Source organism: Centruroides sculpturatus, unplaced genomic scaffold (genome assembly GCF_000671375.1).
Source record: "Centruroides sculpturatus isolate CEXI.00-Female unplaced genomic scaffold, Cexi_2.0 scaffold668, whole genome shotgun sequence".
NCBI lineage: Eukaryota > Metazoa > Arthropoda > Arachnida > Scorpiones > Buthidae > Centruroides > Centruroides sculpturatus.
Genome location: NW_019385523.1, coordinates 7,155 through 66,999, shown reverse-complemented (window position 1 = coordinate 66,999; position 59,845 = coordinate 7,155). Strand labels below are relative to the sequence as shown.

Below are 59,845 nucleotides of genomic sequence, written 5' to 3'. Positions count from 1 at the left end.
ATGTTAACCTCTCCCGCATATATATATTAAAACCAAAATGTAAAATGTTCTATCACTGTCTTTCAGAAATTTGATTTCAATTTTAAATTAATTAATTAATTAATTAATTTTGATTTTATTTGTAGTTTCAGTTTAAAGGTCAGAGTTTTAAATATTATTTTATTCTTCTTAGTTTTAGTTAACTGGCTAACTAGTATTAATATAATAATATATATAATATAATATTAATAAATTTTTGTTATTTAATTTAAGTACTTTTAAACACGAATTTGCGGTGTCATTTATATTACATGAATGTCAATTAACATAATTTTTATTAATTAATTTAATTTAAATTCAATTGTGATATGTACCAGAAAAACAATAGTAGATCTTACTTCCATGAGCATTGAATTATAATTTGAATAACAATGTCATTGATGATTTATGTTCAGACATCTAGTGACGCAAGGTGATCTTGGCACCACTAACTTCTGAATCAGTAGTCCTGTCATTGACTGGTTGAGTCGGCAACTTTCGTTAACAAAGGAAGTATAGAAAGTTGAACATCAGCGACCAGCTCTGCCAAGTAGCTTGTGCAGAAATTAAGTTATCATATGGCAACTGCAGCAAATATGGCATTCAAAATTTTGTTCGTAAACCAAATTATTTGTAAACTGAGGTTTGGCTATACTCTGATATGATCACATTGCATCCAACCATTGATGTGTGAAGGATCAGCAACATAACAGAAATATTATGATTTTAGGATGGTCACTTCAATGGGAAATCTCAAAATTTGGTCTTCCAATTCAGTTATTACATTGTCATTCCTGTCTGCTTTGATGTCATTTTAGGAATTAAGATCCTTCTTCTAGTTCAAACTTACCATCTTTCCAAAAGAAATGGTTAGTTTTCCTAATTAAGCTCTCTACTCCCACACTTAATATTCAACATTTATAATTTTAGTTCATAAAATGTTTCTATAAACTTTGGAGTAGAAAAAGCTGTCCAACTCTAGACAATTTGAGAATGTAGAATTTTAGTTAAACTCCTTATTATCTTCTAAATTACATTACTCTCTATAGTGCAATACTTCAAAAAGTTTCCCCATGCTCTTCAATCTGGAATTTATTTTTAACAGCAACTTTATTACCTGGGGTTTATTCAAAGACTAGGATTTAATGAAGAAAATATAATGCACATTACTTTTTACAAATTTTTTATAACTATAATGAAAAATTTTCAAGAATTACCAAGAAACGCAATGCTGACTAGTAAAACACTTCCAAAAAATCTTAAAAATTGCATTAATCACTTTAATCTCAAATGTTTAAGTTTATTCTGAAGAAGTTCAGTTAAATACAGCCAAAAACATTACACATTAGTGATTAATGCAACTTTTAAGGTATTTTTGGAGTGTTTTACTTTCATGAATTTTTAAAAATTAAATTTACTAAACAATAGTAAAATATTGTATATATATTAGGGTGTCCCTTATTTTTCAAATATTTTTTTTTCTAACACATATGGCCTAGTTTTGTTTATTTTACCCTTAAATACTCACACAATAAATTTCAGCTCATTTTGGTCACTAGAAGCCGTGCCAACTTGCATCGAATCACATCCATACATATTGCGCTAGAGAAGTGGCACATATTCGCTTTGTTTGCCATTCTAACACAACTTGTCGGGCTATTAATACATATAGTTTTATTTTTTGAAGATGTTGGTGAAATTACGAAACGCTAAAAGACATATTTTCTTAGTCGGAGAGATAAACCACCATATCAAGGGTGCAAAATTACCGTCAAATTGGCAAGTACAGTACTCGCAGTTTTGTTTTTTAACATTCGCAAAGTTTTTAATTTTTTGAATATCGAAATATCGGGCTGTTAGTCAAACACACTTCTTAAAACTAGCTCATATATATGATGGCAACAAGCAAAGAGTAACAGCTCTCTTTCTAGCTTTCGTTCTAATAGCACACAAGCTCCATTTAGCGACTTGTATTGGATGCTATTGTGTCACAACTAGAGGATTTGATCCCGGGATCCGATAACTTTTCAGTCCCAAAATTTTCGGGATTAAGTTTTCCTAATCCCGAGATTTTCGGGATTGACATCATTTTAAAAAAAAGTTGCAAAATAGACTGCACGAAGCGAAACGTTCAGTGCCAGTGCTTTTAACAGAATTGCTTGCCTATCATTTTAATATAAAATACAAGAAATTTTATTCCAAGCAAGCAGCAGAAATTAACCTAGCGGACTTGCGATGCTTGCTTGGAATAAAACTTCTTGTATTTTGAACTAAAATGATAGGCAAGCAGTTCTCACTGGGTTACTTGGTAATATACTTCATTTTTGTATTTTTGAATTTTCGCGGGCGCCAATCGATTTTCTGGCGCAGTCAAGGGCACTACTCAGTGCATTTTACCTGTCAATGTGTCAGCCATCTTGTTTTGCCAGTGTAGTTAATATAGACCCGACGCCTCTCGCTTAGGGGGGTCGACCTTAGGTGAAAAGGTTACGACCCTCGCCTTGCCCACGATCTGTCAGGATGATGCGAGAAAGTCTTTTTACGTTTCGGGGTAGTGGTTTGCTGGATGCTGAGAGACTCACACAGAGACCAAATTTACAAAATTAACGCATTTATTTTTAGAAAGACACGCTTACAATGATCGAAACAATCGGGATTGTAGCCTTTACTCCTACAATCCCGATCCGTGTCGACCGGACTGTTTTCTTCCATCCTCCCCATGTCCTCGAAGCTTATAAGTATTTACTAATGATTCCTCCAACTTCCATCAAACCTAAACGCGTTTTCTCAGCAGCTGCATATATGTGCAACTGCTGAGAAAACGCGTGCACAATATATGTGCAACAAATTGAGAAGCAGACTTGGTGATGAGACACTGGATGCGTTGTTATTTCTCAGATCATATTTTCGCAATTCAAATTAGAATGTTCCTATTAGATTAGTTTTCTTTATATTTAAGAAAAATGTGACTGATTAATATTATTTTTAAATACTTTTTGCTAAGAAACTTACTTTACTACCTACTTACTAGGTTGTTATATGAAAGTAGTGTATTTAGTCGATGTTAAAAGAGATTTTTGTTAAATTTCAACGTTTATTTGCATAGTTTGTTACACAAAGGTTTTTTCAATTTATGTGAGTTTAAAGAGATCTCAGTGATGCTTAAAAAAGAAAAAATTTAACATGAAACAGTGATTTTAAGTCTGGTTAGTCTGACTCTAAGTCTGATTAGTTAGAGTGATTAAATTAACTAGGTGTATACCGTAAAATACGTTGATTTTTGTCTAAATTTTGATTTTTGATTTCTGTAAGATTTTCTTATTTTTTATTAACCCTCAATACCGAAATAATCCCGGGATCCCGGGATTGAATAAGTATAAGTAAAATCCCGGGATTAGAAATAAGGACCGGGATCGAATTCCCTAGTCACAACACATTATTTGAACCTTGTCATTTAAATTCCAGTCATAGAGCGCATTTGAAACTGCTTTGGCTTGGTGTTTACCAGAAAAACTGTCCAGTATTGGTACGGCAAGCAGTTGTTCCCTCTCTCCAAATGAAATAAGAATCAGTAGGCACTCTTCTTTAGAACTTCTAACGTTCAAGCCAGGTAACAATTTGCCATCCCAATGAACAGTGACTACTTCTGGCACATCATCTGGAAAATTGGATTTTATGGCTTCTGCTCTGTCCTTCCTCACTTATGTCTGAATCTGTTGAAATGAAGATTTGTTGATTGAAAATTCATCAATATGAAGCAGTAGTGCTTCCACTGTACTGTGAAGAATATAAGCGTAATCTGTAATGCTCAACTGGCATCTGTATAAAGCTGCAACTAGTTTAGGCATAATAAAATCCATTCTTCCTCTTTTTACACTAGCTTCAGACGACACAGTATTCGATTCCTGAGAAAAAAGCTCATTTAGACTATTGTTAGAGCTACGAGAACTGTTGTATAGTTCCTGGAGTGGTGATAAATTGTGCAATATTGAACAAGTTGATGCAGCCTTCATAGAAATATTTTTGAGCCTTTTTCTCTACTTCTATTTTTCTTTTTCTTACCCTTTCTTCTTTTTCAGCCAATTTTTTATCTACACCTGCCAAGCAGCCTGGATACCCCGGTTCTCTCTGTTTCTGTTAAAATTTTTTATCTTCCTCTATTGTCATATGTTTGAGGACATCGGCATGTGCGATATCAAATAAGTCATTTAAATCTATTTGAAAAGTTTTATCACAGCACTTATAAACATCTTGAGTTTTCTTATTGTTTTTTTGCAACTCTCTCCATACATGATAACGATCCACCAATTTCTTGACACATTTAGGTATAGATTTTGAAGGTATTTTAGCTTTTTCCCAAAATATGATACACTTGCATATTACAAGATTTGCACTTTCACTCACAGTTAATTTAAGTTTGCGAATATTAAAAAACAAAACTGCGAGTACTTGCCGATTTGACAGTAATTTTGCACCCTTGATATGGTGGTTTATCTCTCCAACTAAGAAAATATGTCTTTTAGTGCTTCGTAATTTCACCAACATCTTCGAAAAATAAAACTATATGTATTAATAGCCCAACAAGTTGTGTTAGAATGGCAAACAAAGCGAATATGTGCCACTTCTCTAGCACAATATGTATGGACATGATTCGATGCAAGTCAGCATGGCTTTTAGTGACCGAAATGAGTTGTAATTTATTGTGCGAGTATTTAAGGGTAAAATAAACAAAACTAGGCCATATGCATTAGAAAAAAAAATATTCAAAAAATAAGGGACACCCTAATATATATACATGCAAATTTATCTAATTTGATCATAGACTTTTTCGGAAAGCCTCAGCTAATAGCATATAGCTTAATCGCATTTTAACATAGGCTTATAAATAAAAATATGGTATTTTTGAAACCGTGCCAGTAATTTTTAGTAATTTGAACACAAATCATTTATTGTATTTATTCAGACACTTGGCAAATCTCATCATTAAATTTTATTCAGTTGATATGTATTCGTACATGTTTCGGGCATTCCTTGTCCCTCTTCGGCCAACTTTTAGTTGGATGTTATTTACCTCAGAAAGAATACATGTTTGATTTTTCATATAAACACACACTATTGAGTGTCGAGGAGAGTTTAAAGAGAATTGGTGTTGATTATTTTGATTTTATCCAGGTTCATGATTTAGAATTTGCTTCCAATCTAGAAATAATCATAAATGAAACTTTACCAGCTCTCCAGAAAATTAAAAAAGCTGGAAAAGCTAAATTTATAGGAGTTACAGGATATTCTCTTCAAGCTTTACAAACTGTTTTAGATAAAAGCAAAATAAACATTGACACAGTTTTATCATATTGTTGTTACACACCCTTTGATCAGTCATTATTAGAATACTTACCTTACTTCAAGGCAAAGAATCTTGGAATTATAAATGTAGGTATTTTAGGCATGGGATTATTGACAAATAGAGAAATTCCTAACTGGCATCCAGTTATAGAACCAATTAAAATTTCCTGTAGAAATGCTGCTTTATACTGCCAGGGATTTTTTATATAATAAGAAGTCGAGTGTGTAAGGGTGTTTTAAAGGTTCAAACCTACAAACATTTGTAATTTAATGGATAACAAGTTAAATGCGCAAAGGAATTTTACGGTTTTAACTTTCAGTAATCCATAATCTAAAAGTTGGCCGAAGAGGGGCAAGGAATGCCCGAAACGTGTACAAACACGTATCGACCGAATAAAATTTAATGACGAGATTTGCCATTCTATTTTTCTTTTTCTTACCCTTTCTTCTTTTTCAGCCAATTTTTTGTCTGAATAAATACAATAAATGATTTGTGTTCAAATTACTAAATAAAAATATGTCGAACATAAAGATATTCCAAATTCAAATAATCCAATTTTATCACAAAACGATAGCACACTAAATGGTACAAGTGCAGATCCGAAAAATCCGTCGGGACCTTAAAGCCATAGACCATATCCATAGGAACAAAAAAATCAAAGAAAATCATACTTCCACACGCGACCCTTTGCAAGAAATAGTCCCCCAAAATCAGCCTACTTCCAAAGATCAATCGGGAGTCACAATACAAGCTCTGCTAAGATTATTATTAATCTTAACAATTTAGCCCACGCCAGCTTCGAGTAATCCACTCGACCGTTGGCGGAGCACTCGGCGTCGCACGGTTTTAGGAGGAAGCGGGGTTCGCCCCATCCACGCGCAGAGGATAGTAACGACAGGCTCCAGAGTGCACAAACACGGGCGGAGCATCGGTCAAGTCAAGCAACAGAAAGCCTCAACCAATGCAGAGCATACAGAATAGGCAATAATACCGGTTCAAAGTAAAAACTATTTTCGATCAGTAGAAGTTAATGCATTTATTATTTACGTTACGAGCAACCGGTGACGCCCAAAACATAACTCGCTCGAAAACACGACATCCGCCAGCAAGACGGCACATCCGGAGACGCATGTCACGAAGGATCGCGCGTAGACGCACGACACCTTCGAGTTTTCCTCCTACGGATACGGTCCACAGCTCCGTCATTCAGATCTGCAATTTTACCTACTAAGATTTAAAACAAAGATTTTTTGACTATTTATTTACAATAAAGTAAATAACTTTTCACGAAAAAATAAGGTAAAAGTTCATTCAATTTGACTACAATCGAATGACGAAAATATATCTATAAATGCAAATTTATTTCACGAGATTTAAAATAATGATTATAGCAGAAATTTCCAGCATAATTACCCTTACGTTTTCTGCCGCTTGACACAGAGCATCCCAATCAAGTTTCGGAATCATTCGACATACAAATTCCGGATTAAAATCTACTTTTGTTTTACTTATTTTATGAGCCTAAAATAAACAAAAGAAAACTCATTACGCCGTCTGTAAGCACACATCGATTTGTACTCAATTATATATTTTTCTACTCTACTCACCACAATTCCCAGTGGATATCCGACATTAACGCCTTTAATGCATTTTGAAGTCATAAAATTATGAGTTAATAATTTCATTCTTCTTATTTCGGTAAAACTTTTCAAAAGAGCACGTTCTCACGTTTCGAGCGTGTGCAACAAACATACAGAAAGGATAGAACGCCACCCGGTGTTGCCAATCGAAACGGAAGAATAAAAGTTAAATAAATACAAAAGGTACGTTAAATTTTCAGTTTTGATAAATCATGACACACACTTATTATACTACTTTTTAATTTTTGCATAATTTTATAAGCTGACTTCTTCGACGGTCGCGGTTAAGACGTCAGACTTACCGCTCTGGGGTTTCTTCACGTCTGTAACGCCCGAATAGGGGCCAGTTAAACTTAACTGGCCCTTAAAAGACCTCCCGGAAGGCATTATTCCTCGCGTAACGACCATCACAAACACATACAACTACTATATCACGTGACAATTTCGTCACACTTTACTACGGCGCGATGTAGCCTAGAAGCCGATACAATACAATACAATACCGCTGTGGAACTACGATAAATGTGATTTTTTCAAAAGAAAGGTCCTCTTAGTGTCCGCACAACCTTTTTTTGGAAATCGAGGCTTTTCTGTATCTATTCGGTTCCTATTTAGGCAGTCGCGTAATCGTGATTGACGAATTCGTGCCGCCGCGTTATCGGAGATGGTTCGGCACTGGCGCGATATGAAAATATAAGCATTTTGGTTTAACGAAGACAATTGGCGGTGATATAAAATAAATTTTAATTGAAATTTGGTTACTTCAGAATAAAATATATCTTTTAAAAATTATCAATGAGAATAATAACCTTTACTATTTACGCAAATATTCTACGTTGAACTGTTTAATTAATGTCATCACTGCCCATTATCAATCACCCGGTGATACTCGATCATCCGTCGTCTTCGTCTTCTTTTTATTTCCGTTTATATAGATATTTCATTCGTGTTTCATTAATCCCCGCTTATTTACTTAACGATATTTCCCACTTACGAGGTCAAAAATTTTATATCCATTAGTTCCGTGATTGGTTTAATTCATTCTTCAATTGGAAATCGTAACGAGTGAAAAGTGGCGTTGATCCGGGCGGAAGAGGTGTCAACTTTTTCTTTTTCCTAGATTCTTGCCAGCTGTCTAATCTGTCGAGTAATCTTTCTTAGATAGAAGAATAGAAAGTACTGAAATCACTCTTGTTTGAATTACCGTGTTTTTATTGAAAAAATATTACTGTACTGTATAAATTGCCTCTCTATTCACTTGGCGATAAAGTAGTGTACTGTACAGTATAATAGATTAATTTTGCGTCGTTTATGTCGCTTCCTCTGGAAACGCATTTCTATCGTAAAATCGGGGCAGCCCGTACAACGAGTATCGGTATCGTCGACGCATTTTATTCTTACAGTACAGCATTTAACTGAGAAAGAAGTCTTACTTGCGCGGGTGTCTGAGACGAGTCATACGTAAATACAGTGGTTTTGCAGTATCGAATGCTGCGTTAAGTTTAAGGGACTTTTCTAAATTTGTCTGTCAGAGTTCTCAGAAACATTAGAAAGTGAAAGTTAAAATAAGATTTTCAGTTTTATTTTAACTCCGGGTTTGAGAGTGGACTATTCTATACTGTAATACAAAAATGTCAAAGCGAAAGTGTTTAAGCATTACTAAAAAATTAATGTGATAAAGGTTCAAAAAAAAGAAAAACGTGGCAGCAGTTTGGAATTCCTGCCAGTAGTTTATCAACCATAATAACAAATGGTGAATCAATTTTGAAATTACAGGTAGTATATGTTGCGAGACCTACAGCGAAACGTGCTAGAACTTGTGTTTACGTCGATGTGGATAGAGCAGTTTTAGTTGCCAAGCATATTACGGAGAACATTTTTTTAATTGTTCCGTTTAACCAAAAATTACAAATTCTTTTACGAAAATGTAGTTAAACTAACTCGTATTTTAATACATAAATGTAAACTCGCTTAAAATTAAAATCACGTTTATATTCGTTTAAGTTACATAAAATAACTAAAAAAATTACGTTAAAATAATACTTTAGTGAGCGGAAAGTAATTTCTCTTTCGCGAATTTTTTTCGGGATGTGGTAGGTTGCCACCTTACGAAATAAAATTATTGTATCTGCCTCTCGAAATTATCGTACGTCCATCTCGATCCGTTACACTTACGTCTTTATCCGTAGAAATATTAACCGGGTTCAATCTCAAAACTTTTTATCCGCGACCGCTTCTTACAACAAAAATCTTTAGACCCCATTTTACAATGACGTTTTTACTACTCCCCTTACAATATATGGTGCAAAACAAAGCTCCGAATGGGCGTAATCTAAAATCTACGTTTCATCATTATCAAACATTAATACGTAGCACATTCCGCGCATTCTTTTATTTAGCAGTGCGCCGACGGTCGAAAACACTTTTGCTGGAGAAAGAGCTATCTCAAAATGGCCGATATAATCCCAGACCATTAATACGAAAACGTACAGTACCTACAGTTTTTAATTTAAAAATAAATAAATTTGAGAAAAACTTAAAACAGTCTCGTCTTCGTCCTGTGATAATTATGAAATAATTCGTCCAATCCGAAATACAGTATTATTATATAATCGGCCTATTAATAATGTATAATTGGTGTTTGGCACTAAAGGCATCGGCCTATTACGCCGGGTTTATTTGCCTAGTATTAAATACAAATTTCAGTTAAATTTAATTAATTAAGTTATAAAATACGTAATAATAACTTTTCGTTGACTAGATTCAAAACAATGAATAATACGTGCTGTTTTATAATTATTGTTTAACAATGAAATCGTTTTATCTTATTTGAGAAACCTCGGAAGACTGAAGTCGTAAAGGTAATTTGAAATTATATTTCGAATATTTTTATCAAATTAATATATTAATTAGCTTTGTCGAATTCGAAGAAGGACGATGGGATTTCGGTTATCCAAGATGAATCGTACACGGCAATCGAACTAAGAAGATTCTGACCGTGGTGAGAGAAGACAACGCTTTCCTTGTATATTAACTCACAGTCCGGTATTCGTCTCTGCACGCTGACATAATTCGTAGTTCTAAGCTATCGAGGGAACTTTCGCTTCGTCGATGGAAGCTACGGGCACCCGGGCTCTTACAAATTATATACAAGGAATTGAACAAATGTGTTGCATGGGAAGAGCATTTCTCGCCATCATTCACTAATTTTAGTTTTCAGATTTATTACGGGTCGCTCGTCTAAAAGTAGGATCGAGTTGTGTATAGTTGCGGATGAATTGTTTACTTCGTTCAACTTAGCAATTCAATCGCGGCGTCGTTTTTTGCCGATGACAAATACTATGGATTGTTATAATACGAAAATTATTTGAAATTTCCACGAAAATAGGCGGCAGAACTCGTCGAGAACTCGATGACCGCGGGTTGCTTCTGCTCGGAATCCATCATTTATCTGCAATGAAGAAGAAGGCTTACTATCGAGGAAGAGTTTCTCTACAAAACGTGTAATTTAAACGGTCCCGTCAGTTAACAAAAAAGTTATGCCCACTTTTGCATTACTTTCGATACAGCCCTCATACTAATTTTATACGTTCCACAAATAAATTTTTCAGCCATGTGTTCGTTGTTATATACTGTAGTGTAGTTATGATAGATATCGCGAAGTCGTCCATTGCTTTCGATTACAAAAAATCGAAAAAACACCTATAGACACTAAATTAGGAACACGGGAAGTGGAACCTTCGATTTCGACGTAACTATGATTTATTTCGAAATTGCTCTGTTACGTCCTAAACGATTTGACTTTTGTGCAAAATGAGTGTGCCGGAGAGAAGCAAAACACGATTTCCACTACGAATGCAATTAAAGTATTATTATTATATCAAAAAATACTTTTTAAAATTTATAACACCTAGGTGTCTTTACAGAAAAAGCAGAAAAGTATCTCGCAACATCATTACCACAGAATAAATAAATATAACTGTCTCGCAGCATAATTTTATTTTATAAGAATGGGTTAGTAGACTGATAAATGAGTAAGGTTGCGGTAATAGATCTTCGGTACCTTTGACTCTAGATCTCACCTTATCATAAATTAGATAGTACTATCGATGAAAATGAGAAGATTGCAATTTGAGTTTTGTATTTTATAATAGTAATAAATATTATAAACGAACGAGTTAGGGTGAGTGAAACTCTACACGTGTCATTCGTATGCAGAGTTATACTCATTCCAACTCTCGGCGGAATTCTCACACTGGGTTGTCATTCGTCGACGAAAGGCGAGCGAAGAGTTATGTATTTAACGACGCACAGAAAAGAAATATCGTACAATCCTTTACATTTTATTTTTTCCCGATTTAACGGACATGTTGGAAGAAAGGATTGGTCCTCTATTGCCGAAAGTTCGTTGAAAAGGAATGTACTGTATTATAAATCGAAGGCCTGCTGTAATTCTATATTGTTATAGTAAATAAAGTGGACAGTATTTCTCGTTTACTTCAGAATCGATTGATTTAATCAGAGGTTAATGATCCATTTTTATCCATTCAATCGATCAATTAGCCGATGTACTTTCTTGGAGTTCAAGGTCTCGTTCGGGTCAAAGATTAAAATGCTGACGAAATGTCAGGCAAGATGGCGACTTCCGAACAAATCGAAAAGGTTGGTGAAGCATTCCGTTATTTCTCTAATTTTGTGTGCCGAACACGAGTATATTTTTTATTTCGTAAAATAAAAATATTCTTATGTTCAGTGCGTCTGTCTGACTTTTCTCATTTCATAACTAAAATTAAGTTTTGTTACGACACTTAATAGGACTACCTGCAGTAATTTTAAATAAATTGGAGAAGACACGTTATATTTATGTTTACGTAAAAGAACACGGTTTACAACTTGACGACAGATATAAATAAATTTTAACATATTAAAAGTAAAATGCTTTTATTGGTCGTTTTCCGAGATTGGGGTGTTTCGTCCCACCATATAAATTACTACAGCGCATTTTTACTCCAACACATGATTAAATTCTACATTTGGTTATGTTTATCTGGTTTCCAAGTGAGGGATTGTGAGAGTGAGATGGAGCCACCCCCTAAAATATCATCAAAATGCATTGTCTTGGGTTTCGTCCTTCTGCCTTAATTACAAGTGGATGAAGTTTGAGTTGCTAGATTTGACGACGTGATACGTAACGAGTTAAATAAAAATTGCAATTTAATTATACTATTACTGACTTTATGAAATTGAGTGAGATGAATCTAATTTATAATCTATTCAAACAAAATATTTTTACATTTCTGTGTACATACTGTCTACTTAGACCTTGTTTATTAATGGACTTATTATACTGGTGTAATTTCTGATTAGCAAATAGAGATTAATTAAGATATGACTAAGATGTCCTCTATTTGCTAATCAGTAATTACACCGATACAATAAGTCCTATTAATAAACGAGATCCAAGTAAATAGTGTATACACAGAAATGTAAAACAGCGAGGACACAGAGGTAAAAAGAATTAAAATATTTTATGTACTGTGGTAGAAGATTCATCCTATACTGTTCGCCAACTAAACCACACTTCTATGGGTAAGATAGTAATTTAGCAGAAAATTATATTTAGTTCTTTCGAATCTGTTTTTCGGAAAACGCTATTCGCTCGATCGTTATTGTGACGTTTGGATTTGTTACGTCTTATTAAAACCGGTTGGTCTCCAGATTTTAACACAAACAAAATACATCTGATCTATAGACCGATTGGTTTTAATAAGATGTAACCGTCTACCAGAATTTGGAAAATGTAGGAGAAACTAAGACATTTACTGGTCCCAGATAATATGTTATACCACATTGTCATTGTTTTCTAATTTATACTTCATATTTTAGTTTTAGTGTATGGGTTACATTGAGAAATTGTAAATGCAGTGCACTGCATATGTTGGTTATCCTGTCGTATTGGCAGGTTATTGGTATTGTATTTGTTACGTTGTTACCGTGTGTTTGTAAGCCGATGAGAGTCCTTGTACCCGAAATGCATACTTAACTAAATTTGTTATGTGATTATTAAAGACCAACCTTTTTTTTATAAAAGTTCTGGTCCTTCTTTCGGTCGGCCTTGGTGTGATAAGCCACGCAAACTGTTATACCCTATTTAGGTTATCTAATTCTAATTTATAGTCATGGGCAAAAAGCGTTGTTTATTATTAAATTATTTTTTCGTTATAAAATGTATCGTAATAATTGGGGACGAAGATACGAGCGTCTCGCTTTCCTTCCCCACGTCGGCAAATTCTGCCGAATAATTGGCTAAATCACTCCACCAAAAGAAACGTACCGTATTCTCGTGCAAATAAGAGCGTGCTCTTATATGTGAAAAACGTTTGTTTTCACGTTTTTGAAACTTTGAAGTTTCAAAACTATAAGCAGCCCAAGATTGTGACAATGTCACAATAAATAATTGCTCGTTAATTTTTTTTTTTTTTCAGTTTAATGAAAATGGTTATTTAGTTATTCCCGAATTTTTAAATTCTGAGGAAGTTCAGTTATTGAAATCAGAATGTTCAAAACTTATAAATGAAATGAATCCATCAGAACACAAATCTGTATTTATCACTGGAAAAAATCAGGTTTGGAAAAATAGTTTTATTCAAAGTCTATATAATTTTGAAAAATTGTATAAAATACTAATTTATATTATAGAAAGGGGAAGAATATTTTTTAACATCTGGTGATAAAATTAGATATTTCTTTGAAGAAGATGCTATAAATGAAAAAGGTGATTAAATTTTCTCTGTTTTAATGACAAATAAATAAAACTAAATAAATAAATTTTTCAGGAGAATTTATTGTATCCAAAGAAGATTCTCTAAATAAAATTGGGCATGGTATGAAATTTAAGATATTTTATGTAAGTAATAAAAATATTTCGAGTGATTAACTATAAAATATATTTATATTTTCAGCATTACATTGGTGGAATGATGTTTTCAAAAAAATTACTTTCAGCCAAAAAATAAAAGTAAATATTTCAAAATATATTTAATGTAAATAATAAAAATGTTTATTTTATACTAAAGAAAGACTTCCAAAGTTAAAACAAATAATACACACGTGTCCAAAACTTAGGGACGAACACAATTGCCAGCGATGGCTAGAAAAGTCACCGAGCCAATTGGTGACAAGCCTGCCACGACCACTGCCATTTCTCACCAGACTTACTTTTATTGCTTTGATTTGCAAAATCCTACAAGCTGCTGTGTATTACCGTGTTGAATGTCGAGTAATACAGTTCTTGACACCTCTGCATTCATCTACAGTTTTATTTATTCGTGTACAAATGCCATTCATTTTTAAGTTTAGATATATCATGTGTGTAAAATAGTTCCTATGTAAACCTTTTAAATAAAATTAAGGATTGAAGAGAATCTTATCTAAGCTATGATGATATTTATAATCAAGATATTAATTTAACAATTATTATTACTTTTTTTAGAACTTAATTAAGAATTTTGGATTTATCGATCCTTTAGTAGTACAAAGCATGTATATATTTAAGGTATATTTTCTTAATTTTACTAACTTTGGAAAATTTAATTTATAATACAATACAATAATACTTTATATTTGAAGAATCCTAAAGTAGGAGGCAAAGGTAAACAGAATTGTAATTTATTCAATTTTAATACTATATGCTACTATATTATATATCTTTGAATTTCTTTTAGTTGTTTGTCATCAGGATGCTACCTATTTATATACTGACCCAGTTAAATTATTAGGTCTTTGGTTTCCATTAGAAGATACTACTTTAGAAAATGGATGCCTTTGGTTCCTACCTGGATCTCATAAAGGTTTGCTATACTTATAAATTAATAGGATTTCAGTGTAACTGGAATAAAATTATAACTATTTTAGATTCAAGCATTAGTCTTACTGTTGAGATATTAAAAAAGGTAATTCTTTAATAGGTGAAGTGTATCAAAGATATATTTGCAATTCTACAACTGGTGCTTCTTTAATTTCAACTTCTACAGCACCTATTTACAATGAAGATGAATTTGTTCCAGCTATAGTCTCAAAAGGTTTATATTTTTAAATTATGTATTAAAAATATACATTAATAATTGAAAAAGTTTTATAAATTTTTCATTAACTGAAGTTTAATCTTGTTCAAAAAGTTAATTTTTCCATATGGCATTGTATAGATTCTAAATATTTTTCAAGGTGGAAAATAATGACACAAAGATATAGTATTACAGTAGTACCTCAGGATACGAAATTAATCTGTTCCTAAACTGAGATCATAACATGAAAATGTCGTAAGGTGAATCATTTTTCCCCATACGATTACATGTAAAACCAAATAATCCGTTCCAACACAAAAAAAAACACTCAAATTAAAGCTAAGTAGTACATTGAAAAAAAAAAAACTTTAGTAAGGAAAACACTGAAAAATGTTTTGTAGTTATAAATAACAATAATTGATTAAAAAATTAGTCTTATTTGCACTTTACCTTTGAGGATAGACAACGGTGGAGATGTAAATTGGTGGCGGAGGAGAGGGAGAAGGGAAATGATACTAAAACTTAACTTACATGACATAATGTAACAATAACTTAAAAAATAACCTAATGATAATTTTTTTATCTTTTCTGTTTTATATATTTTTTCTAATTTTTATTCACTGCTTTTTGCTTTCTTTCCTTCACTTCCACTGGATAGAGGTCGCTTGGTAAAATATCTACCCAAAGCGGTTTGGCTTTGCCTATTTTTTAAAATGTTTCTAAAATGACTTAGGCAAATGTCATTACTCCGAGCAGTAATACGGCCAATGTGAACCTTTTCGGGGTGTTTCTTTTCAATAAAATCAGTCACTTTCTGATAATACCTCGAGATTTCCTTTATTGAGCGAGACCCTTCCACAACGAACACACAGACTGAGACCGATGAACAGAAGTGAATAAAAAATAGTGCTACGAACTAACGTAACGTCGTATGGTGAGTTTTTGTTCATACCATGGAGCAAAAATATGTTTGAATTTCATGACGTATCCTGAAAATTTCGTACGCTGAAGAGTTCGTATCCTGAGGTACTACTGTATATTTTTTAAACTTTTTGCCTTGTGGGCACTAAGAGGACCTTTCAGCAAGTCCATTCCAATGAGGCAACCAGTAGTGGGGACAGAGCTTGACATCTGGACAAAAAATTCTCGGAGTGTTTTGACCTGTCCAATTTCAATCCTGGTTCCCTAGAGCAGTAGGCTGCTATCTTAATTAACCACTTAGCCACCTGACTGATAATATAGTACTATTTAAGTTGTTTTCTTCTTGTATTATTTGTTTGATAACTTCATTAATTAGTAAATATTTTCTCAAAATTTCATATACTGTATTTTAAGTTTATATATGTATATATATGTAGTTTATATGGAAGATTTAATAATTATTTATAGGATCCTGTGTTTTAATACATGGAAAAGTTATTCATAAAAGTGAAAAAAATTTGTCATCAAAACCTCGACCAGCCTATACTTTCCATATAATTGAAAATCATAACACAATTTATAGCAAAGATAATTGGTATGTACTATCATCTTAAATTTAATTATTTCTAAAACATGATAGATAAATTTTTCATATTTATTACATTATATTGCAAATTATTAGAATGTTTCAGACAATCAAATATTTCCAAGACAAGCTCATGCACGCAGGGTTTAATCCCTCCCATTTGGAAATACTAAATAAATATAAATTTTTAAATTTATCTATTCAGTTCCTGCTTAGTCTACTGTATTGTTACTCTATATACCTATATTATAAAATTTAAAAAAACTACATTATAATTTTTAAGCTTCTCTTAAGAATCTGGTGCATGATCCAGCCTCGAGGTCAACTGGCAATTACTATAAGTAACTGACTGAATAGCTTCTACTCCAGATTAATAAACACCAGACTATCCACTTTGAAAAATTATTCTTTGCAAACAATTATTGTATAGAAAATTGATATCCAGGTAAAAATGCATTGAACATGCACACTTAATTAGTTGACATAGCAAGAGTCAGGAGTAACAAGAGTTAAATTTAAATGTATTATATATATATATTAAAACTAGCTTTTACCTGTGACTTCACCTGGACAGTTTTTGCAAGCAAACTCCATCTATATTCGAGTATTTCTACAACCATAGTAATTGTTATATAACACCTACTGCTGAGAATAATGAGAATTGCTGAGAATCAAGCATACTATTTTCAATTTGATCAGTTTTCTGGAACGTTTACAATCATTCTATAATCAAACCAATATGAAATAATAAATTCGAATTTAAAACGGTTCAAACATTTAGTTAAAACATTGAAATATATAAAAATATTTATAACAATGTCCGAAATGTTATCAATTTAATACACCTAAGTACTCGATGAAGACTAAACGTAGTTGAAAACAAAAAATTGCATCTAAAATAATACAGTAGAAGCCGTTCTTCAGATTAAGCCTTAATGCTCTCTCTCCCCCCATGGAGGAATTTCGAAAAATCCCTTCTTAGTGTTCATTTTCATGATGTACCATAACTGTGTACCAAATTTCACCTCTTTAGGTCCAGCAGTTTGCTCTGGGCAATGATCAATCAATCACTCAGTCAGTCAGGACAAGTAATTTTATATATTTAGATACGAAATATGGAAAAAATGCAAATGAATAATGTAACATTGCACTATAGCATTAGCAATGTTATATTTTAGTTGTCAGTCAGATTAGATTTTTTTACTTTATGGAATTTGTTTTGTACTAATGATACTAACCTTTCTAATACAACACTTATCATTTTTCAAGGATATAGTATTATAATTTAAGCTTTTCATTTTAAATGTTTAAGAAATTAGATACTATGCATAAGCCACACTATTGGCATTCAAAAGTCATTTAACAACTCACAAATCATACTTTACCCACTAATGGTATATAACAGTAATGCCAATTAAGGGAAAAAGAATTCTTCAACTAACAATCTCTCTTAATAAGTGATAGGTACCATTAATTATTATTATTGTGAAACAATGAGGGGTGCTTTTTGTAATAATTAATATAAACACTAAAACAGTGCGGTTGAGATTATGGAATGATCTCAATTTATTTGTTAACCACTTACTATTGAGACCTTGCAATTATTGCTTTTAAAAAGAAGTTTTATTCAATAACATACTTCTTTTTACATTATGCATTTTGGCTCTCTTCAGTTGTACCATAAATTAAAATGCATAAAAGTTACAATTATATTTATAAATTATTCTAAGGGATATTTCTTACAAAATTTTATGATATTACTTACAATTACACGGTGTACATAAGAAAAAATTATGACAACAAATATTTTTTTATTTTTCATTAACAATGTTTACAGTTCTATTATGTTCACTTCTATTAGGCTACATCAAAATAAACAATTATTTTAGTTTTTTACATATAAATATTTATCTTTTTGGAGCTAGAATCACAGATTGTAATAATACTGCTTTCATTTCAAACAATACTGTCAAAAAACTATCTCCTTTTCAAATTACTGGAGTTAATCCAACCAAAAACAAAACCTTTAAATATCAGTAACATAACTTTAACAAAAACTTTGAACATTTTCGGCCTTCTCCAAGGCCCGCCTCAGTTATTTTAACGAATCAAATTCCAAACTGGAATGCTAGTACGTGTTGCAGCCTGACCAGCAAGTGTATTAACTTTAAAATACTGCAACATGGTGTCACATGTGTGGAAGTACCTTTATGAAAAATTCAGGCAAAGTTAACTTATATTAATTCATCTCAGACACTATGTAAATCTTAAAAATGTATGTATGTGACATGGTCATACATTTACGATTGCTAGTCTATCTATCATATGAATTTGGTACATGTTATGGAGTTGTTCAAAATTTTAAAATTGATTTTTCGAATATTATCGTACTTTCATTCCAGAATGGAATTTGATTAGTTAAAATACCTGAGGCAGGCCTTGGAGAAGGCCGAAAACGTTCAAAGTTTTCGTTAAAGTTATGTTACTGATATTTAAAGGTTTTGTTTTTGGTTGTATGGCAATAGTATCTTTCCAATTAGGCCAGATTTGCATGCATATGCATTTTTATTCCTTAAATGTTGTGATGCTGAAACCTCGATATAAACATGAATTTGGGCCAAGTAAATCAAATTTTGTCCAATAATGCATATAAGTGTTTGTCATCTTTAGTGCATAGTTTGCACATTTAACTATTTTCATGACTAAATAAGTGCTTTATAAACTTTATAGCTCATCTGCATTTTTTGCCAGTTCTATTTCTTTTTTTTAATGATCTATAGTCTGTTTCTGCTAACTGTGCAGTGAACCTTTTGTGAATGTACAGTACACACACAATCAAAAACCTTTAAACTCCAGTAGCACAATATTTTTATGAAAACAAATGTTTTCGACCTTACCCAATTTCAGCTTCAGGATTTTAACCAACAAAATTCCAAAATAGAATGTGTAGAACAAACATATTTGAAAAAGTTGTTTTTAAAATTTGGAACAACACCAAACATATATAAAAAATTTGAACGGTAGATACTACAAAAAAATAAAAATTATTGTATATGGATAGTTATATTCTTTTATTAAGATGTAAATAATGGCTCAGATAAATTAATATATGCTAGTGTTGCTCAGTTTTCATAAATGTACCTCCATGCATAGGATACAGTGTTACTGTCTAAAGTTAATACATTTGCCAATCAGGATGGCCTTGTAAATTTCCAAGGCTTCCAGGTTCTGAATATGATTAATTTGAAAGGATCAGAAATGTTCGTTTTCATAAAAATTTTGTGTTACTGGAGTTTAAAGGTTCATCGTGTGTGATTTGTTCCAGTTATTCGGTAAGAAGATAGTTATATCAAGTTCAGTTCAACCAACAATATGGATAAAACAGCAAAACCTAATGCTGAAATTACAGTTTAGATCCTAAAGATTGAAAATTCTTTATTGTAATGTATGTAACAAATAATTTCCTGCTAAAAAGACATGAAGTCTCAAAACTGGCCAAAAACAGTAATTGATCACTAGTAAATCCTAGTTGCACTGAAGCTAACTTTAGTAGGACTTATATCATCAGTTGAAAATAAAACATTACTACCAACTTCAATACTAAATCTGTAATTAATGTAGTTAATAACTTAATAAGAACACTTACTCATCACTCATCATCTGTACAGGGCTATAAACAAAATCCAGTAGAGTTGCTTAACTTTTCCTACAACATTTGGTAGCACCATCTGTTGTGATATTTTATTTAAAAACTTATATTTTTAATTGTTATAACATGGCAAAATCTCAATTTTGAGGGTAGGGACAGGTTTTAAAAAAATCATAAATGCTAATAAGTAAAATCATCATTAAGTCTGACCCCTATTGGATATACACAACCCCTCAACCTTTACTCACCAAAATTTACTAGCATTGATTCCCATAATACACAAACATCCCTGCAAAATTTCAGAAATTTTCAACAAAAAGCATAGAAGTTATTAAGCTTCAAAGACAGTGAACAAAATCGTGCACCCTCAACACATTAATATCCACTAGGGTTTCTCAAATGGGATTCCGGTTGTTTTTCTAACCCGGGAAATATCCCGGGAAATTTTTCTTATCCCGGGAAATCCCGCAAATTTCTTAAAAATTCACTTTTTTCTTATTTTGTGTTAAGGTTGAGGAATTTTGCAAATAGAAAGCATAATTAACTCATTCACTGTCAGAATACATTTGTATTTATTAATTTTAAACCTACCTATTAGTTTTTTTNTGGCGGAGGAGAGGGAGAAGGGAAATGATACTAAAACTTAACTTACATGACATAATGTAACAATAACTTAAAAAATAACCTAATGATAATTTTTTTATCTTTTCTGTTTTATATATTTTTTCTAATTTTTATTCACTGCTTTTTGCTTTCTTTCCTTCACTTCCACTGGATAGAGGTCGCTTGGTAAAATATCTACCCAAAGCGGTTTGGCTTTGCCTATTTTTTAAAATGTTTCTAAAATGACTTAGGCAAATGTCATTACTCCGAGCAGTAATACGGCCAATGTGAACCTTTTCGGGGTGTTTCTTTTCAATAAAATCAGTCACTTTCTGATAATACCTCGAGATTTCCTTTATTGAGCGAGACCCTTCCACAACGAACACACAGACTGAGACCGATGAACAGAAGTGAATAAAAAATAGTGCTACGAACTAACGTAACGTCGTATGGTGAGTTTTTGTTCATACCATGGAGCAAAAATATGTTTGAATTTCATGACGTATCCTGAAAATTTCGTACGCTGAAGAGTTCGTATCCTGAGGTACTACTGTATATTTTTTAAACTTTTTGCCTTGTGGGCACTAAGAGGACCTTTCAGCAAGTCCATTCCAATGAGGCAACCAGTAGTGGGGACAGAGCTTGACATCTGGACAAAAAATTCTCGGAGTGTTTTGACCTGTCCAATTTCAATCCTGGTTCCCTAGAGCAGTAGGCTGCTATCTTAATTAACCACTTAGCCACCTGACTGATAATATAGTACTATTTAAGTTGTTTTCTTCTTGTATTATTTGTTTGATAACTTCATTAATTAGTAAATATTTTCTCAAAATTTCATATACTGTATTTTAAGTTTATATATGTATATATATGTAGTTTATATGGAAGATTTAATAATTATTTATAGGATCCTGTGTTTTAATACATGGAAAAGTTATTCATAAAAGTGAAAAAAATTTGTCATCAAAACCTCGACCAGCCTATACTTTCCATATAATTGAAAATCATAACACAATTTATAGCAAAGATAATTGGTATGTACTATCATCTTAAATTTAATTATTTCTAAAACATGATAGATAAATTTTTCATATTTATTACATTATATTGCAAATTATTAGAATGTTTCAGACAATCAAATATTTCCAAGACAAGCTCATGCACGCAGGGTTTAATCCCTCCCATTTGGAAATACTAAATAAATATAAATTTTTAAATTTATCTATTCAGTTCCTGCTTAGTCTACTGTATTGTTACTCTATATACCTATATTATAAAATTTAAAAAAACTACATTATAATTTTTAAGGTTCTCTTAGTAGTACAAAGCATGTATATATTTAAGGTATATTTTCTTAATTTTACTAACTTTGGAAAATTTAATTTATAATACAATACAATAATACTTTATATTTGAAGAATCCTAAAGTAGGAGGCAAAGGTAAACAGAATTGTAATTTATTCAATTTTAATACTATATGCTACTATATTATATATCTTTGAATTTCTTTTAGTTGTTTGTCATCAGGATGCTACCTATTTATATACTGACCCAGTTAAATTATTAGGTCTTTGGTTTCCATTAGAAGATACTACTTTAGAAAATGGATGCCTTTGGTTCCTACCTGGATCTCATAAAGGTTTGCTATACTTATAAATTAATAGGATTTCAGTGTAACTGGAATAAAATTATAACTATTTTAGATTCAAGCATTAGTCTTACTGTTGAGATATTAAAAAAGGTAATTCTTTAATAGGTGAAGTGTATCAAATATATATGTTGGTTATCCTGTCGTATTGGCAGGTTATTGGTATTGTATTTGTTACGTTGTTACCGTGTGTTTGTAAGCCGATGAGAGTCCTTGTACCCGAAATGCATACTTAACTAAATTTGTTATGTGATTATTAAAGACCAACCTTTTTTTTATAAAAGTTCTGGTCCTTCTTTCGGTCGGCCTTGGTGTGATAAGCCACGCAAACTGTTATACCCTATTTAGGTTATCTAATTCTAATTTATAGTCATGGGCAAAAAGCGTTGTTTATTATTAAATTATTTTTTCGTTATAAAATGTATCGTAATAATTGGGGACGAAGATACGAGCGTCTCGCTTTCCTTCCCCACGTCGGCAAATTCTGCCGAATAATTGGCTAAATCACTCCACCAAAAGAAACGTACCGTATTCTCGTGCAAATAAGAGCGTGCTCTTATATGTGAAAAACGTTTGTTTTCACGTTTTTGAAACTTTGAAGTTTCAAAACTATAAGCAGCCCAAGATTGTGACAATGTCACAATAAATAATTGCTCGTTAATTTTTTTTTTTTTTCAGTTTAATGAAAATGGTTATTTAGTTATTCCCGAATTTTTAAATTCTGAGGAAGTTCAGTTATTGAAATCAGAATGTTCAAAACTTATAAATGAAATGAATCCATCAGAACACAAATCTGTATTTATCACTGGAAAAAATCAGGTTTGGAAAAATAGTTTTATTCAAAGTCTATATAATTTTGAAAAATTGTATAAAATACTAATTTATNAATAACTAAAAAAATTACGTTAAAATAATACTTTAGTGAGCGGAAAGTAATTTCTCTTTCGCGAATTTTTTTCGGGATGTGGTAGGTTGCCACCTTACGAAATAAAATTATTGTATCTGCCTCTCGAAATTATCGTACGTCCATCTCGATCCGTTACACTTACGTCTTTATCCGTAGAAATATTAACCGGGTTCAATCTCAAAACTTTTTATCCGCGACCGCTTCTTACAACAAAAATCTTTAGACCCCATTTTACAATGACGTTTTTACTACTCCCCTTACAATATATGGTGCAAAACAAAGCTCCGAATGGGCGTAATCTAAAATCTACGTTTCATCATTATCAAACATTAATACGTAGCACATTCCGCGCATTCTTTTATTTAGCAGTGCGCCGACGGTCGAAAACACTTTTGCTGGAGAAAGAGCTATCTCAAAATGGCCGATATAATCCCAGACCATTAATACGAAAACGTACAGTACCTACAGTTTTTAATTTAAAAATAAATAAATTTGAGAAAAACTTAAAACAGTCTCGTCTTCGTCCTGTGATAATTATGAAATAATTCGTCCAATCCGAAATACAGTATTATTATATAATCGGCCTATTAATAATGTATAATTGGTGTTTGGCACTAAAGGCATCGGCCTATTACGCCGGGTTTATTTGCCTAGTATTAAATACAAATTTCAGTTAAATTTAATTAATTAAGTTATAAAATACGTAATAATAACTTTTCGTTGACTAGATTCAAAACAATGAATAATACGTGCTGTTTTATAATTATTGTTTAACAATGAAATCGTTTTATCTTATTTGAGAAACCTCGGAAGACTGAAGTCGTAAAGGTAATTTGAAATTATATTTCGAATATTTTTATCAAATTAATATATTAATTAGCTTTGTCGAATTCGAAGAAGGACGATGGGATTTCGGTTATCCAAGATGAATCGTACACGGCAATCGAACTAAGAAGATTCTGACCGTGGTGAGAGAAGACAACGCTTTCCTTGTATATTAACTCACAGTCCGGTATTCGTCTCTGCACGCTGACATAATTCGTAGTTCTAAGCTATCGAGGGAACTTTCGCTTCGTCGATGGAAGCTACGGGCACCCGGGCTCTTACAAATTATATACAAGGAATTGAACAAATGTGTTGCATGGGAAGAGCATTTCTCGCCATCATTCACTAATTTTAGTTTTCAGATTTATTACGGGTCGCTCGTCTAAAAGTAGGATCGAGTTGTGTATAGTTGCGGATGAATTGTTTACTTCGTTCAACTTAGCAATTCAATCGCGGCGTCGTTTTTTGCCGATGACAAATACTATGGATTGTTATAATACGAAAATTATTTGAAATTTCCACGAAAATAGGCGGCAGAACTCGTCGAGAACTCGATGACCGCGGGTTGCTTCTGCTCGGAATCCATCATTTATCTGCAATGAAGAAGAAGGCTTACTATCGAGGAAGAGTTTCTCTACAAAACGTGTAATTTAAACGGTCCCGTCAGTTAACAAAAAAGTTATGCCCACTTTTGCATTACTTTCGATACAGCCCTCATACTAATTTTATACGTTCCACAAATAAATTTTTCAGCCATGTGTTCGTTGTTATATACTGTAGTGTAGTTATGATAGATATCGCGAAGTCGTCCATTGCTTTCGATTACAAAAAATCGAAAAAACACCTATAGACACTAAATTAGGAACACGGGAAGTGGAACCTTCGATTTCGACGTAACTATGATTTATTTCGAAATTGCTCTGTTACGTCCTAAACGATTTGACTTTTGTGCAAAATGAGTGTGCCGGAGAGAAGCAAAACACGATTTCCACTACGAATGCAATTAAAGTATTATTATTATATCAAAAAATACTTTTTAAAATTTATAACACCTAGGTGTCTTTACAGAAAAAGCAGAAAAGTATCTCGCAACATCATTACCACAGAATAAATAAATATAACTGTCTCGCAGCATAATTTTATTTTATAAGAATGGGTTAGTAGACTGATAAATGAGTAAGGTTGCGGTAATAGATCTTCGGTACCTTTGACTCTAGATCTCACCTTATCATAAATTAGATAGTACTATCGATGAAAATGAGAAGATTGCAATTTGAGTTTTGTATTTTATAATAGTAATAAATATTATAAACGAACGAGTTAGGGTGAGTGAAACTCTACACGTGTCATTCGTATGCAGAGTTATACTCATTCCAACTCTCGGCGGAATTCTCACACTGGGTTGTCATTCGTCGACGAAAGGCGAGCGAAGAGTTATGTATTTAACGACGCACAGAAAAGAAATATCGTACAATCCTTTACATTTTATTTTTTCCCGATTTAACGGACATGTTGGAAGAAAGGATTGGTCCTCTATTGCCGAAAGTTCGTTGAAAAGGAATGTACTGTATTATAAATCGAAGGCCTGCTGTAATTCTATATTGTTATAGTAAATAAAGTGGACAGTATTTCTCGTTTACTTCAGAATCGATTGATTTAATCAGAGGTTAATGATCCATTTTTATCCATTCAATCGATCAATTAGCCGATGTACTTTCTTGGAGTTCAAGGTCTCGTTCGGGTCAAAGATTAAAATGCTGACGAAATGTCAGGCAAGATGGCGACTTCCGAACAAATCGAAAAGGTTGGTGAAGCATTCCGTTATTTCTCTAATTTTGTGTGCCGAACACGAGTATATTTTTTATTTCGTAAAATAAAAATATTCTTATGTTCAGTGCGTCTGTCTGACTTTTCTCATTTCATAACTAAAATTAAGTTTTGTTACGACACTTAATAGGACTACCTGCAGTAATTTTAAATAAATTGGAGAAGACACGTTATATTTATGTTTACGTAAAAGAACACGGTTTACAACTTGACGACAGATATAAATAAATTTTAACATATTAAAAGTAAAATGCTTTTATTGGTCGTTTTCCGAGATTGGGGTGTTTCGTCCCACCATATAAATTACTACAGCGCATTTTTACTCCAACACATGATTAAATTCTACATTTGGTTATGTTTATCTGGTTTCCAAGTGAGGGATTGTGAGAGTGAGATGGAGCCACCCCCTAAAATATCATCAAAATGCATTGTCTTGGGTTTCGTCCTTCTGCCTTAATTACAAGTGGATGAAGTTTGAGTTGCTAGATTTGACGACGTGATACGTAACGAGTTAAATAAAAATTGCAATTTAATTATACTATTACTGACTTTATGAAATTGAGTGAGATGAATCTAATTTATAATCTATTCAAACAAAATATTTTTACATTTCTGTGTACATACTGTCTACTTAGACCTTGTTTATTAATGGACTTATTATACTGGTGTAATTTCTGATTAGCAAATAGAGATTAATTAAGATATGACTAAGATGTCCTCTATTTGCTAATCAGTAATTACACCGATACAATAAGTCCTATTAATAAACGAGATCCAAGTAAATAGTGTATACACAGAAATGTAAAACAGCGAGGACACAGAGGTAAAAAGAATTAAAATATTTTATGTACTGTGGTAGAAGATTCATCCTATACTGTTCGCCAACTAAACCACACTTCTATGGGTAAGATAGTAATTTAGCAGAAAATTATATTTAGTTCTTTCGAATCTGTTTTTCGGAAAACGCTATTCGCTCGATCGTTATTGTGACGTTTGGATTTGTTACGTCTTATTAAAACCGGTTGGTCTCCAGATTTTAACACAAACAAAATACATCTGATCTATAGACCGATTGGTTTTAATAAGATGTAACCGTCTACCAGAATTTGGAAAATGTAGGAGAAACTAAGACATTTACTGGTCCCAGATAATATGTTATACCACATTGTCATTGTTTTCTAATTTATACTTCATATTTTAGTTTTAGTGTATGGGTTACATTGAGAAATTGTAAATGCAGTGCACTGCATATGTTGGTTATCCTGTCGTATTGGCAGGTTATTGGTATTGTATTTGTTACGTTGTTACCGTGTGTTTGTAAGCCGATGAGAGTCCTTGTACCCGAAATGCATACTTAACTAAATTTGTTATGTGATTATTAAAGACCAACCTTTTTTTTATAAAAGTTCTGGTCCTTCTTTCGGTCGGCCTTGGTGTGATAAGCCACGCAAACTGTTATACCCTATTTAGGTTATCTAATTCTAATTTATAGTCATGGGCAAAAAGCGTTGTTTATTATTAAATTATTTTTTCGTTATAAAATGTATCGTAATAATTGGGGACGAAGATACGAGCGTCTCGCTTTCCTTCCCCACGTCGGCAAATTCTGCCGAATAATTGGCTAAATCACTCCACCAAAAGAAACGTACCGTATTCTCGTGCAAATAAGAGCGTGCTCTTATATGTGAAAAACGTTTGTTTTCACGTTTTTGAAACTTTGAAGTTTCAAAACTATAAGCAGCCCAAGATTGTGACAATGTCACAATAAATAATTGCTCGTTAATTTTTTTTTTTTTTCAGTTTAATGAAAATGGTTATTTAGTTATTCCCGAATTTTTAAATTCTGAGGAAGTTCAGTTATTGAAATCAGAATGTTCAAAACTTATAAATGAAATGAATCCATCAGAACACAAATCTGTATTTATCACTGGAAAAAATCAGGTTTGGAAAAATAGTTTTATTCAAAGTCTATATAATTTTGAAAAATTGTATAAAATACTAATTTATATTATAGAAAGGGGAAGAATATTTTTTAACATCTGGTGATAAAATTAGATATTTCTTTGAAGAAGATGCTATAAATGAAAAAGGTGATTAAATTTTCTCTGTTTTAATGACAAATAAATAAAACTAAATAAATAAATTTTTCAGGAGAATTTATTGTATCCAAAGAAGATTCTCTAAATAAAATTGGGCATGGTATGAAATTTAAGATATTTTATGTAAGTAATAAAAATATTTCGAGTGATTAACTATAAAATATATTTATATTTTCAGCATTACATTGGTGGAATGATGTTTTCAAAAAAATTACTTTCAGCCAAAAAATAAAAGTAAATATTTCAAAATATATTTAATGTAAATAATAAAAATGTTTATTTTATACTAAAGAAAGACTTCCAAAGTTAAAACAAATAATACACACGTGTCCAAAACTTAGGGACGAACACAATTGCCAGCGATGGCTAGAAAAGTCACCGAGCCAATTGGTGACAAGCCTGCCACGACCACTGCCATTTCTCACCAGACTTACTTTTATTGCTTTGATTTGCAAAATCCTACAAGCTGCTGTGTATTACCGTGTTGAATGTCGAGTAATACAGTTCTTGACACCTCTGCATTCATCTACAGTTTTATTTATTCGTGTACAAATGCCATTCATTTTTAAGTTTAGATATATCATGTGTGTAAAATAGTTCCTATGTAAACCTTTTAAATAAAATTAAGGATTGAAGAGAATCTTATCTAAGCTATGATGATATTTATAATCAAGATATTAATTTAACAATTATTATTACTTTTTTTAGAACTTAATTAAGAATTTTGGATTTATCGATCCTTTAGTAGTACAAAGCATGTATATATTTAAGGTATATTTTCTTAATTTTACTAACTTTGGAAAATTTAATTTATAATACAATACAATAATACTTTATATTTGAAGAATCCTAAAGTAGGAGGCAAAGGTAAACAGAATTGTAATTTATTCAATTTTAATACTATATGCTACTATATTATATATCTTTGAATTTCTTTTAGTTGTTTGTCATCAGGATGCTACCTATTTATATACTGACCCAGTTAAATTATTAGGTCTTTGGTTTCCATTAGAAGATACTACTTTAGAAAATGGATGCCTTTGGTTCCTACCTGGATCTCATAAAGGTTTGCTATACTTATAAATTAATAGGATTTCAGTGTAACTGGAATAAAATTATAACTATTTTAGATTCAAGCATTAGTCTTACTGTTGAGATATTAAAAAAGGTAATTCTTTAATAGGTGAAGTGTATCAAAGATATATTTGCAATTCTACAACTGGTGCTTCTTTAATTTCAACTTCTACAGCACCTATTTACAATGAAGATGAATTTGTTCCAGCTATAGTCTCAAAAGGTTTATATTTTTAAATTATGTATTAAAAATATACATTAATAATTGAAAAAGTTTTATAAATTTTTCATTAACTGAAGTTTAATCTTGTTCAAAAAGTTAATTTTTCCATATGGCATTGTATAGATTCTAAATATTTTTCAAGGTGGAAAATAATGACACAAAGATATAGTATTACAGTAGTACCTCAGGATACGAAATTAATCTGTTCCTAAACTGAGATCATAACATGAAAATGTCGTAAGGTGAATCATTTTTCCCCATACGATTACATGTAAAACCAAATAATCCGTTCCAACACAAAAAAAAACACTCAAATTAAAGCTAAGTAGTACATTGAAAAAAAAAAAACTTTAGTAAGGAAAACACTGAAAAATGTTTTGTAGTTATAAATAACAATAATTGATTAAAAAATTAGTCTTATTTGCACTTTACCTTTGAGGATAGACAACGGTGGAGATGTAAATTGGTGGCGGAGGAGAGGGAGAAGGGAAATGATACTAAAACTTAACTTACATGACATAATGTAACAATAACTTAAAAAATAACCTAATGATAATTTTTTTATCTTTTCTGTTTTATATATTTTTTCTAATTTTTATTCACTGCTTTTTGCTTTCTTTCCTTCACTTCCACTGGATAGAGGTCGCTTGGTAAAATATCTACCCAAAGCGGTTTGGCTTTGCCTATTTTTTAAAATGTTTCTAAAATGACTTAGGCAAATGTCATTACTCCGAGCAGTAATACGGCCAATGTGAACCTTTTCGGGGTGTTTCTTTTCAATAAAATCAGTCACTTTCTGATAATACCTCGAGATTTCCTTTATTGAGCGAGACCCTTCCACAACGAACACACAGACTGAGACCGATGAACAGAAGTGAATAAAAAATAGTGCTACGAACTAACGTAACGTCGTATGGTGAGTTTTTGTTCATACCATGGAGCAAAAATATGTTTGAATTTCATGACGTATCCTGAAAATTTCGTACGCTGAAGAGTTCGTATCCTGAGGTACTACTGTATATTTTTTAAACTTTTTGCCTTGTGGGCACTAAGAGGACCTTTCAGCAAGTCCATTCCAATGAGGCAACCAGTAGTGGGGACAGAGCTTGACATCTGGACAAAAAATTCTCGGAGTGTTTTGACCTGTCCAATTTCAATCCTGGTTCCCTAGAGCAGTAGGCTGCTATCTTAATTAACCACTTAGCCACCTGACTGATAATATAGTACTATTTAAGTTGTTTTCTTCTTGTATTATTTGTTTGATAACTTCATTAATTAGTAAATATTTTCTCAAAATTTCATATACTGTATTTTAAGTTTATATATGTATATATATGTAGTTTATATGGAAGATTTAATAATTATTTATAGGATCCTGTGTTTTAATACATGGAAAAGTTATTCATAAAAGTGAAAAAAATTTGTCATCAAAACCTCGACCAGCCTATACTTTCCATATAATTGAAAATCATAACACAATTTATAGCAAAGATAATTGGTATGTACTATCATCTTAAATTTAATTATTTCTAAAACATGATAGATAAATTTTTCATATTTATTACATTATATTGCAAATTATTAGAATGTTTCAGACAATCAAATATTTCCAAGACAAGCTCATGCACGCAGGGTTTAATCCCTCCCATTTGGAAATACTAAATAAATATAAATTTTTAAATTTATCTATTCAGTTCCTGCTTAGTCTACTGTATTGTTACTCTATATACCTATATTATAAAATTTAAAAAAACTACATTATAATTTTTAAGCTTCTCTTAAGAATCTGGTGCATGATCCAGCCTCGAGGTCAACTGGCAATTACTATAAGTAACTGACTGAATAGCTTCTACTCCAGATTAATAAACACCAGACTATCCACTTTGAAAAATTATTCTTTGCAAACAATTATTGTATAGAAAATTGATATCCAGGTAAAAATGCATTGAACATGCACACTTAATTAGTTGACATAGCAAGAGTCAGGAGTAACAAGAGTTAAATTTAAATGTATTATATATATATATTAAAACTAGCTTTTACCTGTGACTTCACCTGGACAGTTTTTGCAAGCAAACTCCATCTATATTCGAGTATTTCTACAACCATAGTAATTGTTATATAACACCTACTGCTGAGAATAATGAGAATTGCTGAGAATCAAGCATACTATTTTCAATTTGATCAGTTTTCTGGAACGTTTACAATCATTCTATAATCAAACCAATATGAAATAATAAATTCGAATTTAAAACGGTTCAAACATTTAGTTAAAACATTGAAATATATAAAAATATTTATAACAATGTCCGAAATGTTATCAATTTAATACACCTAAGTACTCGATGAAGACTAAACGTAGTTGAAAACAAAAAATTGCATCTAAAATAATACAGTAGAAGCCGTTCTTCAGATTAAGCCTTAATGCTCTCTCTCCCCCCATGGAGGAATTTCGAAAAATCCCTTCTTAGTGTTCATTTTCATGATGTACCATAACTGTGTACCAAATTTCACCTCTTTAGGTCCAGCAGTTTGCTCTGGGCAATGATCAATCAATCACTCAGTCAGTCAGGACAAGTAATTTTATATATTTAGATACGAAATATGGAAAAAATGCAAATGAATAATGTAACATTGCACTATAGCATTAGCAATGTTATATTTTAGTTGTCAGTCAGATTAGATTTTTTTACTTTATGGAATTTGTTTTGTACTAATGATACTAACCTTTCTAATACAACACTTATCATTTTTCAAGGATATAGTATTATAATTTAAGCTTTTCATTTTAAATGTTTAAGAAATTAGATACTATGCATAAGCCACACTATTGGCATTCAAAAGTCATTTAACAACTCACAAATCATACTTTACCCACTAATGGTATATAACAGTAATGCCAATTAAGGGAAAAAGAATTCTTCAACTAACAATCTCTCTTAATAAGTGATAGGTACCATTAATTATTATTATTGTGAAACAATGAGGGGTGCTTTTTGTAATAATTAATATAAACACTAAAACAGTGCGGTTGAGATTATGGAATGATCTCAATTTATTTGTTAACCACTTACTATTGAGACCTTGCAATTATTGCTTTTAAAAAGAAGTTTTATTCAATAACATACTTCTTTTTACATTATGCATTTTGGCTCTCTTCAGTTGTACCATAAATTAAAATGCATAAAAGTTACAATTATATTTATAAATTATTCTAAGGGATATTTCTTACAAAATTTTATGATATTACTTACAATTACACGGTGTACATAAGAAAAAATTATGACAACAAATATTTTTTTATTTTTCATTAACAATGTTTACAGTTCTATTATGTTCACTTCTATTAGGCTACATCAAAATAAACAATTATTTTAGTTTTTTACATATAAATATTTATCTTTTTGGAGCTAGAATCACAGATTGTAATAATACTGCTTTCATTTCAAACAATACTGTCAAAAAACTATCTCCTTTTCAAATTACTGGAGTTAATCCAACCAAAAACAAAACCTTTAAATATCAGTAACATAACTTTAACAAAAACTTTGAACATTTTCGGCCTTCTCCAAGGCCCGCCTCAGTTATTTTAACGAATCAAATTCCAAACTGGAATGCTAGTACGTGTTGCAGCCTGACCAGCAAGTGTATTAACTTTAAAATACTGCAACATGGTGTCACATGTGTGGAAGTACCTTTATGAAAAATTCAGGCAAAGTTAACTTATATTAATTCATCTCAGACACTATGTAAATCTTAAAAATGTATGTATGTGACATGGTCATACATTTACGATTGCTAGTCTATCTATCATATGAATTTGGTACATGTTATGGAGTTGTTCAAAATTTTAAAATTGATTTTTCGAATATTATCGTACTTTCATTCCAGAATGGAATTTGATTAGTTAAAATACCTGAGGCAGGCCTTGGAGAAGGCCGAAAACGTTCAAAGTTTTCGTTAAAGTTATGTTACTGATATTTAAAGGTTTTGTTTTTGGTTGTATGGCAATAGTATCTTTCCAATTAGGCCAGATTTGCATGCATATGCATTTTTATTCCTTAAATGTTGTGATGCTGAAACCTCGATATAAACATGAATTTGGGCCAAGTAAATCAAATTTTGTCCAATAATGCATATAAGTGTTTGTCATCTTTAGTGCATAGTTTGCACATTTAACTATTTTCATGACTAAATAAGTGCTTTATAAACTTTATAGCTCATCTGCATTTTTTGCCAGTTCTATTTCTTTTTTTTAATGATCTATAGTCTGTTTCTGCTAACTGTGCAGTGAACCTTTTGTGAATGTACAGTACACACACAATCAAAAACCTTTAAACTCCAGTAGCACAATATTTTTATGAAAACAAATGTTTTCGACCTTACCCAATTTCAGCTTCAGGATTTTAACCAACAAAATTCCAAAATAGAATGTGTAGAACAAACATATTTGAAAAAGTTGTTTTTAAAATTTGGAACAACACCAAACATATATAAAAAATTTGAACGGTAGATACTACAAAAAAATAAAAATTATTGTATATGGATAGTTATATTCTTTTATTAAGATGTAAATAATGGCTCAGATAAATTAATATATGCTAGTGTTGCTCAGTTTTCATAAATGTACCTCCATGCATAGGATACAGTGTTACTGTCTAAAGTTAATACATTTGCCAATCAGGATGGCCTTGTAAATTTCCAAGGCTTCCAGGTTCTGAATATGATTAATTTGAAAGGATCAGAAATGTTCGTTTTCATAAAAATTTTGTGTTACTGGAGTTTAAAGGTTCATCGTGTGTGATTTGTTCCAGTTATTCGGTAAGAAGATAGTTATATCAAGTTCAGTTCAACCAACAATATGGATAAAACAGCAAAACCTAATGCTGAAATTACAGTTTAGATCCTAAAGATTGAAAATTCTTTATTGTAATGTATGTAACAAATAATTTCCTGCTAAAAAGACATGAAGTCTCAAAACTGGCCAAAAACAGTAATTGATCACTAGTAAATCCTAGTTGCACTGAAGCTAACTTTAGTAGGACTTATATCATCAGTTGAAAATAAAACATTACTACCAACTTCAATACTAAATCTGTAATTAATGTAGTTAATAACTTAATAAGAACACTTACTCATCACTCATCATCTGTACAGGGCTATAAACAAAATCCAGTAGAGTTGCTTAACTTTTCCTACAACATTTGGTAGCACCATCTGTTGTGATATTTTATTTAAAAACTTATATTTTTAATTGTTATAACATGGCAAAATCTCAATTTTGAGGGTAGGGACAGGTTTTAAAAAAATCATAAATGCTAATAAGTAAAATCATCATTAAGTCTGACCCCTATTGGATATACACAACCCCTCAACCTTTACTCACCAAAATTTACTAGCATTGATTCCCATAATACACAAACATCCCTGCAAAATTTCAGAAATTTTCAACAAAAAGCATAGAAGTTATTAAGCTTCAAAGACAGTGAACAAAATCGTGCACCCTCAACACATTAATATCCACTAGGGTTTCTCAAATGGGATTCCGGTTGTTTTTCTAACCCGGGAAATATCCCGGGAAATTTTTCTTATCCCGGGAAATCCCGCAAATTTCTTAAAAATTCACTTTTTTCTTATTTTGTGTTAAGGTTGAGGAATTTTGCAAATAGAAAGCATAATTAACTCATTCACTGTCAGAATACATTTGTATTTATTAATTTTAAACCTACCTATTAGTTTTTTTTAAATTTTTGCTCGTTATAGCATGTCACAAATGGTCAATAATCAATATATAGCTTATTTGTGGCAGGACTATAAAAATTCTTTACTTGTCGGAACCTGTAATATCTGGAATAATTGTGCTTACGCTGTCTTGAGTTTTAACCATGCCCAGTAGCTTCAATAAATGCCTGACGCCAGATTGTGCAAATTGGGCAAGGATACAAACGAGTACAAAGTCTGCAAGTATGAAGTTTTTCTTCATAAACCTGATTATTAAAGCCAAATGAATTGCCGAATTATCGAGCTCTAAGCTTGATGCCGCTATTAAAGCAGCCAAGGTAGACAAATCAAGAATACTAGAGAGCGAAAGAAGTACTACAATCTCGAAAACGAACTCGAAATCTTCCAGGCTACAGGTGAAAAAACACATAATATCTGTCTTCTCTTAAATGCATTAAACACTATTCCAATCACATCAATTGAATCGGAAAGGGCATTCTCGGTGGCAAGACTTTTCATTACTAAAATAAGAATTAGAGTGAGTTATCGGAGTATTGACCATCTTTGCTTTTTAAAATCTTATAAAAGTTTGCAATATTTTGTATTATATTTTATTTAAAAAACGAAAATTACCTTCTAAATTAGAAGTTCATTTTTTTTAATTTTTAACTCAATTCAAAACATTTTTTTTTTTTGTTGTTGTATGCAGTTTCCAGCAAACTTTAATTAATTTTTTTCTATTTGTGAAAATTTCTACGTTATTTAAAGGTAATTTTTATTATAGGCCTATAGACCTTACACAGCATTATTAATATGATTTTGGAGGTTACAGAACTTTAAAATTACTTTAAAAAATGGAAAGTAATTATATAATTTGATTTCAAGATATTTTGTATACCTTAAAAATAATTAATTCTATCCCGGGAAACAGTTCACTTTTATCCTGGGACAAGCAAAAGACCGGGAAATGAGAAACCCTAATATCCACACACAAAAAACTCCCAAATTTTTATTTGCATTTCTCAATATTTCACGGTCCAGAGTCCAAAAATGTAAAAATTTTGGGGAGGTCATTTTTTGACCAATCACCATACTTTTCCTACTTTTCCTATTATATATAACAGAGCCAGGAAAGTAAAAACATTTAACTACTTTAGACCAATGACAAATATAGGACAAGGGAAACTATGTTAACCCAGTCATCCCCCAAGTATCTTGTAAATAGTTTTATATATAGATATCAATAAAAATTGATTAGTTAGCATACAAAATTATAAAATTTTATTTGTAGTTGACATGATAGAATAATGTTTCATTTAGGAAGTGAGCTAATATATTTTGTGATATTATAATTATCTTCTATTCTCACATTTATTCCCTCTCACTTAAAATGTGTGACATAATAAATATTAGTAAGAGTTGATCACAGACAGAAGTACCAATGCATTTCAACTTACAAATTTTAGTTTATATTACTGCTTTTTTATATTGGGTTGTTTGGAAAGTAATTTCGTTTTTTTCCATGGAAAAAAACACAATATTTTTGTAATAAATAAATATTTTATTTAATTATATATCGACTATTTTGGTCAAATACCTGTTTCCATCATTTCTGGTAGTAGCATGATTCCACGTTTATAAAAGTTTTGATGTTTGCTTACAAAAAACAGATCCAAGTAATTTTTGACATTTTCATTTCAAGTAGATGTCTTACAGTTAAAAAATTTTGTAAAGACTGGAACAACTAATAATCTGAGAGTGCCTGGTCTGGTGAATATGGTTGGTTTGGTGTGATAGCACATCCCATCTAAGCTGTAACAGTTTCTGACCAGTTACTAAACTTGTGTGAAATTTGGCATTATCGTGGTAAAACACTACACCTGTTTTGTTGATCAATTCTGGCCTTTTCTGTTTGATGATATTACTCAATTTGACTCGATGGCAGTACACTTTCGAATCAATTATTAAATTGTCTGGTAAAAGCTCAAAAAAAATATATATATATAATAAAATATTCCTTAAAATTCCACTAAAAGAGAGCATCTCTCTTTAAGAACATGTGGAACCCATATATTGAGCTTTGAAACTATACCAATTTGTTTCAAGTAATCATAAACGGTTCAATTCGACAAATTTAATCTCTTAGTGATTTCATGTGTTGTTATTTGGCAGTACCTTTATTTTGTTTTCATTGGCTTCAATTAGCCATCCAGAATGTGGTGCATCTTCAATATTGAAATTGCCAGAACGAAGTTTTGTAAACCAGTTTTGGCACTGTCTTTCTCCCAACACACCTTCTCCATACATGTACCACAATTTTTTTCTTGCTTGAACAGCATTTTGATTTTTTGGTAATAAAAAAGCAAAATACGTAAAATCAAAAGCACTATTTTCGGCATATTTGATGGGACGAAAAAAAAATTGTACATAATCAAACAAAATTTTTTACAAATAAGCCTTTAAAACATCAGTTGTCAAAATATATAATGAAAATGTAGTTTAGGATGAAATTGGCTGGTAAAAATACATCTAATTCCTCTTGTAATAAAAAAACGAAATTACTTTCCAAACAACCCAATAGTACATAATGAATATTTCATGTAATTTAATTTGCATATAGCAGTGCATATATTGCAATTTTAAATGGATAAAAGGTTAAGTCATTTTGCCTAGAGGATTTTGCCAGGATATTTGGATGTTTATATTTATAATTTATTTTCTTTTTATTTTCTAAAAAAAGTAATTCAAATTAAACAAATAATGAATGTCAGTAATATAAAGCAACTGTGTCTAAATATTTTTTTATTTGGTTAAAAATAATCATAATTCCTCTAGTATTTCCAGTTTTTTGTAACAAGTATCATGTTATAAAAATACCACCTTTTTAACCATCCAGCAAAAATATTTAATAACGTAAAAAAACATTTTCAACCGTTTTTACATTATTAAATATTTTTGCTGGTTAAAAAGGTGGTATTTTTATAATTATTCTAGTTCCAGTATAGTTTATTATTGTTTTTACAAGTATCATGTTTCCATTAATCCATCAATTATATTATATTTAAAACACAATTTATTAATAAATTATTATATTGTAATTTATGTAAGCTTTCAAAGTATAATAATAACTTTTTTAATTTTTTCAGGTTACAACCTACAAGCAATTTAGCATTTCCATCACTATACAGAGAAGATGTTTAAATTGATTAAGATGTTCCTATTTAATCAGAATGTTACATCATTTATTTAGAAATATTAATGTAAAAGTTTTCATTATATAAAATTTCTAAACTTCAAATTTGAAACTGTTTTATTAAAATATATATATATATATANCTCTTGAAATCTGAAAAAATTTTAATAATAATTTATGTATAGAATTAATTTAAACTAATAATAAATTTATAAAAACATTAAAAACTTACTTGCAATTTGGACAAGAATAAAATACAGTTTGTCCTTCATCTGCAGACCTTGTTTGTAAAGTTGCATATGTCATTCCTTCATGCCCACATTTTGAACATTTTCGATCAACCTATATAAAATTCACATTAATAAATCAAAATCTTATCACAAATTTCCTATTATCTAGTTGCTAAAAATTAAAATTTTTAAACTAGAATTTACATAACTAAATTGAAAAATAATACTGACATATTTATTTTTTTTAGTGAAAATTAAAATTGTATAAACTCCAGTCTTCATAATTTAATTCTAATCTTTCCAATGCTGGAAATCAATCTTCAATTTTATTGTTTAACAACCCAGACAAATCTAGACATACGAGGGTTGTTCAAAAAGTTCCCAAACTTTATTTATTACAAAAAAAATACTTCACTTACAATTTATTTATCAAGGTCTCCTCCCCAACATATACTCTTATCCCAATGCTGTTTCCACTTTTTGAAACAGTCCTGGAATGCTTTTTTTCGGAATGTTCATAAGCTCCTCCATCTTTTTTTTTTCTATCTCTGGAATGGTGGCAAATCTTTTTCCTTTGAGCATGTTTTATAGTTTGGGAAACAGGAAAAAGCCACATGGGGCAAGGTCAGGTGACTATGGTGAGTAGGGAAGCACAGTGATCTTGTTTTGGCCAAAAACTCATGAGTTCTGAGGGACAAATGAGCCAATGCATTGTGAAAAAACCACTTGTCGCTCCTCCAAAATTTGGGCTCTTTTTGCCTGATTCTGTCTCTCAGGCATTTCATAAACTACAGGTAGTACTCAGTGTTGACATTCTGGCCTATAGGTAGGCATTGATGATGCACAACCCTCTCTGCATCGAAAAACCAGTCAACATCACCTTAACATTTGAGTGAACTTGTCAAGCTTTTTTGGGGTGGGAGACGTTTCACCCACCCATGGGAAGTTTCCGTGAAGGATTTTCCGAGTTTCACACAGAATTTCATAGAACAACACTGCTCCTTCAAAGATCATTTCCACAGATCTGATTTTTCGCTGAACCCCACAAACACCCCTTCACATAAATGGCTGTAACTAATCACCAAAACAAGATATCAACAAATGGATTGAAGGAGGTTACTGTGAGACCACGGATTTTAAATTGGGAATTTTGTAAATGAAAGGAAACTATTCCTTTTTTTTTTTTCGTTGATTGAAATTTTGTAAACACCACCCCACAGAAAAACTCCTTGTGGAGTATCAGAGCAGAGGTCTCCTCCAATTATCAACAATTAGGTGGGAAAGTTGACACTTAGTTGTCTTGAAATGCAAGTCATCGTCAACAAACGGATGGCTTTCCCATACTAACGTTATAAAAGCTGGCACTGCTGGAAACATAGGGCAGACCAACCCACAGAAGTTATTTCTGTACTTGTGTCATCAATCTCCATGTTCAGGAACAGAATCCCAACGGAGAAGACATATGACGCCATACCTCAGCCATCCCCTCCAATCTTATACATAGAGGTATCTGTTAGAACTTTGTAAACTCGCTCCCCCGAGTAGTATTTTATTGCATTTAACCACATTTAATTGAGTAGCATTTAGTCAGATAGACTTGTAACCAAATTTTATATGTTAACTTTAGTTAATCAATAAATGTTCTGTTTGTTAACCTGTTGACCCTTTTCCCATGAAGACATCTGTCCACGTGCTCGCAACCTCCCCACTCACTTTTTGCCCTCCTAAGCCATCCATCGATACAGAGATCGGGTTTTAACAACCTGTGCAGTATAAGTGGTCATTAGGGATTGTTCCTCTGACCCTCTGCTTATCTCACATTACTTGGGAGGTTTCCACAGACACAATGCCTCCAAGCAGATTAAAAAATAACCAACTGGAGATGGGCTATTCAAAAAGTTTGGGAACTTTTTGAACTACCTACGTATTGCCTTTGTAAAGCATCAATGAATATTTGTGGGACGAGACTGTCTTGGAGACTCACTACTATGCAGGATCATTTCGACTCTCACAGCGGATCTTGTTCTCATTCTCCAATCTTTTTTGGTATCACTGGTTTTGAGTGCGATCATTCAAACTTCGCTGGCCACGGCCACAACCACAAGGTCATCCATGATGCATTTTTTTTTTGTTGATGCCTAACAAAAATTTCCCATTTTTGAAAAAAATAATTGTGGCTATTGTATCATCTGAAATTATTTTTTTATTTTGCACAAACAAAATAAATATATTAATAAATGTAAAAAAAAAAAGAAAAAATAGATTTCAGAACTTAGTTTTAATATGGGTTATGGGTGGGCAGAAGCTATATCACCCTGACAGTTTAGCAGATGGAGCAGTGGTGCTCCCTAGTAAAGATAGTGTTTTGAGTTTTGTTGAAGAAGGATTTTAATATACATAGACTTGTTTTATTTTTAATGTTTATGAGGCAGTCACTAATCTTATTGATGCCATTGTCTTGAGAGTTCAAAGTTGTCAAAAGTAGATTTCTGATCCCTTGGAAGATGACACATTCATCTACTCTATGCAGGGAGGTATCAGATTTGGAGGGGCATTTGTCTGGACAGGAAAGATTCTGTTTGTGCAGGAAATGGTTGGTGAGAAGAGTTGGTACAAGCTCTGTCGATGAGAATGGAGGTACACCTGTCCAGATCTTTGTAACTGGTGTTGGATATATTTTCCAGCCATGGATAGGATTCCCTTTTGGGACACACTGTCTAGAGCTAGTTCATTTTTTCTTTTATTTCACGTTTGCTGATGGAGAGAAAGACTTCTGGGGAGATGACAATTGTATTGATGGTGGAGATGAGATAAGCATGCTCTTGGCAAGCCTGTCTGCTTTTTTGTTGATGGAGATGCCTGCATACCTGGAAGTCCATATGTAGATGCTGGGGGTATGGTTTTGATTAGAGGATAAGGCGGGGTTTGTTCAGAGAGTTCATGCTTTCCAAGATAGACTTGGTGTCTGTACAGATGATGGTTGGTTTATTAAGATTAACTGTACGGGAGGTAACTTGAAGGATAGCATAGCCCTCAGCCATGAAGATGCTCATATTGGGATGGAGGGTGTAATGAGCAGAGATGTTATTCGTTATGTCGATGTAAGCCGAGAAGACAGACTCATTATTCTTGGAGCCATCAATAGCTATAGGCACTTCACATTTCTGTTGTTGAATCAAATTGTTGAAATTTACCTGTAGAATCTCAGGGGAAAGGGAGGACTGTTGGAAAGATAGACTATTCGTGCAGATGAGAGGTTGCTTGATGTCTTTGGAGCAATGCTGTACTAGATGTAGCTATCTTGGGTAATATTGTGATGATGAATCCAGGTATGAGCTGCTTGGATTAGAGAGATTTTTATAAGAAAGATGCCTGAGTCAGAGTGGATGAAGTGTAATATCTCACTAAAAAGCAGGTCAATGTTATTTTTCTTGGAGTATGTTCTGAACTGTTTGATGATGCAATGGTGGAACCTGGTGGTGATGTTGGGTTTGTTAGCAGTGCGAAGAGTGGTGATGTTGGTAGAGTAGGGTAGGCCAAGACAAAGTTTGAGATATTGGTTCTGAATGGTTTGTAGAGTTTTGATTTGATGCTTCGTTAGATAAATGATGCCAGGAATTATGTAATCGGCAAGACTACCAATGGAGCTTTCAGCTATGATGTTGAGGTCATTATCTTTTGGCCAGAAAAATATTTTGTAATTGAAACATGTAATAATAATATTTGCCTTATTTGTCACAATAAAACTGCTGTGTGAAATTGTGCATTTTCAGAATTTATTAAAAAGAAAAGAAGAATTTCTTGTGAACTTTGAAAAATATAGTAAATTATGTGAAGTTTTGTTAAAATATTTAACAATGAGATTTTCTGACTTCAGAAAATAAAAACTGAGTTAAAATTGTTTAATGATCCATTTTCATTTAATTATGTAAAAATAGCAGCCGAATACCAGCTAGAACTCTGATTTTCAAAGCAGGAAATCTTTGAAAACTTATCATAGAGAACATTCCATTCATGACTTTTATAAAGAAGTTCATTCTTTCAATGAATTCGAATAAAATTATCAATTTATCCAGAAAACAGTTATGCACGTGGGGTAGGTAGTACTGTACAGTACATACTGTTGTGAACAATTTTTTCGTGCATGAAGAACATCAAAGCTGGTGAAAGATATAAGTTGAGTGATTCCCATTTAACTAACATTCTTAGAATTAAGACTACTACCACAAAATCCTCGGCTGGATGGCCAAGCAGTCAAAGGGGCAGCCTACCGCTCTGGGGAACTTGGGATCAAATCCAGACAGCTCAAAAAATCCCCACAATTTTTTGCAGTGTGGTCCATCCAGATATGTCAAGCCCTGCCCCTCACCACCCAGCTGCCCCATTGTGAGCTTGGCCGAACCCATAATGGACTTGCTGTAAGGTCCTCTTAGTGCCCACAGGGAGGAAAGAGTTAAAAAAAAAAGTAAATAAAGTACCACAAAAGCAGATACAGTAGAGCATTGATTATCCAAATATCGATCAACCAAAATGTCAATTAACTGAAAGCTTTCCAATCGGCAAATTTAAATTTCCACTAGTGCTGTGGTGCTGCAATATTTGGCTATGTCTTGGGCTACTCCAATATTATTTTTGTTGATGTGCATGCTTTAGCTGGCAGCACTGATGCAACCATGAGAGGGTACTTACGGGCGTGCCAGGATTTGAATGAATTTCAACACAGGATAGGTTAATATATTTTTTCATACATAATCGGTTATCCAAAACATACATTTTCTGAACAACCCCAGTCCCCAATTGATTCAGATAATCGATGCTATACTGCAGTGTTTTCCAATCTGTGGGTCGTGACCCCCAGGGGGTTGCGGGTAAAAGAAAAAGACAAGTGTTTGTAGGTCATACACTACATTAAAAAAGCTACAATTTCAGCGAGAATTACGGCCCATCCCAGAAAATGATAGCCAAAAAAGTGTTGAGCTGATTTGCAAAAAGAAATAAAAAGTAGAAAAGTAGAAGCTGAAAATTCAGATCCTTAAAAAAAAAAAAAGTCAACAGCTCCCTGTGCCCAATGTTATAATTAAAGGAAGTTTCATACTTCTAATTTGGCTCATTAAGAAAAAAGGTTAGACAACCCTGGTATAGTGAATACTGACCAACTGCAGTAACCACCGTAGAGTAAGATTAAGAAAACAAATTCCCTGCTTTGAAGAGCTAGTTATAAGTACAAACCATTAAGCAAGAAGTGACTGTACAAATTTCTCACTGGACAGCAACTTTTTGGACATCCTGTATTAGCCATCATTTTCAATTAACTGATTTATTTATCTTTCATCACAATGAAAAATCAAAACTACATTAAATTAAAAGGAATTCAGATATTCAATATATTTCATAATAAAAACTGTAAAAAAAAAATATTAAATAGCAATGTAATTAAGAATACAATCAATTGCTAAATTGATAAATCAAGACAGTGTAAAGAACACCCACACTGCTGTAAATAATCAGACTATAATTTGAAAAGAATAATTATGAATTATAAGTGAATTTGGCACTAAAGGAAGACATTAGGCGCCATCTCGTATTAAAATTAATTGTAATATTTAATTAATTAATTTAGATTAAACTGGAAGAAAAGAATTGGCCCGAAGTGGTACTCGAACCCGCAACTCTTGCTTATTTATGGCAGTGCGGGTGCACATTTGCTATGCATTGGGTTTCTGTTGGTGTTTACATTTGTAAATCAAGACATTTTAATGTTTTCATTTTTAAAACATAAATAAATTATGAAGAATAATAAATAAATATTGAAGTTTACTCATTTTAAAATCTTATTAGAAAATGAAAATATAGTTCACTTCACGCCAGCATTTAGAAATTAAATATAGGACACTTCCGTGTTGCGGCGTTATTGCTCGCTAGTACTTTCGACAGTTTACAACCATCATTTTCAGGCGATTACAAATTACGCAATGCATTGCGTAATTTGAAAAGTCCATTAAAAGCTGTCAATTCGAAAACAAAGGTATTCGATTTCGCCTGAAGATGAGTAAACTGTTGAAAGTACTAGTGAGCATATCTGAAATTTAACGAATTGCTGTCAATAACGCCGCAACATGGAAGTGTCCTATATTTAATCTTATTGGAAACATTCCAAATTTTAAAAGCTTTTGGAATGGATGATATAGTTTGTTTAAATTTATCAATTTCATCAATATTTGTTGAATATAAAATGATTATAAAATTTAAATTCTGGAATAATATTTGTTTTATTTTTACAGCATAGTTTTTATATTAAATCACTTCTAATGCTACTAAAATATTTTTTTTTTGAAGATATGCTATAAATTAGGGATGGCCAACAAGTTGATTGTGAAGCCAATTTTGGTTGATCGCTTGCGATGTCTTGACTTAATGTGTTACACTTGTGACCAAATGCAATGCGTGAACGTAACATGCAAACGCAACTATAGTGATATTGGACCCCGTGTCTTCCTTCAGATGCGGTTTTGTCGGTCCATGTGCAATCCATTTGCATACAATTGTAAAAGGTGAATAAGAAATGTAGATAAAGGGTCATAAAACTGAAAAAAACAAAGGCAGTTAGAGGGACAGAGAGAGTAGGTCGTGACACAGTAGAGAGAGGAAGGATGAAGTGGTGTTCCCGAAAGTGACAATGTTGAGTTTCAATTTTCTTCTGTTTAAAATGTAAGTACCTTTTCTTCATGTTTTAAATAAAATTGTGGCTTTTATTACCTATCTAAACATAGTATGTATTTCACACCCTCTTGCCACTTAGACTATGCCTATGACAACTAGTCAATCACGACACATTTTTAAGATAAAAAGTAGATCTTATGTACACAAAAGTTGGCCAACTCTGCTATAAATTAATGTTTGTTGTATAAAATAAAAATATGTTAAATATTACTCCAAATTATTCTTAAATTCCATAAACGTTAGTCACATTTTTTTCACTTTTAACTCTTTCAATCCTGCAGACATTGAGAGTATTTTTCCATTATCCCCATGGGTTCTGCCAGCCCACAATGGAGTGGCAGGGTGGCGACAAACAAGTTCCAACATAATCAGAACAGATCATCCTTTCGTGCTGATCCAGATTCCATTTTTGGTTCTAAAGAGCATTAAGCTAATATCTTAACCGCCTCTCCCATTTGGCCATTCCTGGCTACATATTGTAAATTATAAGAAATGAAATTGCTTCTTCTGAAAAGCAAAGTTTTTCATAAACATTTTCAGCCTATCTTAGTCTAGTATCAGCTTGTACAGTAGACAGAAATATTCACGTTTTTCATGAACTATAGAGGGTGCTGTATTTTTACAAAATGGTTACTTTATCTGGGTTGCTTGTAACTAGTTAACATAAAATTAATCATATATTACAGTCTGATATAATGATATATGTTAATTGTAGCTGTTTATCGAGAAATTTATAGAACAATTACTGCTAGTGGGACACGTCATTACATATATTATAGAAACAAATGAGCGAGATCATTCTATACAATTGTACATTAGCTTTGACATCTGTCCCATCAGGATCATAATTACAAGCAAGCTATGTTACTTACCTTTTTGCTTAGGGCCTTGAGTTTCAAGGAACTTCAAAAATTTTTACAAAAACAAAAATCAAAGTCATATTTTCTAATAAACATTTTTTTTACAAACCAACAAAAATATACTTAAAATACTACACAAAATAAAATGTAGTTAATATGTTTATGTTAATTCTTTTCTTTTCACGATTGACTTCTAAAAATATAATGGGTTGGTAAGAGGCCTCACACAGTGTTCAGCTTAGGGCCTCGAAATGCTTAGATCTGACCCTGTGTCCCACACAAAATTACCAGCATTTTAAACATTAAGGAAAAAATCTTTTAAAATTGACAACATTACTTGTTCATATAAAGCTGAACAATTGGGAAACTTTTTGCCAATTCTTAATAGTCTTTACATCAGTTATATTTATGAGTTCAGCATTCTGATTTCCAAATAATCATCTGTTTTTCATGTGGGAATGCATGAAAATTTATAGTGGGTTCCCATATGGCTTTGAAATTGCAATTTGGAATGCGACAGAAAGCTTTGTTTTTTCTATTGCTATTCATCTTTACTGTTGACAATACTCAAACAACCAAGTTAAAATAGTTCTGTTTTTAAACACCACAGAGTGAGCATCCAGTGAAAAATGCAAATAATGAACAAACATTTGAAATGTAGATCATCAATTCTGAACATATGAATCAAACAACATACAAACTTTCAATAACATTTACAAATGTCTATGAAGCTTAAATTCCACAAATACAAAAAATTTACAAATAAAAATTAGATTAATTTTAATCAATTATATATTTTACCTAAAATTTTTTAATTCTAAACATACCAATGGTCCACATGCTTTATCTTCAACAATTTTCCTGCTGTTTTTCAAAGCTTTCTCACGATCATTAAATATAACCTCAGATGTCATTGTGAGACCATCAAATTCTATATAAATACAGAATTATTAAAAATTAAAATTCTTTATTAATGATAAAAAAGATTAAAATATTCTAATTTAAATTAGTCTATAATTATTACTAATGGTATGAATAAAATTAAATTAAAAATGAAAGTAGGCTTCGTGCTTTACAACTTACCATATACAAATTTTATATCCTTTGTAAAAACAAAGGATATAAAATTTTCTATTATTATTTATGAACTGATAATGCTAGCTATCACTTTGAGTTGTTCACTATTATCAAATATTTAGGTCAATGGGCGTATGACCTATTGCAAAAATAGAAGCCAATTCAAGCTCTGAACGAGACAGTTGGGACCTTATCAGAGCCATAAAGCATACCCATAGAAGCAAAAAAGTCAAACAAATCCATACTTCTACAAGAGACCCTTTGTGAGTTACGGCCCCCGAAATCGGGTGGTACGAAATTGCACGTCACATCACTCCACTAGACTAGTAGTACATTGTAGTAGTACATTGTAATCATACTCAATAGTAGTAGTACATTGAAAAAAAAAAAAAAACTTTCAGTAAGGAAAACACTGAAAAATGTTTTGTAGTTGTAAATGTATAAATAACCATAATAGAATAATAATTGATTAAAAAATGTAGTTTTATTTCAACTTTACCTTTGAGGATAGACGACGGTGGAGGTGTAAATTGGTGGCAGAGGAGGGAGAAGGAAATGATACTAAAACTTAACTTACATAACATAATGTAACAATAGCTTAAAAATAACCTAACGATATTTTTTTTTATCTTTTTCTGTTTTATATATTTTTTTTAATTTTTATTCACTGCTTTTTGCTTTCTTTCCTTCACTTCCACTGGATAGAGGTTGCTTGGTAAAATATCTATCCAAAGAGGTTTGGCTTTGCCTACTTTTTAAAATGTTTCTAAAATGACTTAGGCAAATGTCATAACTCCGAGCAGCAATACGGCTAGTATGAACCTTTTCGGGATGTTTCTTTTCAATAAAATCAGTCACTTTCTGATAATACCTAAAGATTTCCTTTATCGAGCGAGATCCTTCCACGACGAAGCAAACACGCAGACTGAGACCGATGAACGGAAGTGAATAAAAAATGGCGCTACGAACTAACGTAATGTCGTATGGTGAGTTTTTGTTTGTACCACGGAGCAAAAGTATGTTTGAATTTCACGTCGTATCCTGTAAATTTCGTATGCCCGAAGCGTTCGTATCCTGAGGTACTACTGTATTTGAATATTTGTAGTCTTGGGAAAAAAGTAGGAAGACAAATTTTTATGACAATGGATACATAAATCATAAATTTAAGGAAAATAAATTCTAGAGATTTTGTTGTACCTCGTGCATCTCATTCATTAAATTTGGTTCAAAATGATGCCAAGTTAATTTTTTAACATCGTACAAGAATCACTCACATTTTTTCTGCATTCCCTTATAGATAGGACATACAAAATCGTAATATAACTGGTTTAACATTGAAATCTGTAATATAAGTTGGGAGAGCGGAATAAATATGTCAAATATTTTAATAGATTTTTCTAAAACTCCTGTCAATTATACAGAACTATCATAAAAACGTACCAGTAAACTCCTATCGGTTGGGTTAAGTTATAAATCTACTCGCAATTCACATAATCGAGCGAGGGCAGCCAAATATCTAGCAGGCAGGCAGTCTGCCTGCTAGATATTTGGCTGCCCTCGAACAGGTCCCGGATAGAATCATTGGAAGCATTATACGATATTTTGGTGCGTAGCTTCCATCAGCAAACCGGGCAAGGTTAGTGCTCCGTAAAGCGCATGCGCGAATGCGTATAATCTGGATGCTTGGAAGTCGACCCAGTTTTGACAATATAGAGCTTCCATTCTGCCACCGATATTCGAATATACAATAGCAATCTTATTGTTTTTTCACACGTAGTATAGAAATTTGTAATAAGATACATAATGCAGTTATAATAAAATATTAATTTTAATTCAAAGTACATTAAAATATGAAAATAATTGCACAATATGTATTTATATTTTAGAAAATACAAGGGAAGCGGCACGCCACCGGTCACACTTACAGGTACGGTTCCTTTCAAGTATTTTACTCTTACAGACGAGGGTTCACAATTCCGGGCGGGAACTCCTCATTCAAAGTTCACATCTTACCATCACGCGGTCCCAGCGAGAAAGCACAGAGAGTACTCTCGTTTGCACGGGTTACCTTTTTTTTACCTAGGTCTCGTACGTAGACCAGAAGCGGCTCGCGACGTAGGAGAGGCCGTAGGATGGTAAAATATAACCTCAAACTAATCTTTTTGTAATAGATTCAGTTCCATAATGAAAACTTTTTATCCTGTGTTTAATGTTATCAGCTAATTACTGTTATTAAAAATTGTAAGTCCCAAAGTGATCATAATGAACAATCGTAATAAATAATAGTAATTAAAAATTACATTGGAAATGAAAGAAAAAAGATAGCAAAACAGGAGGGAGAAAATGTATTAGTGTCTTGCTTGGATAATCGCGTTATTCTCATAAAATGTGAGTAATTAGACGGAGATAGTTTCAGCATTTTAAAAGTTGGTATTAAATTTCGGTATTAAGCACGATAGCATGAGAAATCGTTACAGCACTTGTAATGCACGGCGATAACATCCGGTCTACGCTTTCGTCCAACAAAACTTACCTTTTACATCGATACTAAATCGACAAACGTAACAAGTTACGGTATTTTCTGTGCCAGGAAGTGGCAAGATGGTGCCACATTCGGGACAAAAATCAATGTTACCGGTAAAACTGCTCGAAGTCATTATTTTATTTCACACCATAGACGATCGACCGTCATAAAAAGCGCCACCTAGAAGCTAGCAGTGACAAACGTCCAAGATAAAAAAATGTGAAATTTTCAGATATTGATATAAAAATTGTTTGACTACGGCATTTAATTAAAGTATAGGCTTATGAAGTTTTTGTTTATTACAGGCTGTCTATAAATTACGTCCGCATTTTTCTTGAAATTTTTACTCCCCCTGCTCCTGTTGCCCCAGTTTGTCCAGGTTTCTGTAACCCGCTCCCCTCTTCGGACGTCCAACAAAACTCGACCTTTATCACTTTATGAATGTCAGATACCATAAATAGAATCGAAACACGAGAAATTTTGAAATAAATATAATAAAATGCATAAATGAAATAAAATTTAATGAAATAAACGGACGTCCACTGAAGCTTAACCCTCTTCTCGCACCCTTGTCCGACTTGTCATAACCCCACCCTCCCTTCCGATGTGGACATCATATATAGACAGCCCCTTATAACTACAGTGGATATTACAATACAAAATATTTTTACGATACTTTATTTTTTTCGCTCTCCGCTGTAGGCAAAAACAAAAAAAAGGAATTAATTATAAAAATCTTTATTGCAAACTTATTATGGGTTCGGCCAGGCATGCAATGAGATTGCCGGGGAACAAAATACCCGAAAGGACTACCCCGAAAAATTTCTGGAGCTTTTCGACCCGACCAGATTCGATCCCGAATCCCTCGGAGGGCAGCTATTATCATAGCCACTCTTTCTTCTCTTTCTTTTTACTCTTACCGCCCTGTGGGCACTAAGAGGGCCTCTTAAAGCAGGCCCATTATGGGTTCGGCCAGGCCCACAATAGGGCGACCGGGTGGTGAGGGACGGGGCCTGACATATCCGAACGGACCACCCTCGGAAACATTCCTGGGGATTCCTTGACTTGTCCGGATTGGATCCCGGGTCCCCCAGAGCGGTAGGCCGCCACCTCGACCGCTCGGCCATCCGGCTTCCAGTGGCTATGGTGAATGACGGCCGGGTGGCCGAGCAGTCAAGGTGGCGACCTACCGCCCTGGGGGACCCGGAATCGACTAATTTCAAATTTACACAATGTGTATAAAAATGATTATTACTCTGTATATTGATTTGTTAAATTGTACTAACTTCAATTTTTATGCAATACTTTAACTCCCTTGTAACGAAGTAAGGTTCATACAATAAGCAATTGAATTGAACTGAACGTATAGAACACGACAAAGTATTGAAATAGCGTCAATTTTGATCCTCCGGGTATTTTACAAATTTCGACGTTTTAAGACCTTTTGAACATAAAAAAGTCAAAAACCTAGAGAAAAATTCTGTGGACCTGTATGTGTGCGTGGGCACGTGTGTGTTGGGGTCAATTTCGTTTAATATCTCAGGATGGAGTAACAATTAAAAAACAAAATTTGGCGTGGTAACTTGTTTATAAGAGACATTGGTGCTATTACATTTTGGTGGTTAAAGATCCAGGGGATGGGAGATTGAAAAAGTCACGTATTATATCTCGAGTGGGATCGAATTTACTCGTTATTAGCATTTACCATTTTTTTTTTTTTTTGTTTTGTTTTTATAAAACTCGTCATTACTTTCAAATTTAAGCTTTTTGCCATTGTACAATAATTAATAATATAAAAGTTATTTTTTAAACAAAATCTCTTAATAGATGGCACAACAATTTTAATTTTGTGCTACTAGCCTAATACGAGAACTCCTCGTTAGATCGAAATTCAAGGGACGAAGTAATCGCGACTTCGAATTAACCGAGATTTACATTTATTTGTATAATACGCCAAATGCCATGTAACTGATGTAATTAATTAAGCAAACGGAATACGGTTACGTATACAGAACGTTATTTTCGTTAATTAATAATAAATAATAATATAAATAAGAAGGTAAACAGCGCGTGTCCAATGAGAACCTCGCAGGTTTTAAGATAGGTTTTCGATCTAAACGAACGAGTTAACTTACAAATATCGCATTTCAGACAGAATTTTCACTTCGAATTTCGAAGTAGTCGTATTTCGGACTAACCGAATTCCTTAACGCGTAAATCCTTATAACCCCTTCCAGAACAAAGTACAGCTACGAACTAACGGGCTTTCGAATCAATGAGGATTTCCTGTATATCATAGTGTTTTCTCCGGGAAAGTTACCTAACACCTCGCTGGAATTTTTAACTGGCCGTTTAATAATAGAATGGTTAATAAGTAAAAATTTCGTTGTTCTATACTTTCGTTTTAGATCATGCTATTTAATATTTTTTGATACTTCAAACATTAGTATAAATAATAATATCAGTTACTGAACTTGCAAAGTTAAAAATTTTCAGAATCATAGATAACACTTTCCGTTTAAAGTTTAAATGTGATAATGATAATGATAATGATAATTTTAATAAGTTTTCGTTTATAATTTTACAAGTAGTTATGCTCTGACAAGCAAGAAATTTCTACCCTTCCATCAAATACTATATTTTAACATTTATTTAAATATGTATAATTCATAAAAGTGCAAAAATTTCAAAAATCATAAATTTCTTGCAATAAGTTTTGTGAGAAAAAACAAAGGTTGTTGTTTTACATTTGAATCGTTATTATTTTTCTTTATTCGACTTCGGTGTCATATACAGACAGGAAAGAAGAATTTGGAGGTGGCTGCACCCTAAAAAATAAATTTTAGTTTTTCTTAACTATTTGACATTTATATTTTCTATAATATAATAATATTAAGATACAAGTAAGTGGTAGCCCATTCGGGCCACCATTATTTCAATTAGTCAAAATAATAATCCAAACTTGTGGATAATGATGGGCTCCTCTATCTTATACTGTATTATACTTACCAATTTTCTTTGCTGTAAACCGTATTGTAATTTTCTACAATGTGAAATGTATAAGCGGGACGAGGTTCAGTAGATAAATTCTTTTCGCTTTTATGGAAAACCTTGCCGTGTATCAAAACACACGATCCTAAATTAAATTTCAATATGTTATTTATAATATCGATTAGCTTTAATACTGAATTGTCCATAAATCTAACTGAGAGAGAAATATACCTTTGGGAGCTATTGCAGGAACCCAATCTTCATCGCTATAATCTGGAGGCTTTAACACGGTTTTCATTGAATTTGTCCCATCAAAATTTCTAACGTATCTTTTGTATACTTCTCCTGTTATTTTTATAAAAAGTTACTTTATTTGTTTATTTCTATAAATAAGCTTTAGATTTATAGATGTTAAATTACCTTTGTGTGAGCCGGGTACAAAATGAAGGCAGCCATTTTGTAACGTGGCATCTTCGATGGGAAACCATAAACCAACTAAATTAGAATCAGGTACGGTATGTAGAAAGGTAGCATCTTGATGAGGGATAACTATAAATAGGCAGAATTATAAGAATTCGTTTAACTAATTAGATTTAAATTACTATTATAAATATAAATTATTTTTATTTACCTTCAGCGCCGATTCGAGGATGCTAATAAAAAAATTTAACAATTTTAGAAAATATTTCACAATTTTTTGTTAAATAAAACAATAAAAATTTACCTTAAATATATACATGCTCTGAGTAACAACAGGATCAACAAATCCCAATTTTTTTAGAAGGTCCTATAAAATGATATAAACATTGTTTTTTTTTTAATTTACTTAAGTTAGTCTTCAATACAACCAATCGAAATAATTGCAATCCAAAGTCGCATTTTTATTGAGTTTTGCTAATAAAATTTAAACAAACAAATTGTTCATATTAATTGAACTGAATTTTGAAAATAAAGCATATAATCTGTATTTTCCAAACTGAAAAATCCGGAGGCGTAATGGCCTTCCACTCTGGAAGACCCGGATCAAATCTGAGCGAGCAACTCTCCAGGAATTTTTCACTGGTGGTCTGTCCTGAATATGTCCGGTCCCATCCTTATCAAAGCCTTCTAGAGGGGACCAAAAGGAGCAAATTATTCTGAGCCCCGAGGGATGAGGGACCTCTACATAATATTTTCGTTTACTTCGTTATTGCTGTAGAGTCCCCAAGATGTATTTTGACCCGGACTCCTGTTAGCCTCTGGACGGCCCGGGCCATTACTACTCGGCCGAACTCCATTGTGGACCTAGCCGAATCCACAATGGTCCCGAAAAAACTCTTTAGTGCCCACAAGACAGAAAGTAAAAAATGAAAATACTAAAAGATTGTTTTACGAATCAACAGTCTAAAAGGGAAAACCAACAAAATAAATAATTACGTGAAAAAATGTATGTTTAACAGAGGCGGCCCTGGGATATGCGAGGCTTTAAACAAAATTTACTTTTGAGGGCCATAAAAAGAACAATTGAGTTAGAGGGTGAATTTATTTAGGTATTAAATAATATGAACATTTACCATGTAGAAACAAAGTAACACACAATGAAACAACAAAAATATGTATACTGTAATAGTTTTATAATAAATTGGAAAATTCAGTAGGTGTACAAAAATTCACCTGTAAAACTGCTCTTCCGCTTTCGGTAGGGCTGGATTAATGACTTAGAAGAAAAAGTTCAGTTCTGTAGCAATATCTCTTTCAACGGACACGATCGAAAGTGAAGAAAGTCTCTCTCAACACATTGTTGGTCGGAGGTAATTATTGATCAAGCAAAATTTGAAAATGATCGTTCCGCAGATGTAGGCACAATTATATTTTCAGTAATTATAAATTTGATGATTTATATACTAAAATATATTACCAAACTTGCCAGGCCTCTGAAAGCACGAGGCCCTAGATGTCGCCTTTTTAGCCTTTAAGTATGGCCGCTTGCGACGTTTAAAGATGAAGCCAAAAACTATAGATATAGTTTTAAAATTGAAAAAGTCTGTTATAGAATATACCGAAAAATTAAAATAAATCATAGAATCTCTGGTATCCTTTAAAAGATTTAAATATTACAATGATCGATTGGAGTATTGGAGTACAAAATCAAACTTGTATCTGAAACACAATATTTTATAAATAATATGTTAATACTGCTAGAACTTCACTGTACATTTGAGACAGTGTCTTAACTATAGTTTTGTTCCGGGGTGATGTGGGAGGGTGATCTAAAGAGTGCAATCAGAATGAAGAGAAGTCCCTTAAATACCCCGCAGACAAATTTTCTAGAATGTTCCCGATACATCTAGAAGGAAACTTGGAGGACGAACTCCAGATCCGAATTAAAATCTTTCTTCTGGAACAATCCACAGTCACATAGTTTAAGCGATTGGTAACCGAGCATTACGATAAAAAATATGGAATTATTTATTAATAAATCTTAGATTTGTTGTTTACAACGAAGTTTTTTCTTAGTTTCCTCTGGGATCAAACACCCATATCACCCCAATAAGCGGGCCGCAGATTTGAGATAATTTAATTCTCATTCTCGTACGAATAAATGAAAAAATCAGTAGAACATGGGAATTATGTACTTTAGAGAAAAAAATCTTTTAATAGAATTCTTACCTTTACTTTTTGACTAAATGTAAATTTTTTGAAAACATCATTGCACAAATGCAATGCTGAAAATATAATTATCAAATTACTGTGTATCACGCTGGCATAAATTATGAAAAATATTTTTGTTAAAATTTTTCGTTTATGCATTAAGAATTTAATTTAAATTAATGAAAATATCTTGTAATAACATTTATTTACCGTGAGCCATTTTTTCTACAGCATCTTCCTTTGGAATAATTAATTCGCCTAAAATAATATAATTTTTGTTAAAATATTTAAAATATTTCAAGTATTGAAGATATAACAACGCACCTTTATCGTCAATAGAATCTGCTTCGAAGAAGAAATGAATTTTACTCGAAGACTCCATGTAATAGTCATCCCCTCTCTGAAATATGTTTCGCGTAACTCGTAATTCTGAAACTATTACGCAATTTAATATTGGACAAACGAAAATTACGAATCAAACCTCATAACTCCCAACGTGAATCACGGATGTATCTGAAGGATTCATCTTCTGAATTACTTTCATACATTCAGACTTTAATAAGTCAACTTCTTCCAAAGTTAAGAAATTTGGTATTACTAGAAATCCTTCGTCGTAATACTATAAAAATTAATACACAGCTATTAAATATTTCTAATAAAGTATTATTCCTTACATTATAAGTACTTTATTACAGTAGTTTCAACCCGAGTTTCGCGTTAACTAGTGTCACGAAATTTAGTGTCGAGCGGCGCCCCGACACTTTTACGTGCATTACTAAAAGCACGATAAAATCTACATTTTTATAAAAATAAGGGTGCCACGAGAGAAAATTACCAAGTTAGGGGTGTCACTATTAGAAGAAGGTTGAAAAGAGCATTATTTTGAATACGTGAACGCTAAGTTTTGGCTCTGGGGAGAACTTATCACATATTATTGATGTAGTAGGAGAAATCACACAGAGAATACTCCCGAGAGCCAAAACTTAGCAAAAGCGTATTCGGTTTTAGTAATGTAAGGACAAAAAGCGCATCGCCAACTGTATTATTCAATTATTGTCTACATTTATCGATTACTAAATTTAAATTCTTGATTACAAACCTTTTTAACGTCTTCGGGATTAACCATTTTTGTGAATATTCGGTAGAAAATTCTTTCGAGTTTGACTTTTTTAGCAAAATGTGTGTATCTTACAATACAGAATGCTTAAATGCCGTTTTTATAGACCAGCTCGTAAGACTTATCTATTTGGACTCGGCAGATAAAAATACTCAAAGATCATTAGCTATAAGTGTCATATGTCATTTTATAAATATTAATAATGTTTTATAAACTATTTTTTGTTTAATTTAGTAAAATTAAAATGAAATTAGTGCTTACCATAATTAATAATTTTAAGAATTTATAAAAGAAAAAGAAAAATTAATATAATAGAAGATATTACATTTGATTAATTAAAAATTAAAGCAGTATTTCCCAACTTTTTCACTATCTGATAATTTAAACTATTTACTGATTAAGATAATATACAATATGAAATTATCGTTTCAATGCGGTTCAATCCAGTTAGCTAAAATTCGGGACTATCAGTTCTGATAAAGTGACGAAAATAATTAATAATTAAAGGTCATGTGTCAAGGTGACTCTACCGATGGAAAAATGAAAAGATTTATATCCGATACGTATTCACTTTTTAAATTTATGTACGGTGAAATCTGTTTAAACCGGACTCGTAGATACAGAATATTTTTCCGTTTGAAACAGGTTTTACTGTATAATCATTTTAATTCCATATAAAGATAATTTATTCAACATTTCGTGTTTATAGCTATTAAATTTATTAATGTTTGTTAATAAAATACTACTAAAATTTTACTTTCCCCGCTGTTTTAAAATATAATATAGGGAAACTATGGTAATCTGGCGCATTTTGACATTCGAGAAGCCCAAAAATGTAAAAACAAAAAAATTTTCAGTATGTGTGTGTATTGGCATCAATTTTGCATTAAATCTCAAGACTGTTAAACAAAAATGCGAAACTTGGTTGGTTTATTTCTATATATGGAGCATTGACGCTATTAAATTTTGATGGTTAAAGGTCGAGGGGTAGAGAGATAACGGGAAGTGGAATCAGACTTAATAAATAAATATTTACTCGTTATTCGCATTCAAAAGTTTTTAAAAAATTTGCTTCTATCTTCAAAAATAAATATTTTACATTTTTATAATAATTAGTAATACAAAAATTACTTTTTAATAAAATATCGTAACAGATGATGAACACATACTTTTAACTTAGAGCCTCATTGATAGTGTTTTTTCTTAAATATTCTTACTTTAAAAATAGAGAAATTCGTCTTAATTAAAAAAACATTCCTTTCAAGCTATTATTTAAATTTAACATCAGTAGTATAACAGAAAATAATTGGGCTTCCCTCCCGCTCGCCTTAACCTCCTGTCCGAGAGTCCTTACCACATTTTTAAACATTATTTAGATAATGAGATTATCGCTCCTAATTTTTTTTTCTAACACCAACTTTTACTTCGAGTAAGTTATCATTTTTTAATTTATTTTCCTTATAAAATAAGCATTATTTAATCACGATTATGACTGTTTTGCCGACCATGCGGGCAATAAACAACTAGCAATTGACACCGTACACGTACTGTACAGTACATTAGTCTCTGTCACATACATAGATAAAGGACAACACGAACATTTCAGGTGCTCTGTCCTGTCGGATTATTGTCGGAGTATCGGACTAGCGAGTGACGACTATATAGACTCTACTGTAATTCCGGAATATTTATAATTATATTTTTTATTATATCTATACAAATTAAATTTCCCTTAGAATGTCCACCCGACTATGTTTTAGAACGGCTAAGGTTTTTGTATTTTTTTTATACATTTTTTACTCTACAAATAAATTTCGGTTTGCTAATTTATAATTGGTATTTATAAAAACAAAGTTTTCGTAATAAATATTTATGTAATTTAAAGTAATCTATTTATAACAAGTCAAGGACTTTTGTTTTTATTTTGTAAAGTACACATAAATAAAATTTTTAAATAAATAAATAAAAGATTTTCAAAATCAATATTTATTTTTATGGAAATATTTTTAGTTGTTTGTAAGGTTACAGCAAATGTGAGAGCAACTAATTGTGATTCAAAAATGTATCTCAAAACTTTGAAAACAGTAATTATTACGACTGTTTAATAATTTATTAGTACTGATTTTTCATTTTCCAGTTTTCATATACTGTTACTGTATTTACAGTATTTTTTTAAAAAGATAAATATATCAGATCAATTAAATAAAGACGGAAAAGAAGCCACGTGTTTGATTAATAACACGATCTTGTGTTTAATACTCTCAAAAGATAAATATAAATTATAATTTTATCGAAACTGATTTTGGAAGATTATAATCTGTTTTTTTATCGATCTACCAGTAGCCGAACGGATAAAACCACTAAACACTGATAGTTGGTTACATTATTCTGTGCCTATCTTTAACAACTTGTAAAAGCCTGGTTTGTAGTTTTGATTGGATTGAACTCTCAAATAACCAGTTTCCTCAAACTGAATAATCCTTTCATTATGAGCTTGAAGTCAATAGTCTCTGGTGTAAATTCTGATGATGGAAAAAATTCTCAAAGAGCAGCTGCAGCAGTGTTATGAAACAGCTCAAGAAATGCTCATTCCAGAAAAGTAATGGCTATTGTAGCTGATAAGAATAAACAATTTTAGCCATTTTTATACTCAGAACTTGGCTGTAACTATACAGGTGCTTATTCAAAAGAAACAGTTTTCATTGCTTACAGCACTAATTACCATAATGGTAAATTTTGACAATTTTTTTAATGGAAATGTTTTGAAATATCACTATATCAGTTTTAGTTGCATACGGACTGCAAATTTCTCTGTAGATAGTATTGACATTAATTACAATCACCATGCATGTGTGCAAGTATACATAAATATATTATTAGTGTATTTATTAATGTTATATTGATTTTTTATACATTTTATACACATTTATCCAATGTCTATTTAAATATATAATTTACAATTATAATAATTATCCACAATATTTGGAAATTTTACATATAAAATTAATAATAAATATTTATCTGAAGAAATTAAATACATGAAAGCAAATATAAAATAAAAATATTTACCATATTTCATGGCATATATGACACCCTCCATTCAACATAGAATATTTAGTGTATTTAATTTAAGCCATCTCATGCCTTTGTCATTCTGAGTTAGTGCACATCTTATGTTATTTGTCCTTCTTCCGTTTTAATAACAAACCTACCTCTAAAAGCGGAGAGTTCCCCCTCTCGGGTGATTTATGTGAGCTGGTAATCAGGAAGTTGGAACAACAAATCATCCCCTTGTACCTTTCCAACATCCTCCTGTACAGGAGATATGTTGATGATATCTTTATCATATGGAAA

General features: G+C 32.0%; 5 protein-coding genes and 1 long non-coding RNA gene across 9 annotated transcripts in view; 3 read left to right on the top strand and 3 right to left on the bottom strand.

The window, feature by feature from the left end:
* LOC111639794 (multifunctional methyltransferase subunit TRM112-like protein) overlaps positions 1-7,142 on the bottom strand; it is a 21,663-nt gene extending 14,521 nt beyond the window's left edge. Inside the window, exons 1-2 of one of the 2 annotated variants that reach the window (XM_023385738.1) lie at positions 6,970-7,142; positions 6,776-6,883 (exon numbers count right to left, since the gene is read on the bottom strand). In XM_023385738.1, coding sequence (XP_023241506.1) covers positions 6,776-6,883; positions 6,970-7,047 — 186 coding nt within the window. In that variant the 5' untranslated portion in view covers positions 7,048-7,142. The remainder of the gene's footprint in view (positions 1-6,775; positions 6,884-6,969) is intronic. The other variant, XM_023385739.1, reaches the window with a different exon arrangement.
* A 2,601-nt stretch (positions 7,143-9,743) lies between these two features.
* On the top strand, positions 9,744-16,615 carry LOC111639797 (phytanoyl-CoA dioxygenase domain-containing protein 1-like). Of its 2 annotated transcripts, none has more exons than XM_023385744.1 (11): positions 9,744-9,863; positions 9,933-10,003; positions 13,488-13,628; positions 13,702-13,777; positions 13,839-13,886; positions 13,965-14,020; positions 14,495-14,557; positions 14,632-14,653; positions 14,727-14,852; positions 14,970-15,083; positions 16,455-16,615. In XM_023385744.1, exons 3-11 carry the CDS (start codon positions 13,581-13,583, stop codon positions 16,598-16,600), a joined length of 699 nt encoding a protein of 232 aa, XP_023241512.1. In that variant the 5' UTR covers positions 9,744-9,863; positions 9,933-10,003; positions 13,488-13,580; the 3' UTR covers positions 16,601-16,615. The 2 variants fall into 2 exon arrangements, with proteins under 2 accessions (XP_023241512.1, XP_023241511.1); XM_023385743.1 differs by having other exon boundaries at positions 9,933-11,664.
* Positions 16,616-22,150: 5,535 nt separating this feature from the next.
* LOC111639801 lies at positions 22,151-22,596 on the top strand. The gene is made up of 3 exons (XR_002759145.1): positions 22,151-22,264; positions 22,338-22,463; positions 22,581-22,596. It is a non-coding gene; the product is annotated as an uncharacterized LOC111639801 (long non-coding RNA).
* Positions 22,597-24,088: 1,492 nt separating this feature from the next.
* On the top strand, positions 24,089-38,450 carry LOC111639795 (phytanoyl-CoA dioxygenase domain-containing protein 1-like). 2 transcript variants are annotated; one of them, XM_023385741.1, is made up of 12 exons: positions 24,089-24,207; positions 24,277-24,347; positions 27,832-27,972; positions 28,046-28,121; positions 28,183-28,230; positions 28,309-28,364; positions 28,839-28,901; positions 28,976-28,997; positions 29,071-29,196; positions 29,314-29,427; positions 30,799-30,925; positions 38,295-38,450. In XM_023385741.1, exons 3-12 carry the CDS (start codon positions 27,925-27,927, stop codon positions 38,347-38,349), a joined length of 735 nt encoding a protein of 244 aa, XP_023241509.1. In that variant the 5' UTR covers positions 24,089-24,207; positions 24,277-24,347; positions 27,832-27,924; the 3' UTR covers positions 38,350-38,450. The 2 variants fall into 2 exon arrangements, with proteins under 2 accessions (XP_023241509.1, XP_023241508.1); XM_023385740.1 differs by having other exon boundaries at positions 24,277-26,008.
* Positions 38,451-38,484: 34 nt separating this feature from the next.
* On the bottom strand, positions 38,485-49,922 carry LOC111639785 (DNA-directed RNA polymerase I subunit RPA12-like; the record flags this gene model as incomplete). The annotated part of the gene is made up of 4 exons (XM_023385726.1): positions 49,762-49,922; positions 46,979-47,082; positions 38,574-38,683; positions 38,485-38,494 (listed from the first exon to the last, which is right to left on the bottom strand). Coding segments are annotated over exons 1-4 (348 nt in total), but the record flags the coding sequence as incomplete, so codon positions are not given.
* Positions 49,923-52,374: 2,452 nt separating this feature from the next.
* On the bottom strand, positions 52,375-56,669 carry LOC111639796 (phytanoyl-CoA dioxygenase domain-containing protein 1-like). The gene is made up of 11 exons (XM_023385742.1): positions 56,474-56,669; positions 55,856-55,993; positions 55,699-55,774; positions 55,585-55,632; positions 55,393-55,448; positions 53,468-53,530; positions 53,375-53,396; positions 53,164-53,292; positions 52,975-53,088; positions 52,762-52,888; positions 52,375-52,580 (listed from the first exon to the last, which is right to left on the bottom strand). The coding sequence occupies exons 1-11, from the start codon at positions 56,498-56,500 to the stop codon at positions 52,523-52,525; spliced, it is 858 nt and encodes a 285-aa protein (XP_023241510.1). The 5' UTR covers positions 56,501-56,669; the 3' UTR covers positions 52,375-52,522.
* Positions 56,670-59,845: the final 3,176 nt, after the last annotated feature.

Bases quoted from the DNA above. Each gene is read 5' to 3' on its own strand.
- LOC111639797 (XM_023385743.1), top strand. From the start codon at position 11,626: ATGTCAGGCAAGATGGCGACTTCCGAACAAATCGAAAAG. The intron at 13,887-13,964 runs GTATGAAATTTA...TTATATTTTCAG, and splicing joins TCTAAATAAAATTGGGCATG to CATTACATTGGTGGAATGAT. The intron at 14,654-14,726 runs GTAAACAGAATT...AATTTCTTTTAG, and splicing joins TCCTAAAGTAGGAGGCAAAG to TTGTTTGTCATCAGGATGCT.
- LOC111639796 (XM_023385742.1), bottom strand. From the start codon at position 56,500: ATGGTTAATCCCGAAGACGTTAAAAAG. The intron at 53,293-53,374 runs GTAAATAAAAAT...GCCTATTTATAG, and splicing joins TCCTCGAATCGGCGCTGAAG to TTATCCCTCATCAAGATGCT. The intron at 52,581-52,761 runs GTAAGTATAATA...TTTATTTTTTAG, and splicing joins GTTTACAGCAAAGAAAATTG to GGTGCAGCCACCTCCAAATT.
- LOC111639795 (XM_023385740.1), top strand. From the start codon at position 25,970: ATGTCAGGCAAGATGGCGACTTCCGAACAAATCGAAAAG. The intron at 27,973-28,045 runs GTTTGGAAAAAT...TTTATATTATAG, and splicing joins TTATCACTGGAAAAAATCAG to AAAGGGGAAGAATATTTTTT. The intron at 28,998-29,070 runs GTAAACAGAATT...AATTTCTTTTAG, and splicing joins TCCTAAAGTAGGAGGCAAAG to TTGTTTGTCATCAGGATGCT.